Genomic DNA, 55,163 nt, shown 5'->3' with positions numbered 1-55,163 from the left:
AAACTGATATCAAGTATCTTTCTTGATCGCTCCTACAAGTGGAGATCGAACTGGCAATGGCGGCAGCAACAGGAGGAGGCAAGAGCATAAGATGGCGTCAGTCTTATTGTGGTTGTCTTCTCTCTTGTATCAGTAATCTTGTTGGGTGAACTGGGGTTTGCCCTCCTCTATTTATAGCCTTAAAAAGATCTTCTCGTAATCCCATTAGGAGTTTCCTAATCCAAATCTTTTTTGGATCTGGACTCTCTTTAAGAGATAAGGATAAACCCTTATCTTATCTGTAGATAAAGATCAGCCCTCCTAATCTTATTAGGAGTTTCCTAATCCAAATCTTTATTTGGATCTGTACTCTCTGAGTATATAGGGATAACTCAATATCCTATCTGTTAATCTAAATCCCAGAACCGCCCCTCCTTTAAATAATCATATTATACAAGTTCGAATTGGGCTTTAGGCCCCTTAAGTCCATGTGCTCACTTTTCCTCCAAACCGTTGCCCAGTTGGGTATCCTTGTATGGCGTGGAACCCAAACACTGATCTACACATCAGCCACATGGGTTCAGCCCATCCTCTATTACAAGGCCTGGCCGAATTCACTGTAGGAAACAGTGAACCCTTGAACCCATCACCATGGGCTCTTAATGGGCCTAACACTTACACTAAGTGGTCCTTGGGTCAAGCCACCTTATAAAAACCCAAGGACTGTGGGCAGATGCAAGATTAGCCCATCAGGCATTACCCTCAATGGTCTTACACTTAACCTCTCAACCCATAATGATCAAACACTGCCCGACAAGAGAGAACCTCTCCCTCGGCTGCAAGGAACAATGATGCACTCTCTACTCACATGGATCCTGAGAATTAAAACCTTTTGTAAAACAAATTTCAACAATTGAAATCAGCTGCTGACAGCTTTGGTTTCCATCAGAGAGAATGCATCCCCGATCATTACCTTTGTCCGACAAAGGGGCTGATCCTATCACTATGACCACCCACTCAGATGAATTATCAAACTGTCCCAACATACCCAGGTTTTGACCCCCTCTAAGGATCTCATTGATTGGCATATCAAAGACAACCCAATCCAACACTTAGTGCAGTATCATAATCGAGCCTAGGGGTCAGGTGTAACATTCCAATTTTGTCCACCAATCACCAAGGTCTAGGGCAATACTGGAATTCTGGTCCGGTTCAAGGTTTCAAGTAAACCTACACTGCATGTACCTCGGGTCTCACCCTGGCAGCTGAGATAAGCCACCCCAACCAACTTGGTGGCACATCAGTGTCTGCCTTGGCAGGATAAATCTCCTCAGACTTATCCAACGACTATCAACATTCTAAATTAACACGTGTCTCATATGTGTCCAGTTTAAGGGTATTACACAGAAACACACCACAATAACATGAATCAAATATATACTTTATTCATTTACAATAAATGTCATAATGTACATCATTTTGATTGGAGCTAAGGTTATACACTGTCTAACAACTCCCACTTGCACTTAGGTCCAATCTGGTATAAGCCAGAGTCTCATACTTTCCACATGTTTCTCAAACACTTTTTGTGTAAGTGGCTTAGTCAATGGGTCTGCTACATTTTCTGCTGATGCTACCTTCTGAATTAGGACGTCCCCTCTTCCAACTATCTCCCGCAGTACATAGTACTTCCTCTCGATGTGCTTCAACTTCGAGTGGGCTCTTAGCTCCTTAATCTTAGCGATAGCTCCATTGTTGTCACACAACAACGGAATGGGTGATGTGCTGGATGGAAATACTCCCAATTCATGAATGAACTTTTTCATCCATACGGCTTCTTTGGCAACCTCACTTGTGGCAATGTATTTGGCTTCAGTTGTGGAATCTGCCGTGGACCCCTGTTTGCTGCTTTTCCAGTAAACAACACACGATCCTATTGTGAAAACATACTCAGATGTAGACTTCCTATCATCTGCATCTGACTAGAAGTCAGCATCAGTATGGATCTGTAGTGAGCTACTATCGAATACTAGACAAAACTCTTTTGTCCTTCAAAGGTACTTAAGTATATTTTTCACAACAGTCCAGTGCTCCTACCCTAGGTTGGCCTAGAATCTTCTTACCTCACTCACTGCTTGAGCAACGTCAGGACGAGTGCACAACGATGCTCCCTACGGCTGAGGCATAGGGAACATCCTTCATGCCCTCAATCTCCTCAGGAGTCTTGGGAGACATGCCCTTGGAGAGAGTGACTCTGTGCCTGAAAGGAACATTTCCTTCCTTGGAGTTCTCCATGCTGTATCTCTTGACTATTTTGTCAATGTAAGCAGATTGGGATAATCCTATTATCCTCTTCGATCTATCTCTATAGAGTCGAAGACCCAGTATATAGGAGGCTTCCCCAAGATCTTTCATGGAGAATTGTTGTAAAAGCCATACTTTCACCGTAGTCAACATTCCTACATCATTCCTAATGAGCAGAATGTCATCTACATACAGAACCAAGAATGTAACCTTATCCCCATTGGATTTCCTATAAACACAGGGTTCATCCGGATTCTGTTCAAAGTCAAACTTTTTGACAGTAGAGTCAAATCGGATGTTCCAACTCCTAGAAACTTGCTTAAGTCCACTAGATTACCATGTGCCTGACCTGCAGCTATGAAAACTTGCAGTTGCTGCATGTAGATATCTTCACTAAAATATTCATTTAGGAACGTAGTTTTGACATCCATTTGCCAAATCTCGTAGTCATGGTATGCTGCTACAGCTAGCAGGATCCTAATGGATTTAAGCATGGCCACTGGCGAAAAGGTTTCCTCATAATCGATGCCCTCTTTCTAAGTGTACCCTTTCACCACCAGACAAGCCTTGTAGGTCTCAACCTTACCATCGGAGCCCTTCTTCCTCTTGTAGATCCATTTGCAACCAATTGCTTTTACCACAGGGGGCGGATTTACTAGAGTACAGACTTCATCGGTCTCCATCGAGTCCATCTCAACTCTCATGGCATCTACCCACTTCAAGGAATCTATGTCCAATATAGCTTCCGTATAAGTCACGGGATCCTCCTCACAAGTCATAGCTTCCACCAGGTAACTATCCTGGTCATAGCCAAAACGGACTGGAGGCCTGGAAACCCGGGTAGATCTTCTAGGTTGGTCACTACCTGAAACTTGTGGGACACCTCCCACTACTCCTGAGCTCTCCTTATCAAGAACAACTTCTTGACGATGATTTTTTAGGATGTAATCATCCTCCAAGAAATGGGCATTTCGGCTACAGAACACCCTCTGTTCTCTTGGATCATAGAATAAGTAACCCACAGAGCCCTTGGGGTAGCCTATGAATAGGCAACGGCTGGTCTTGGATTCTAATTTGTCTGCACTCATTCTTTTAACATGTGCCAGACAACCCCAAATCTTCAAGTGTCTTACACTTGGTTTCTTTCTGGTCTAAAGCTCATAGAGAGTCTTTAGAACTGATTTGGTCGGAACTCGGTTCAGCACGTATATCGCAGTCTCCAATGTGAAACCCCGAAAGGATGTGGGTAACTCTGAGTGCATGAGAAGTGACCAGACCATATCCAATAAGGTCCTATTCCTCCTCTCTGAAACACCGTTTAGTTGTGGTGTAGTAGGAGGAGCTAACTGTGATACTATCCTGTTGACCTTCAAGTAGTCCCTGAATTCGTCAAAGAGATACTCGCCACCTCGATCCGATCAAAGGGTCTTAATTTCTCTCCCTAACTGTTTCTCGACCTCTTGTCTGAACTCCTTGAACTTTTCAAAGGATTCGGACTTGTGTCTCATTAGGTACTTGTAACCATACCGAGAATAATCATCAGTGAATGTAATAAAATACACATGTTGGTTACGAGTCCTAACACTCATGGGACCACATAAATCAGTATATATAAGGTCAAGCATGCCTGAACATCTTTCAGGCTTACCGTTAAATGGCCGATTCGTCATCTTACATTGAAGGCAATGTTCACAAGTGGGAAGATCTTCTATAGATAGAAAATCCAAAGGACCATCATTTACCAACCTTGCAATATGATTTATATTAATGTCGCCAAGTCGGTAATGCCACTGGCACGTGGGATTAACTGTATAATGAGTTCTTTTCTTGGGGTTATTATCCGACGTAGTTTCGGTTATATTTGTTTTCAGAGAATGATGGAGAATATAGAGGCCATTCTCAAGTTCTTCGTATGCGAGGAATTTGTTATTCTTTTGATAGTAATCATATTACTAAAGAGAATAGAATATCCATCCGCACACAATTTTGAAACAAAAATCAAATTTCTTCTCAAATTGGGTACATAAAGATAATCTTTTAGTGTAATTGTTCATTCTCTGAAATACAATTTTACAGTTCCTATGGTTGTAGCTGCAACGCTTGCAGAAGTCCCCAAGTAAAGAATCACTTCACCGTCACTCAGTCTTCTACTTGTCCTAAACCCCTACAATGTGTTACATGCATGAGTAGAAGCCCCAAAGTCAATACACCAAGAAGCAAAAGTCACTAGCATATTGGTTTCTATGACAAAGGATTCAAAATTACCTTGTTTCTTGGTTTCCAGGTACTGAGGACAGTTCATCTTCCTGTGGCCAGCCTATTTGCAGAAGTGACAAGCATCTGATGCCTTGTCCTTCCTCTGCCTTTTAGGCTTGCTAGTTTTCTTCTGAGGTTTCTTCTTTGCCTTCCTCTTCTTCTTGCCTGATTTGGCACCTTCAACAAGCATGGGAATGGGTTCATCCTTTTTTATCAGTCCTTCGGCCCTCTTCAACATATTGCTGAGTTCTTAAAGGCTAACATTTAGCTTGTTCATATTGTAATTCATTATGAATTGATTGAAGGAAGGAGGCAAAGAGTTCAGGATGGCATTAGTTTTGGTGACATGATCTAGCCTAGATCCAAGAGCCTCCAGTTCATTGATGTACCCCATCATCTTAAGGCAATGGTCATGAACTAGCTAGTTCTTGGAATTTGTGCAGTCATAAACTGTTTTATGACCTTCTGATGAGTAGAACGATTCTGCTCCTCATACATTGTCCTTAGACTATCCAAGATATCTTTAGACATTTCGATCTAATCGAATTGTCACTGCATCTGATTGTCTAAGGAGACTATGATATAGCATTGAGCAAAAGAGTTTTTCTCCTTTCATTCTTGATATTCCCTCCTACGGGCCTCAAAAGCCCTATCACCCGAACGATTCGGAGCAGGGTTCTTAGCAACCTTGTCCAGTTTCTCGAACGTCAGGACCGGCATAAGGTTACAATACCAGTTAGCATAATTTGGGCCCTTAAGCTTATTATCGTCCAACAATCTCAGTGACGGAGACTGCGAACTACGTCTCTAGAAATGTGAGAAACCACATAGGGTGCATGGAGCCAACTGTTTCAGCTGCATAACCCCACCACCTTCTATGAAGGATCACATCCACTCATCTCATGAGCTTTCCCTTTGGCCTCTGTCAAACAAGGTTCATTCCCATTTTAGGTTAAACATTTCTATCTAGTGAGTGTTTACCCATCATATTCGTGAACGCCAAGGTACTATGAGAGAGTCTTCCATTTTAGGATAGGCCCCTCCCACATCGGTCTATGAGGTCCCTATCATCTTATGAAACAATTTAATAGATCCAACAGCAAATGGATAACCCAATTTTATGGTGCATTTCCTCATTACTGAAGGACCCATCTTCATGTTAATGATGGAAGGCCTTTAGAGAGTTCATCATATGAATCTTCCTATCACATGCACTCATATTTCAGTGGAGGGAACGAAATACTACGCCCTAGTTTTATTTAGGCCAAACCAAAGTGGCTCCAAATGACTTTCTCAATGCCATATTTAAATGGGCCCTAAACGGTTAGGGTTCCTCTTAGGGAGGAAACTGATGTGGGGCCTACCAAATGGGGAGATCATCCAATGATCTTATGCACACCATGGGAATGATGTGCATTCAGCCATGGTGTGTAAAAGAGCCACTATCGAAATAATCATGGGCCAAGTACTTATGGTCCATGTACGTAGCACATCAACATTCAAACCTCACATGCATGAAATACATTGATCTAATCAATTAGAATATCTATAAAAACCTTAATTAATTAGATTAAATCAATATCATCCCAACATAGCCCATAATGTTATCATACAACATTATCTAGGTATATGGGTTGTACTGCAAAAAGCAATTCGGCCCAAGCAACTAGTTTAGGGCTGATTCAGTCATTATCATATTAAAATTAGGTTTTACAGAGGTGGGCCGAATTAAAGATTGAAGTGGGCCATCAACTCTCTGGCCTGAATCGAATTAGGGTTACAAAAACCAACCCCATCGAACCAACAATTCGGTCCAACCAGTTTGGACCAAATATGGTGTAAATCGGCCCAAGTTCTGGTGTCTAGTTCAAGATTTAATTCAAGAATAATGATCTAAAAATAAATTAATTCAAGATAATCAAATTATCAAGAAACTAATATTAGAGGGCTGCACTGTGATTTTCTTGGATATCCAGCAAACCTGCAAAGAACAGTTAATCGAAGATTGCAGAATCGATATCTAGAAAATCGTAGATCGCGAAACTGGTTTTGCAAAAATTTCTTCTCCTCTGTTGCGCACTCCAGCGATCTCCAGATGGAAATAAAATAGAAAAACCTAATTTTTCTATTATTACATCACATCAAATTCCTATACAATTTGTCTAAAAAAAAAATATTTACAGACCAGAATTGAATAGAAGAGAAATCGCAGGGTGTGCCAATCTTGACACCATAAAGATTCAATCTCCATCACATGTGCATCCCAAAAAATCAAGAAAATTTCACAGAACAATTCTATAAATTTCAGAGAATAATAAAGATTTATTTTCCAGATCATCTGCCCATAATCTAGGAACCAATTCCCAGAAAAAGCGCTAACTGCGCAAATTGGGTAGGACGCCTTCTACCCATTTGCGCAGGTTCAGATCTGTTCTATTTTGATTCAAGACTTGAACTTAGCTCTGATACCACTGAAGGGATGAGAGATCCATCATATGGATGGCCAAACCCTACAGAGGAGTTGGGCGAAATTTCAAAAATTTCTTTACTCCCATCCGGGAATCCTATTCCCAATTTAGAAAACTACATTTTCAAGGTTCGTTCTTGTAACCAAACCAGAAAAAATCTAAAACCAAATCAAATGAGAGATATACCTGATACACAATCCATGCAAGAATGCTCCTCCCAATGTAGGTGTTGATCCCCAAAGAGAGTACCAAATCCTCCCTCCACTGAAGATGACACAACTTAGGGTGAGGCAGGATCAACAAGTAGTTCTTCACCAAGAATTAGTGATTCTTCAGCAAGAATCAAATGGTACAATGAGCACAACTTATAAATTGTTTCTTCTGGAAAGAAACAATATCAAGACCAAATCTTGATCCAATCCAAGAACTGGAGATCGAACAGGGTGGGGCGGCAAGAGTAAGAAGAAAATGAGCAGAAGGCAAGAGCAGCCTAACTGTGTTGTCTTCTCTCTTTATTCAGCGAATGTCTTTTGAGGTTAGCCCTGCTCTCTTATTTATAGCCTTAAAAAGAAAATTTCCTAATCCCATTATAAGTTTCCTAATCCAAATCTTTTATTTGGATCTGGACTCTTTAAGTGATAAGGATAATCCCTTATTTTATCTGCAGATAAAGATCATCAAATTAGGAGTTCCTTTGATCTAACTCTTTATTTGGATTTGGACTCTTTAAGTGGATAAAAATAATCCCTTATCTTATCTGTTAATCCAAATCCCAGATCCACCCCTATTTAATTAATCTAATTAACCCAGTTTGAAATGGGCTTTTAGGCCCATTAAGCTTTCAGGCTTACTTCCACTTTAACGTTAGCTAGCTTGGCTCTTTTTCTATGGAGTGGGACCCTATCATTGATCTACACATCAGCCACATTGTTTTAGCTTAGCCTCTGTTACAAAGCCTGGCCGAATTCACTATTGAATGCAGTAAACCCCTGAGTCCATCACTATGGGCTTTTAATGGGCCCAACATTTACACTAAATGGTCATTGGGTTCAGCCATCTTATGAAGGCCCAAAGACTATGGGCAGATGTAAGATTAGCCCATCAAGTATAATTCTCAATGGTCTTATACTTAACCTCTTAGTTCATAATGATCAATCACTACCCGACAAGAGAGGACCTCTCCCTCGGTTGCAAGCTGCAGTGTTGCACTCTCTACTCACATGGATCCCGGGAATTAAAACCTTTTGCAAACATTTTGAAACCATAATATATATATATATATGTATATCTCTATATAAATATATTTTGCAAAACAAATTTCATTGGTTGAAATCAACTGCTGGCAGTTTAGGTTTCCATTAGAGAGAGTGCATCCCCGATCATTCACTTTGTCCGACAAAGGGGCTGATCTTGTCACTGTGATCACCCACTTAGATGAATTCTCAAACTGTCCCAACATACCTAGGTTTTGACACCCTCTAAGGGTCTCACTGGTTGGTATATCAAAGACAACCTAATTCGACACATAGTGCAGTATCATAATCGAGTCTAGGGGTCAGGTGTAACATTCCAGTTTTTTCCATCTATCTCCAAGGTCAAGGGCAATACTAGAATTTTGGTTCGGTTAAGGGTTCCATTCACTCTTTACCATTGAACTGCTTGTCAATATTGTTGACTGATCAGTAACCGTTGAATCGTTTGACATGGTCAGCAAGTTGCAAGGTTTGAAGGTGCATATATCTTCATTTTGGGCTAAGAGTTTATCGGCTCATGTGTGTTGTAAGGTGCACGATTCCACATAAAGAGCAACAAATTTCAAAGAAACAATGAGAATTTCAAAATATATTAATTATTAATAATATTCCCTAAAATTCAACAAGCCTTGATTATTTGGTTGGCTATAAATAAAACAAAATAATTTGAACTCAAAAGCCGCTCGTAATATCTCTTTTAACGCGAAAATATTGATGGTCCTTAAAATTAAATAAAGGGTAAAATATAAAAATCTCTCGTGAAGTTTCTGATAATCATAAAAATCTCCCCTATAATTTTATTTTAATAAATACCTCCCTGAATTTATGAGAAATTCAACAAAAACCTTCCTTCCGTCACTGTTCCAAATGGAAAACGTTAGATTGATGCACCAATTTTTTCTAAATACCCATTTTACCCTTTTATAAATTACTTTACATACAAAATTACTGAAATAACCCCATTTTAACTCAACAAAAACCTCTTTTAACAATCATTTCAGTAATTTTACATACAAAATTACTGAAATATGTTTTTTTGTTTAGTTAAAATGGGATTATTTCAGTATTTTTGTATATAAAATAATTTATAAAAGGGTAGAATGGGTATTTGGAAAAAATGGTGCATTAATCTAACATTTTTCGTCTAGAAGAGTGATGAAAGGGAGGTTTTTGTTGAATTTCTCAAAAGTTCAGGGGAGGTATTTGTTAAAATGAAACAATAGGGGAGGTTTTTATGATTGTCAAAAACTTCGGGAGAGGTTTTTGTATTTTACCCTTAAATAAAATTGTCAAATAATTTTGTTCACACCGAGTCATATTTTTGGTGCCCTAATACAATTTTAATTAATTTTTTCTTAAAGCGCCCGAAGGCTAATCCATTCATCATAAACTTTCAGTTACATCTGAGTTATAAACATCATTCCAAAAAACTGGTACAGAATACCAAGTTTTGGGGATGAACAAGATGGTGCATATTTTGCTACTTAATTTGTGGGCTGCCTTATTACAAGATCTGAAAAGAAACGTAACTGAACAGTTTGAAAGGTGGTTTATCAGATTTTTGCAAGAAGAAATGAGAGAGGATTTGGGTTAACCTCCAACATGGAATCAATTAACACTTCAGCATCACTTTCGAAAGAGATCGATGGAGTACAAGTCCAACTGCATGGTGAGTTTAATGCCTTCAAGAAAGGCTAATTAAGCTTCAGTAGTTAACGTCGAATTAGCAGCAGTTGGAATAACTCGAACAATAACCACTAAGGCTCCTTTGTCATCACGAACAATCAAACCAATACCAGACTTAATTACTGCTGAACTCTACCTAGCTACTAGACAAAAACTGGCTATGAAGTTGATGATCACTAATTTTGGGACTCCATCTACTTTGGTTGAACACTATATCATTACGAGTCATCCAAAGGGTCCAAATAATTGAGATGCATCTCCAAACTGTGTTGTTTATTGTATAGTAAAGAAAAATGTGATACATTGTTTCGTCCTCAGAATTACAAAAAGGAGCTATATTATGAATGATGCGCCAAATAAAATTTTTTGAATTTTGGAGTCATACCCTTCATTTTCTAGAAATGCCGCCAAGTGAAGCGCCCTTAACGGATTTGAGTTCAAAGTAGTGTCTGTAAGATTGATGGCACTTTGTTTTCTTCAAATTAAGCCCCAAGCTTAAGGACTTTACACCTACTTCTACTGTTGTTATCATGGTTTTCAAACCGGACGGTTGTACTGGAAAAACTGGGAACCGTTCAGGTGACCAGTTCTATTTTATCCCAGAACCGTTATTTTGTCAAAAATCATTGATTTGGTCAACAAATCGCTGACCCAAGCGGTTGAATTGTTTGAACCATTCAACAGTTAAACCATAGCAAAACCTTAACACCAGGGCCCAAAATCTCCTCTTGCAAATACGGGCCAGATGCCCAATAATTCAAATTGTACCACCAAATCCAACGCAGAGAAGAAAACGTACTTTGGAAATGCCTTGAAAATAGGAGCAAGGCCACTATCTTGCCAATTTAGAAGCTCCTTAAAAAGGTAGTTCGTGATTAAGGAGGAAAATAACCATTTCTAAAACCTCTCTACCAGTGCGAATTAATGCTTGTACCCAAAAGAAAACAATGGACAAAGCTATCAGGCGATCATTAGTCCTGGCCTCCTGGGCAACGAAGAAGTATGCGTTATCAACTTATGGTTGAGTATCACAGAAACAAGCCATCATCCTTGGCCTAGAAGTATCACATTAAAGAGCCAAAACGTGATGAAGAGTCATCCATGCTTCCACAAACATGACTGTTTCCACCTTAACTTGTGCATTTTGCAAAATAGTAGAAACCCGCTCAATTCCATTCTCCGCCATAGAGTGACCCCACTTCACCAGTTACATCAAAGAAGAGAAAAAAAAAAAAAAAAAAAAGAGAAACCTCACACACATAGGCGTGAGGAAAACTCACCCATCGGGTGAGAGGGAAGCCTCGCACACAGGCGAGAGAAGGCAAAAGTCATGTATAATAAAGCAATTTGCAAGGTTTAGTCTGTAATTGAATATTTAAAGGTGCCAACTGGCTCAGTTGGTGGTATCGTCCCTCACTGGTTCTGATTTCTGAGGACTTGGGATTGATTACCACCTTCACCCGGGTTGGGGAGATTACGGCATCCGGGGGGGACCCCTCGTTGTAGAGCCCAAGAAGCCAAAGAAGTCTAAAGTAAAACCTAATTAATGGCTTACTAATTCAATGGGTTCTCTCTAAATTCAATATCCAGCATAATTTAAGTTTTTCTTTCCTTTTCTTTTCTATTTAAATTGTGTGCTTCGAATTTGAGTTAATTGCCAGAATATTCTGTAGATTGTATTTGAGATTTTCAGTACCATGTCTGTTGGAAGATTTGCTGAGGACCTCGCTCCATTATCATTGAGAATCCCAGAAAGAAACTTTTGAGCTGTTAGGGACAAAGAAAACATGTACCTACGCGCAAAGTTCAAGAGAACAGTATCTCAATAACATGGTTCTTGAGAATGAGGCATCAAGGAGATGTTCCGTGCTGTGTCTGCATTCCTTGTATAATCTTTCTTACTCTTAAGCACATATCAAACCACAAGTGGCGAGAAACTCCTGATTTTCTAGCCAACTTCCGTAGAGTTGCCAATCCCAAATTTTCATCCATCCTATAGGCTGGAACTGGAAGGTAGAAACATTTCTTCTTCCGTTGTTTCTCAATACATGCCTACAGAATCCAATTTGAATGGTCGCATATCAGATCAGATGATCAGATACTTCATTTTTCACAATTGCTCTATTTTTGTAGTACTGCAGATATTGGCATCAAACCATAATTTGCCAAGCACAATGTAATAGATATTGGAGCTTGGTTTTTCTTTTTATCAGCCATAATGGTCATAGGTACCCATGTATCAAAGAAAGCTCTCAAGAAAACAAAGAGAAAAAAAAAAAAAAAAAACTGTGCTTTTGAGTGTCCATAGACCATAGGTGCAGCCATACAGGACAAATAGCTCGTTAAATGAGGATGAGTCCAACCACAACCGCCTCCTAAGATGCAGAAGCCTGGTCCCTAAAATGTGAGCTTGCCTCAGTCCATCACAAGCCAAACAACGAAACAGGGTCAATAAGATGAAAAACCCCTTTGAATTAGCAACGTTACAACTAATAGCAAGGTTCAGGTGGTCAACTGGATACTGGATAAAGTTCTGTAATGCAGCTCCCCATTGCAACTTCCCCTCTTTTTGTGGAGCAGATTGCGTACCACTTAGTTGCAATCTAAACCTAGCATGGACTCCATTAATTCACAAAAAGAACAGAAAACCATATATGCACTCTAAATTGCAAAAACAAGCACCAATATTGAAAGGAAGCTCTCCTCTAACCTGCTCCAAAACAAGCCCTCTTGTTGGCTTGCATCTCTAATTCTAAACCAGTTACTACTTTTTGCAACTTCACTAGGTGACTTGCAACTGATTTGAAAATTGAAATTGCACAAAAATATCTGATCATATCCAGGGAAAACTACATGATTACAGTTTGGAAACGGATTAGATATGTTTGGTGGCACTATATGAGATGATTTAACACTGAGCTTCAGCTGCTAACTGGATAAGGTATCAAGTCGAAGACAAGGTAACAAACCTTCACATTGGAGCTTCTACTTCTGAATCAGTTCCAATAGGTTCTGTAACCACATTATTTCCACCTCTCAGTCGTGAAGATACATTGTCAATGGCTGAATTGAGTTGGCTTATCTTTTCATTCAATGTCTGCCGAGTCTTCTGCTTTTTGGATTAAAAAGAAATCAAATTAAAGTAAAAGCATATTTTCATTTGGAAGCATATTTTCAACTGGATCCAAACAGAGATGTTCTTACCTCTAAGCCTTCATCATAATATATTGGTTGCTTAGCCCTTTTGAACCCATATTCATCCTCATTTAGAAGAGACCGCCTAATCTGCTCTAGCACAATGAAGAACAAATCATGTTGGATTCATCAGGATCAAATCAAACTAACAGCTAAAAAGAGAAAATTCTGGAAAAGTAAGCATAGGCAGCTAATATGTGCATCAAGTAAAAAAAAAAAAACAGCTTTCTGAACTATACAATTGAATAAAGAATTGGCCATTACTTTTTTTGTCATGTACATGACAAGCTTTTCAAGATGGATTTGCAAAGTGGAGACAGATTCGTGTAGAGAAGATGGAGGGTAGTTATGTAATTTTATCTTTCTTTCTTGTATTTTAGTAGGTGTGTACATTAGTGTACAGCTTCTTTAATTCTTTTGTAAGGACAAACTTGTCCATTGGTTCGATCAGATTGATCAACCCTAACAGACCTGGACTAATGGCTTTCCTCTTGTCTCTTCACTTTCTCATGAACTAACATGGTATCAGAGAAGGCTGTTCTCTGATCCATTATTTTTTTTTCCAATCTGTTTGAGAACTATCCTCATCGTCAATTGGTTCTGGACTGTTCTGATCAAACCAGTTTTCTGTGTTGTGCATCCAGCAAGAGAGATTTTATTGGATCTCTCTCTGAAGACATCCGTTTGTAGTGAAAATTGAAAGTGTCACCTGGTCTTCTTTTTCGTCTGAAAGTTTCATCAATATAAGTGAAGTACTGAGAGAGATCTATGCCTCTCTTATGGGCGGCAGCAACCAGAGAAATATTGAAAGGAAGTGTCGCCTGGTCTAGACTGCTAGCCAGAGATCAGCTACACATGCATCTCTCTGTCTACAATATAAAAAGGCAGAGAAGTATTCTTTTGATCATGATCTCTCTGTCTACAATACTTCTCTGGAGCATGCACAGGTACAACAATATCACAAGATCACAATCATGCTATATACCTAATTCTCAGAAAGCCTACAATATAAAAAGGCAGTTAACCATCCACTGCTCGACCTACACATGGAGCATGGCATTTTACCATGAATATATTTTCTTGGCTAGCAGTCTAGAAATCCCACAAATTTCACTGAAAAGGCTTGAAATGTACCTTCTTATGGATCTAGAAATCTGAGGTTACCCTCCTATCAGAACTAGAAATAACTCATACTTGGTGATCAACTATGCACGGTATTGCCAACTAAAGGAAAATAGCAACCCTCAACCATGGTTTGCAATTTCAATAATGGAAATTTTGCCATGCATAGATGGGGAAATTTCAGGGATATTTCACTAAATTTGCTAAGATATCTGGAAAATTCAAAAATTCAATTAATTTTCTAAAACCATGAAATTAGTTAATAAACCTTCAAGGAATCATTAGAAGTATAATCACACAGTTAAGGCCCAAAAAACCATGGCAAACAACTATATAAATCAAAAAAGAGAAGATTAAGAGATTTAAATAGGTATCATTCTATGTCTTACCCTTTGGTCTTTTGGCCATCTTATCTTCTTTATGTATGCCATTTTGAAATTTGTCTTTTCTGTTTCCATATGTTTTGACTAGATTGAGAATCTTCTTTTGTAGTTGTGTGCCTTTAAACATTTTCTTTTGAACTGCAGTGATTTATTAATTGAATCATAAAGCCAATCATCCAATCACCAAAACCCTATTGTTCTTTTAAGAAAAGATTTAGAAAAATGTGGTGATTTTAATGAAAAATTGGAAAGTTTCTAATAATATAGCCTATCAGTGAAATCTGAAATATCATTGTTATTGGCCAAATATAGGAGATGGAGAAGATACTCATGGAAAATTTCATACTGCCACAGAGAAAAATGGGGAAATTTCACCGATATTGTGAACTGTCCCTCCTTCCCCCAATATTTATTGGCAAAGTATAGGAGGTATTAGGAAAATAAAAAAGATTCTTGGAAAGTTTTGTATTGCCACCAAGCAGAATGGGGTTGATATTGTGAACCATGTATTAATGAAGAAATGGAAAGTTTCTAATAATATTCTAAAACTTTTAAACCTCAAACATATATTCCATGAATAAAATCTGAAATGTCACCAAAGTATTGGAAAAATATAGGAGATGTTAGGGAAAAAAGATTCTTGAAAATTTTTGCATTGCTACCCAGCAAAATGGGGAAATTTCAACGAATCTTGTCAATATTGTGAACCATGCCCTCCTCCCTTGAACTATTGACAAAATATAGAAGGTATTAGGAAAAGAAGATTGTTGGAAAATTTAGTATTGCCAGCAAGCAAAATGGGGAAATTTTGCTAATCTTGTCAATATTGTGAACCATGCCCTCCTTTTCTTTTAAAAATTATGTGGTTATGAAGAAATTATTATCCCATGTCTCTGTTCCACAGCCTTTCATTAACTACTTTTGCTTTGATTGGTAACAGAATTTTATTGCAAATAAAAAAGAATGATAAGCATTTACACTGATGTCAAGCATCCCTTACAATGACCAGTGTAAACCATCCACCCCCTATCAGATTGTATTTAAATTTAACACTTGATATTAAATGTATTGAGATGGTTTGGTAATGTGCATAGAATGCCACCTAAGCAAGTGTTACAAAAAGTGATTTGTTAACAAGTTAAAGGGGCTAGAAGAGCTAGGGGCAGACTGAAGAGGACTTGGGTGGAAGTAATAAGAAATGATTTATGCGCCCATAATTTAATGTGGATATGGCACTGAACAGAATGGAATAGCGAAACAGAACTCATGTGGTCAACTCCGTATAGTTGGGAGAAGGCTTAGATGATAATGATATTAAACCAAAATAAAGATGTCTTTTTCTTTGATAAGTATTTATGAAAAGAATGTCTTCATAAAAATATGCCCCTTCCTCCACCTCTCCCATTGAAAGATAATTGTAAAACAACAATTTCCAATGCCAGCCATTTAACAAGAGACTCAAAGCATTGCCATCTTCTCCCTCATGTATTTTGTTTCCAGTCATCTTCAATCAATTTTTTTCATTGTTACTCATTAAATATTTCTTTTGTTCCTGTTTATTTTTATTACATCTTTCTGAAACCTTGACCCCTAGTTGTCGCGCCTAGGCGACTAGGCGCTTTTCAAAGAGCGCCTCGCCCAAACGCCAAGAAAAAATGTATTAGGTGCAAGCTTAGGGGACTGAAACACATATATAATATACAATATTTATTACATAAAAATAATATAAAGTATATAATATTTTATTGGTTGGTTTTAGTTTTTATAATAGGACATGTTGCATGTTATCATGTTTTTGTTGCAAGTAAAAACAAAATAATCTCAAGGATTTCACTTTGACAAAAGAATCTGTAGAGAACACTGATGTGGGCCCCATAGCAGTGGTCCCCACTGTGTTCGTAGGACAGCATGTGTAGTTATTTGTTTCAGTTATAGTAGTGTCAGTTTGGGTCAGTTTGTTAATTCAATTGTTATTTATTTCAGTTTTTATTTACTTTATTTATCATGTAAGTACTAAGGGCAGATCTGTCCTTTCCATTATGTACTGAACATAACCTATAAATAATAAGAGAGTGGCAGCGGCAGATCTGTTAGAATCTGTCCCTCCTTTCAACCCCTTGTGTTCTCCTGTTTCTCTTCTATTCCTTCTCTTTTCTCTCACTTTTCTTCTGTTTTGTAAACCTAAAACCTGTTAGGATTCAAGACTGATTACAGTCTTGATCTTCTACTTGGTATCAGAGCCTATCTAGGGCTTCTCATGTGTGTCTAGTCCAGCCGACCACATGAGGACTAGCTAGGGCTGGAAGCTTATGAAGAAGTATTCGGTGGCTGAATCTTGGAGATTACCAGGAGAGGTTTGCAGCAGTCGAGGACTTGCCGCGGCTTGCAGAGAGTTGGTAATCAGGAAGAAGCAGCGAAGGTTAGGGTTCAGGTAACCCTGGAAGGCAGTAAACCGAAATCCATAAGTAAGTCTTTTTTATTTAGTTTCAGAGACTGCAATCAGTCGAGATAGGTTGGACCTATCTAGAAGGAGAGGCCGAACTGTTTTAAGTTTGTTTCTAGGGTTTGACTGTTGGGCCGAACACCCCCCCCTCTCAGAGGTGATCAATTTTAGGGTTTTATATTGACCCTACGACAAGTCCCACTTGTGCGGACTGCTTGGAGAGTGCAGCTGAGCACTTAATTCAGACCTACAGTTGAAACCCTAATTCTGCTCTCGCAGCAGTGGGCCCCACAGTAGTGATTTCAGAAAACAGCATCTCAGATTGCTCTTCTAGAGGATAAAACCTTGACAGGCTGCCTGGTACTGTGCATGCCGATTGATTTCAGATCAGATTTGAGTTGATTTCTTGCATATACTGTGATAGGCGATTGATTTCAGATCAGATTTGGGTTGGTTTCAAATCAGATTTCAAATCAGATCAGATTTGTGTTGGTTTCAGATCAGATTTCAGACCTGCTTGATTTCACTCTGTTTTCTGGTATAGTGGCTCTAACAGTTTGTAGCCACTGATTCTTGATCAAAGATGGAGTTTAAGGGTCAGGGAGAAAGTAGTTTTGGAAACAACAGTTATGGTAGTGTATCTGAAACCGGGTTTCAGATTACAACTATGAGATTTGATGGGTCAAATTACTTGGAGTGGGCTCAATCAGCCATGATGGCTATTGGAAGAAGGGGAAAACTGGGTTACCTCTTGGGAGATGTGAAAGAACCTTCCAAGGAAGACCCAACATACACCAAGTGGGTTCAAGAGAACTATTTGGTTATGGCATGGCTGTGTAATTCTATGCAGCCACATATCAGCCGAAATTACTTGTGGGCAAAGACAGCAAAAGAGATATGGGATGTTGTGAAAGAAACCTATTCCAACCCCTTAATGTTGCCAGAGCCTATGAACTTAAGTGTGAGGTGAACAACCTTAAACAAGGAGAGAAGTCAGTTTCTGTCTACTTCTCTACCGTGAAATCCTTATGGAATGAGATTGACCATCTAGAGACCCTTGAGTGGGAGAGTCCCAAAGATGCACAGACTCACAGAAAGCAAGTCGAGACGAATAGGGTATTTGAGTTTCTGGCTGGTTTGAATTCAGAATATGACATTGTGCGACAACAGATATTGACAAGAGATAGTGTGACCCTTTCTCAAGCATACTCCCTGGTGCATAATGAAGAGACCAGGAGGAAAGTCATGATGCAGCCTCAGCCCCCTTTCCCAGCCCTGACAGCTATTAAACCTAAGTCAGGGGGTGATCCAGAAAGGGACCGGAAGAAGGAAGATAAACGGGATCTGGTATGTGAACATTGCAAGAAACCCAAGCACACAAAAGATACTTGTTGGAAGCTACATCCTCACTTGGTCCCAGCAAAACTAAGAAATAAGAAGGGTAATGCTCATGTGGCCGTGAACACTGATTCAGCATCCTCATCAGGCACATCCCTAGAGACTTTAGCCGTTGTTCGGGCTGCCCTCATACAGTTGGAAAAGGAAGTTGGGAGTTCAGCTCAGCCATCTCAGTCACCATCAGCTCCTGCCACATCTGCATTTGCACATTCAGGTACTCGAGCCTCAGCTTACCATGCTTCAGCTCCAGGTAATACTGACCACTACTGGGTAATAGATTCAGGTGCATCCGACCATATGACTACCTTGCCATCACTGTTCACTTCTTATCACTTGTCCCCTGGCCGAGATAGAGTATCCATTGCTGATGGCTCTCTTGTTCCCATTTCAGGCAAGGGGGACATCAAGCTATCGGATACTATCTCTTTATCTTCTGTCTTGCATGTTCCTAAGCTTGATACTAACCTGCTTTCAGTTAGTAGTATTACCAAACACATGAACTGTTCAGTAACCTTTTTCCCTGACCGATGTGTTTTTCAGGACTTGGAGACGAGGAAGGTGATTGGACTGGCCGTGAGACGAACGGGATCTATCTGCTTGGAGAGAGTTCTTGTCGGGAGGAGTCAGTGGACAAGAAGTCTTTTGTTTCCCAGTCTGTGAGTCCGGTTATGCTTTGGCATAATTGATTAGGTCATTTGTCTTTTAAGTCTTTGAAGAGTCTGTTTCCTGCTTTATTTGAGTCTGTTGAGTTATCAAAGTTGAGGTGTGAGAGTTGTGAGTTTGCCAAACATTGTAGAACCTCTTATTCTTTAAGTAATAAAAGGAGTAATTCCTCTTTTGATATTGTGCATACTGATGTTTGGGGGCCATATCATATCTCTTCTATGGGTGGGTACAGATATTTTCTACTGTTTGTTGATGACCATACCCGCTTTTCTTGGGTCTATCTTATGCGTTCTCGGGATGAGGTTCCTGCTCTGACCCAAAACTTCCATCAGATGATTCTCACTCAATTTGGGGCCAAAATCAAAGTCCTTAGATCTGATAATGCAAAGGAATACTTTGCTCAGCCATTGACCTCCTACCTTCTTAGCCATGGAGTTATTCACCAGAGCACTTGCCCTTATACACCACAGTAGAACGGTGTTGCCGAAAGGAAGAATAGGCATATCTTGGAGGTGGCTAGAAGCATTATGTTTACCTCCAATGTACCTATTCGCTTTTGGGGTGATGCTATCCTCACGACAGTTTATCTCATTAATCGAGTTCCTTCCCGGGTTCTTGATATGAAAACCCCATTTTCCCTTCTATACTCAGACGAGGAATTGTTCATTGTTCCCCTTAAAACCTTTGGTTGTACCTGTTTCGTTCAGCTTCTCGAGCCTCATCATTCCAAGTTTGAGCCTAAGGCCTCAAAATGCATTTTCCTCGGTTATGCACAAACTCAAAAGGGTTATTGCTGCTATGATCCGATTTCAGGGAAAAGGTTTGTCTCCATGGATGTCACCTTCTTTGAGGAGACACCCTATTATCCTAGGGTTTCTCCTCAGGGGGAGAGCAGTGAGAGTGGGGCTGTTTTGAGTTTCTTTCCTCAGGGGGAGAGCAGTGAGAGTGGAAATGGGGATGGTGGAAGTGGGGCCATTTTGAGTGGGGTTGTTCCTTTACCTATTCCACTGGGTAGTGAAGGCTGTAGTGGTGAGGGTGGTCAGAGGGAGCAGGAGTTGAGAGTCTATCACAGACGATGCAGGCAGGTTGATCCTAGTCATCAGCAGTCCCGGCCAGCTCCAGTCCCTTCTGCGGCTCCAAATCCAGAGCCTATTGAGACACCTCCCACTGTTGCCACTTCCCCTATTGTGGATGACCTTGATCTCCCTATTGTCATTCGCAAAGGGAAACGACATTGCACGACTTCTACAGCTCACAGCATCTCACAGTTCTTATCCTATGATCGTCTATCTCCATCTTACCAGTCCTATCTCACTTCCATTGCCGATGTCCCTATTCCAAGAACAGTGCAAGAAGCCTTATCAGTTCCAGAATGGAAATATGCAATGCAAGTCGAAATGGATGCCCTGTTGAAGAATAATACTTGGGCACTGGTTGACCCACCAAAAGGAAAGAAACCGGTGGGATGCAGATGGGTGTTCACTGTGAAGCATAATGTTGATGGCTCCATTGAAAGGTACAAAGCTTGGCTGGTTGCAAAGGGGTTCACTCAGACTTATGGTATAGACTACTTGGAGACCTTTGCCCCAGTAGCCAAGATGACCACCATCCGAGTTCTGTTATCCCTTGCAGCAAATCATTCTTGGCCCTTGTTCCAGATGGATGTTAAAAATGCCTTTCTGAATGGAGACTTACAGGAAGAGGTCTACATGCAGTTGCCTCCTGGATTCTATGATACAGAGACAGGTAAGAAGGTTTGCCGACTGAACAAGGCATTGTATGGTTTGAAGCAGTCACCTAGAGCCTGGTTTGATAGGTTCAAATTAGCCCTTGGAAAGTTTGGTTATGTACAGGCCCAGTCAGATCATACACTATTCATCAAGAGGGTGGAGTCCTCTCTGACACTACTTGCAGTATATGTTGATGATATTGTGGTGATAGGAAATGACAGCCATGAGATTGAGTCCCTCAAACAGCTCCTTCATCAAGAGTTTGAGGTGAAAGATCTTGGTGCACTACGGTACTTTTTGGGTATTGAGGTTGCTAGATCCAAGCAGGGGATTTTTATCTCTTAGAGAAAATATGTTCTAGATCTGTTGGCGGAAACTGGAAAGTTGGGTGTTAAGCCTGCTGATACACCCATTGAACAAAATCACAAGATTAGTGCAGAGGGCGGGGAGCCTCTTGAAGACAAAGTTATGTTCCAACGGTTGGTTGGAAAGCTCCTATATCTCTGCCTCACTCGGCCAGATATCAGTTATGAAGTTAGTGTTGTTAGCCAGTACATGCACTCCCCTAGAACTTCTCATCTTCTTGCGGCAGAGAGAATATTAGCATATTTGAAGAGATGCCCGGGTAGAGGTATACTGCTCAAGAACAATAATCACATGAGGGTGGAGGTCTATACAGATGCCGATTGGGCTAGGAGTGTTGATGACAGAAGGTCTACCTCTGGATATTGTGCCCTTGTGGGAGGTAACCTTGTCTCTTGGAGGAGTAAGAAGCAGAGTGGTGTTTCCCGCTCCAGTGCTGAAGCGGAATACAGGTCAATGGCTAACGGAGTGGCTGAAATCTTATGGTTGAGGTCACTATTTGAAGAGTTGGGTATTGACTATGAAAAGCCCTTAATGCTGTATTGTGATAATCAGGCAGCTATTAATATAGCCCACAACCTAGTGCAGAATGACAGAACTAAACATATCGAAGTTGATCGACATTTTGTGCGAGAGAGGGTCACATCACAAGAAGTGTGTCTTCCGTATATCACATCTAATATGCAGCTTGCGGATATCCTCACCAAGGCTGTACCAAGGAAGAAGTTAGAGACAGACCTATCTAAGTTGGGAATGATAGATATCTACTCCCAACTTGAGGGGGAATGTAGAGAACACTGATGTGGGCCCCACAGCAGTGGTCCCCACTGTGTTCGTAGGACAGCATGTGTAGTTATTTGTTTCAGTTATAGTAGTGTCAGTTTGGGTCAGTTTGTTAATTCAATTGTTATTTATTTCAGTTTTTATTTACTTTATTTATCATGTAAGTACTAAGGGCAGATCTGTCCTTTCCATTATGTACTGAACATAACCTATAAATAATAAGAGAGTGGTGGTGGCAGATCTGTTAGAATCTGTCCCTCCTTTCAACCCCATGTGTTCTTCTGTTTCTCTTCTATTCCTTCTCTTTTCTTTCACTTTTCTTCTGTTTTGTAAACCTAAAACCTATTAGGATTCAAGACTGATTACAGTCTTGATCTTCTACTGAATCAAACTGAGGCAGAGGAGAGAACAACAGCCCTCCATCGTTCCGTTACATTCCTGTAACTCAAGGTGAGTTAATCAGTTTCCTCCTTCGTTTTGTTCACTTTTTCCACTGGTTTAAAACAGTGGTTGCACAAAATGACAGTCAACTTCGATGTGCTTGGTTCTTTCATGAAACACTGGATTGGAAGAGATATGAACCGCTACCTGATTGTCACAATAGAGCTTCATTGGAGTACTGATGTCATATCCTATCTCCTGTAGAAGGTTCCTCAGCCACACTAGTTCACAAGCAGTATGTGCCATGGCCCTATATTCTGCTTCTGCACTGCTTCTTGCCACAACTGTTTGCTTCTTACTTTTCCATGTTACCAGGTTACCCCCCAGAAAGGTGCAATAGCCTGTGGTAGATCGTCTATCAGACATAGAACCTGCCCAATCTGCATCGGTGTATCCTTCTACTACCAGTTTTCCACCACTTCTGTACAGCAAACCACGACCAGGAGCTCCTTTCAGATATCTCACAATCCTTAGCACTACATTCCAATGTGGGACCAAAGGTTTCTGCATGAACTGACTCACCACACTAACCGCAAATGAAATATCTGGCCGAGTAATGGTTAGATAGTTTAGTTTGCCTACAAGTCGTCGGTATCTGCCAGGCTCTTCAAACACTTCACCTATATCACTGCTCAGCCTCGTATTTGTTTCCATAGGTGTCTCAGCCGGTTTAGTACCCAACAATCCTGTTTCTTCCAGTAAATCAAGCACATATTTCCTCTGGCACAAATTAATGCCATGCTTAGATCTTGCTACCTCTATGCCCAAAAAGTATTTCAACTTGCCAAGGTCCTTTGTCTGAAAGTGTTCCTGTATGAATGCCTTCAATCTGTCAATGCCCATTTTATCATTCCCAGCCACAACGATATCATCCACATACACCACCAATATTATTTTACCTGCCGAAGAGTCAAGACTGAAGACAGAGTGATCAACTTGGCACTGTTTCATACCAAACTTCTTGACCACCTCACTGAACCTACCAAACCATGCTCGAGGGGACTGTTTAAGTCCATAAATAGCCTTCTTAAGTCTGCATACCTTACCATCCTCCCCCTGAGCAACAAACCCGGGTGGTTGCTCCATGTAGACCTCCTCGAGCAAATCCCCATGCAAAAAGGCATTTTTGATATCGAGCTGATGGAGAGGCCAACCAGACATAGCTGCAAGAGAGATGACGACACGAACTGACCCTATCTTAGCAACTGGGGAGAACGTCTCCGTGTAGTCAATGCCATAGGTTTGGGAGTACCCTTTGGCAACCAGCCGCGCCTTCAGGCGCTCAACACGACCATCTGGCAAGTACTTAACACTATACACCCACTTACAACCGACAGCCTGCTTCCCAGGAGGAAGAGCGGTGAGATCCCAAGTGTGATTATGATGCAAAGCAGAGAGCTCTTCTTCCATAGCACGGCACCACTCTGGAGAGGTAAGGGCTTCCTGCACATCCTTAGGAACAACCACGGAGGATAACAAAGATATGAACTGGCGATGGGAAGCGGAGAGGTGGGTAAGTGAAACAAAATTGGAAATAGGGTGAAGAGTGCAAGTACGCTTACCTTTCCGTAAGGCAACAGGAAGATCTAGGTCGGAGGCTGGTGTCGGAGCTGGAGCTGGATCTGTCGACGGTGATGAAGCTGGAGGAGTTGCAGCCGGTACATGTGGGCGATGTGTATACACGTGACGGATGGGTGGACGGTCAACCAATGGTGGCACCGGAGGCAAGGACGTAGGCATGACTGGAACCAGAGGAGGTGGATCAGCCACAGGAAGAGGAAGAGGAGGTGGTGATGTGGGGGAAGCAACAGCACCGGACCCCACGAAGAACGGAGTAGACTCGAAGAATGTAACATCAGCACATACCAAGGAACGACGAGAACTAGGATGATAACACTTGTACCCTTTCTGAGTTCGGGAATAACCAAGGAATATACACTTCACGGAACGTGCATCTAACTTGTCAGTCCCGGGACTCAGATTATGAACGAAGCAGAAACACCCAAATACCCGAGGAGAAAGCGGAAACGGAGACATGTTGGGGAATAAGACACTAAAAGGAGAACGACCATCAAGGATAGACGTGGGCATCCAATTAATTAAGAAACAAGAGGTGAGCATTGCATCGCTCCAAAAAGTTTTGGGAACATTCATGTGGTGCATGAGGGAGCGTGCCGTTTCTACAAGATGGCGGTTCTTTCTCTCAGCAACCCCATTTTGTTGCGGAGTATAGGTACATGAAGTTTGGTGTATAATGCCATGTTGATCCAAGTATTCTCGAAAAGATGAAGACAAGTATTCACGACCATTATCAGAACGGAAAATTTTGATGTGAACACCAAATTGATTGCGGATCTCAGCATAAAATTTCTGGAAGATGGAAAATAATTCACTTCTTTCTTTCATTAAATAGAGCCACGTCATTCTTGAACAGTCATCAACAAAAATAACAAAATATCGGTATCCATTATATGACATCACTTTATAAGGACCCCAAACATCTGAATGAATTAAAGAAAAAAGACTCGACACACGGTTATCGACCCTAGAACGAAAGGGAACACGATGGTGTTTCCCAAATTGACAAGACTCACAATCTAAAACAGAAAGTAGACTCAATGAAGGGACTAAGGACTGCAACACTTTCAGCGAAGGATGACCAAATCTACAGTGCCACTAGAGAGGAGAAATGGATGACTGAAGAGCCGTTGATGTTCGTCCACCACCATCAAGATAATACAGTCCACCGGCTTCATGCCCTCCACCAATCTTCATCCCCGTCTTGAGATCCTGAAAAACACACATAGAAGGGTAAAAAGTGATGGAGCACTTAAGGGACTTGGTCAGCTTACTAACAGACATAAGATTAAATGGAAGCTTAGGTACATATAAAACAGAGGATAGGGATACAGGGTCTAGGTCAACATTACCAACACCACAGATAGATGACGTGGAGCCATTAGCAAGGGTAACAGATTGTGATGTTGAGCAATGAGTGAGAGATGAAAACACACCTGGAGTTCCCGTCATGTGATCGGAGGCTCCAGAGTCAATAATCCAGGGGTTGGGTGTGGATGCCAAACAAGCCATACCTGAGTGTGCAAAGGAAGCTGTGTTCTGCTGCGACTTGGATTGAACAAACCTCTCATACTCATCACGAGGAACACTCACCATCTCCTTGCCTGGACCATCTGAGGGAGTAGAAGGCATCGGGTCAGCTGATCGTTTCTCCTGTGTAGAGCTGAAACTGGTGTCGCTAGTCATGGCATGGTTGGCCCACGTCAAGGGAGGACCATGTAAGTCATAGCAGTAGTTAATGGTATGTCCATCCAAACCACAGTGAGTACACTTCCGTGGACCCGAGCCACGTCCTCTACCACGAGCTCCCCCTGAATCTCTGCCTCCAGTACGACCACCACCACGGATATGTGTAGATCCACCACTACCACTCCTGCCAGGCTGGGTTCCTCGAGTCCCACTTCTGCCACCTCGGCCTCTTGACACTGCAAATGCTGATTTATCGGAGACATTAGAGTCCATAGATCCAATGGAAGCCCTCCGAAGACGAGCAAACACCTCCTCTAAAGATGGAAGAGCAGATCCCCCTAGTATCTGGGCTCGTACAGGTTCATACTCAGACTTCAGCCCCACCAGAAACCGTGTCACATCAAGCTGCTCTCGCTGTTGCTGTTGAACTTTGACATCTGAAGTGAGAGGATGATAGACATTTAACTCATTACGGATATTCCTCACATTGGCATAGTACTCCTCAAGGCTCTGATTTCCCTGTTGCAGATTGAAGTATTCCTGATACAGTTGATATACCCTAGTGGTATTATCCTGACCTGAATACAGTTTCTTAGCATGATCCCACACCTCTTTGGCTGTGTCAAGAAACATGAAGTTCACACTGATTTTGGGTTCCATACTGTTCCACAACCATGTAATGATCTGTGCATCTTCCTGTTCCCAGTCTTCATACTCCTGAGAATTAGCGGGGGGTTTCTCCTCTCTTATATGCTTCACTTTCTTCTTCGCCTTCAGAAAAACCTCTACAGACTTGGCCCAAGGGACATAATTCTCTCCATTCAGTTTAATGGAGGTCATTTGGACATTCAGGTAGTCAGTAGATATCATGACACTAGGTTTACTATCACTGTTATCTGCCATTGCCGAACTCCCTTAATTCTGAGCACCGAGTTAGGAGCACTACACACTGCACACTACACACAGACACTTCACCGAAATCTGCACACTGATTTCAACAGCTGAGAACTGCAACACCACAAACCCTACTCACCGAAATCTGTACACTGATTTCAGCAGTATTAAATGCTGAAAACTACAACACCACAACCCCTACTCACCGAGGTCTACACACTGATTTCAGCGATATCAAAAGCTGAAAACCACACTTGTAACACCACCAACATTAATCCACAACTATAGGGAGCTTCACCATTCAGTAGACACTATTGCCATTCGAATCACACACAAACCAGAATAAACCCTAGCATAAACCCTAGCATACTGCAATCTGAAAACCCATCATGCGAACTGTACTACACCTCTCATGTATTCCAAAAAAAAATATATAAAAAAAACTTTACCTCATTGCCTGAAGGCCAACCATACGAAGGGCTGAGACACCACTGCACCACACGTACCAGCCCTAACTAGGGCTTAGAAACCACAGCAACCAATCACCAACGACACAATCGGAGGCATAGAGACCTCCTAGGGAAGAGGGCGATCACTCCTTTTCAGCCCTTTTCCCAGTCTCCAACTCACAACTGAGAACCCCAAGTGAAACCCTAATTCGAATGCGCAGAAGGCAGAATTCTAGCAAGTCTGATTTGGTGAACCTAGCTCTGATACCATGTTGAAGTTTGACCTGCCATAGAATTCTGTCTTGTTCGTTGACTGTAGAGTAAAGTAGATAGCAAGAAGTAGGAGAGGAAAGAAGAAAAGAGAGAAGAGAGAGAAGAGAGAAAGGCTGGTTCGAATTAGGGAAAAAAGTTAATCCCTTGATTCGGCCAGACCTGTTATTATATTATTAACTTATTGGAAAAGACTTGAGTGCCCTTCTTTAAGTAAGAGGCACTCGAACTAATATAACAGTAAACATCAGCATTCTCAACAAGTACAAAGACTGAAATACCCCTTCACTAACACCACTAACAGTTCTCATCAAGAAACACTGCAAGAAACACCAGCACAAAAGAAAGTGCAGAATACACAAAACCAAAAAAAAACTAGTTCAGAAGGGGTAGAAATCCATCGGCTTCTTATTTTTAAATTCCATCGCCTTTATCCAATTATTACTTATTAGACCACAATTGCAAAGGAGAGTTAACACCCCTCCCCCCCCCCACCCCCCAATAACAATGAGAAATGAGAGCTGACAACCAGAAAAAGGAAAAGGATGGCTGTCCATCTAACAACTTCACATAGGAATGTATGCTAGTGATAAGACTAGTCTGGCATGGAGACTGGGGTATGCAGAGCAGAAAAATCCATTACACTTCATATAGCACATGATTTCTAATATACTTCGGTTCATGTGTGCAAATATGAAAAATATATAGATGATATGGAAGTAGTTGAAACCATGAAATATTTGATAATTGATAATATATAGTTGGGACAAAGCTTAGATGATGATAATGATGATGGTATACTTTCTCTTGAAACAAAGCCATGCATGAGCAATCAACATGGTCATCAATCTTCACAACATGGGCTATTCATTTTACAGAAAGGACAGAAAAATACTGAGAATTCAAATGTTTTTCTTTTTTTGTTTATTTGGGGGAGTGGGGCTATGGTTCCTTCTTTTGTATCTTGTCCAAAGAAATCTAATAAATGGATTAAGTCTAATCACCTGAGGAGCAAAGATATATGCTAATGTTCCAAACACAGCACCTCCTAGAAGAAAGCCAGCAAGAAAATCACCACCATCAACTTTTCCACCATCACTGCATTAAAGAACAAAATATGAGGAACAAAAACCATTAATGCAGAGAATCAAAACAAGCACACAAGATGCTTTTTAGAAGTTCAAACCTGCAAAGATTAAAAAAAAAAAAAAAAAAAACACAACAAAGCTGTAAGTCAATCTCCTAATCACAATCAACATGGTTGGCTAGAGCCACACCCCACCCACTCAATTTTTTTAAGTTAACCAAGAAATTTATAATACAGATACAGAGAGAACAATAAACGAGAACCAAGGTTTTATAAAATATAAAGCCAAGGTGAGCAAGAGTCTAAACGAATCATAGATTCCCAAAGAAACAGTACAAAAGATCAGTGTTTAAAAGCACAAGGCGCAAAAAAAGCGCAAGGGTTAATTTGCACCTGAGGTGCAAGGTGCAAGGTGAGGCGCGCGCCTTTTAAGCAAGGCGCAAAATTACAAAAAAAAAAAGGTAAAAAATAAAAAAAGTCAGAAAATTCAAAAAAATGCCAAAAATTTTTAAAAATGCAAAAAAATCAAAAAATATTAAACATAATGTTAATAAAAAATATAAACTTAAATTTCAAAATAAATGTTTTAGAAAACCTATTATCTAAAATTAAAATACATAAACATAACATGTAAAGCGTGTTCAAATGAAAATTTTAAAATAAAAGAAAACATATAAAGCATTTTCAAGGATGTAAAACCCACAATCTCTTTTTCTCCTTAATCTCTTTTTCTTGTTGATTCTATGAGTCGCCTTTGTACTACGCCTCTCGAGGCAAGCCCGGACAGGCGTGCACCTTTTGAAAGGGATGCACCTCGACCTAGGCGAGGCACATACCCCAAAATGCGCCTCGCCTGTGTTCCTAGGCGCACCTTTTAAATCACTGCAAAAGATGGCCCTAAATTCCAATAAAGAGGAGGCATAAAACATTGGATAATGGCATTTTAGGTAGCCTAAAACATTGCACTCTATCATTACCCCCTCTAAGAAGGCTATTGGATTCGAATGTCATAATGGTAGTGTGTGGGTACCAGGAGACCAATGGGCCAACAACGGTTCCATAAACTCCACCCCCTCCTCTTTTCCATCTCCCTGAAGCAATCTGCAGCCAAAAGAAGGCCGGTTTTCCTAAGGAACTTACAGAAAATGGGACTACTCAAGACCCAATCTGCCCATTTGTATAATGATCCCTATCTGATTCACAGCAATGATAGACTATTTTCTTCCAAAAATGGTTTCAAACTCACCATTCACAGCAATGGTAGCTCCAATTGCTTCTTCTCAAGAGAAGCAATCTGACTATGCATGTACTGCATATTGATGCCCTTCACGAACTCCTCAAACAGGTGCAGACCAGAGGCAGGGACGTCATGAACCTTTGAAGACGAAGAAACAAACAATGCTGATTGTGACATCCTTGCACGAGAGAAACCAATGAACAGCCCAGGCAGAAACTACAACAATCTGTGAACAGAAGAAGATGAACAGTACCCAAACCCTCAAACACAAAGATTTCTCAAACTGCCAAATCAAGCCCAGACTGCAATCCCACGTGGGACCTTGGGGTTAAAGACATACCCCCAAGTAATGATTTAGAAGGGTCTCCAGTTTACGAAAATTGTAGAGACACCCCTGTCGATCCCATCACTCACTGACGAACATTTATTGGGCATGCGTGCTACATGCTGTAATGGTGGTGGTAATGATTAGATACACCATTAATCCGGAAGACGTTAATAGTTGTCATGCTGTTGCACACGCCACACGTCAGGACACAACGCACCACCAGCACTTAGCACACGCAAGACAACTTATAACCACACAGGACACAACGCACTGCCTACACCAATCAAACTTATTCATCAACAAAATCACTTTTGTCAATAAGCAGGGGGGCTAAACTTGTAAGCGCAACAAATCATAAAATGATTGGACCCATCTTTTCTCAGCGCAGAATTTTGCTTATCGACAAAATTACTTTTGTCAATAAGCAGGGGGCTAATATAAGTACATGCACTTAGGCCCGGGAGGTGCTAAGACAAGCGTCTGCAGTGCACCACCCAGCTCTGGACTTCTGCACAGAGAAAAGAAAAAGGGAAGCACAAAAATCTACGCGTGCAATGGACTCAGGACACCTTGCAATCCACAACAGCGTGACCACCACCTTCGATGGGTTCTTGATTAATTCTTGGTGATTTAGTGATTCTTGAATTGATTTTGAGTTTCATTTGAAATTCTTTTCCAAACAATTCGTCTTTGAATTCTTTAGTGCAAAAATCTATTTTCTGCTACGTTCTTTTCAGTTCTTGCATCTATAGACCAAAAAGCCTTGTCATAACAGGAAGAGTATTTTTTATTAGTAACAATAAATTTTATTAACTGGAAACGAAATAATGATCTGTATAGCAAGTTTGTGCCATGCACCCTAATAAATGGCCTAGCCCCTGGTAGCCTCCCCACGGTTTTCTTTATTTCTTGGTAGTAAAAAAATATTAAAAAACAAAAAAGAAGGAAGATACAATATGGGAAAAATTGGCTCAAACTCAAATGGGCCCAGCAAACCCAACCTACACATCCTGTACAAAATGGATCACCAGAACCGTGCCCCACACCCCTAAACCGTCAGCGAACAATAAACCAGAAAAAACCATGCATCACTACCCACAAAAGGAACGACAAAAAACCCAGATCCAGAATCTTGAGGACAAAACTGTAGAACATCAACACAAGCCATCAACCACCTAATGAGCCTTCTTATCTCTTCCATCCCTACCCCTTCCCCTTGCATTTTCACCCCTCTTGGGCCCACCAGCACCATCTTATCCATATGTCTACCAATATTGAGCTTCAGGCTTCTAGGGAGACCCCCATGCTCATACAAGTCCAAGTCAGAAAACCAGTCCCTTGTCAGCAAGTCTCTCACATCCTTGGACGGTGCCTGGCAAATCTCCTCTTGCTCCAACTCACAGAAAATTTCTCTTGCCCTGCAATATTGGCCATCATCATGTTCCTTTCCACTCACTTATCACATGACACATCGCATCAAACACCACCTGAACTTCTTTGCTAACAATCTGCCACTCCAAACCAGATGAAACCTCAGCAGGACCTTTACACCCTTCCCCTTTCATTTCACTTTCTTCCTAGGCTTACTCTGACCTTTAACCCCAAACAAGGATTTTAGCCTTCACTTTCATGCCTGACAGCACATTTGCAAATTTTTCTATAACCCGTTATCAAACATAAGTTTCACACAAGATTATTTGTGCATGGACCTTCCAAGGGGCAATTTCCTCTTCAATATGTCCCAAATGCTAGAGACTGGGACCAAAGTCAAGGTTTAGCTAGAAATGGGCCTAGGATAAGCCAACATAGAACTAACAAAGTCAGGTCCATCATTGAGTGAATTAAGTGCACTACATCCACTTGACAGGCCCTTGAACATAGGCTTAATAACAGACAAATGAAATGACCCATCATTCGACAAAGTAAACGCAAGGTCCATATTTGAGCTCAAATTCATACCTAATGTCTTTTCATTCTTACCCAACGATGACTTGACATGGGATGCTAAGTGTTCAATTAGAAATTTGACTTTGAATGCCCCACCAAATGCATCGGAATTAAGGCTGCTCACTGTTTGGTTCGATTCAGTTACACAATATTTTGGCAACTGAACTGAGCATCTCGGGTTGGCTATTATGCCAACCGAAGCTGACCGAAAAGTAGCAAAAACTGACCTATAATAATATATTATATAGGATGCTTAGTTTGGCTAGTTTAAACCAAACCAAGATCTCCTTGCTTTGATTGATATGTTGTTCCTTTTTTTTGTATTTTTGTGGTCTTCTTGCAGCCTGCAACTTGGGGCTCCATGTGAAATGGCGTAGAAAATTTAAAAGAAAGAAGAAAAATCAATGCTTTTATTAATTATTCTTTATTGATCATACAGTTTTAAGACAAAACAAAACAAAATGGTAGGTCACTGTCAAAGTCTGATGAGTTTAGTATGGATCGCAATTTACGACATTCGACACAAGAACAAATTCTTGGCAGATTTTGAGCATTGCGACAATTCTGGTGGAAGTTATAGAGGTCCAAGAAGTGCCAACTCTGGTTTCTCTATGCATCACAGGGGGGAATTACAAATTAAAACTTGTCATGGAAGACTCATACCCACTAAGATGGCTGAATCATTTCGAAGAAGGGAGGGGGATGCAAGATTGGAAGGAGCCTAACTGTAAAAGAGCATTTTGCTCTGGTGAACAGAGAAAGAAGTTGAAAGGGTAGGGAGAGACAGAAGTAGACAATGAGGGCATTCCTGGTATTTTAGAAAAAAATTAAAGGGGCTATTTCAAGGGGCCATTATGAAGGTGGTGGCCTCAGCTGAGCGTGGGGGGTCGTTAGAGGGGGATGGAGGTCTGAAATCACTGCAGAAATCGAGGACGAGAAAAGCTGGGAGAAATAGGGGAGGCTGTTGCAGGATGCGATATTGGTGGTTAGGCAGAGAGCAATGTTGGTGACTTCTTTTGTTTTGAGGAGGTGGTGAAGGTTAGAAGATTGGGTGTTGGTATGGGTCAAAGGGGCAAGACTGAAAAGAAGAAATTGATTAATGGAGAGACTTGCAAGAAATTGCACGGCTTAAAGAATCCCACTGCAGTGCATGTAAAGAAAATCTTCTCTAGGCTGAAGCTTGGTTTGGTGGTTTTTTTTTTTTTTTTTGTGTGTGTGTGTGTGTGTGGTGGGTGGGGGGGGAAGGGAAGCTAAACAAAAAAGCGCCGGGGAGAGGAGGTAAGGCTTGGAATGAGGATTCTTCAAACCAGGAGGATGAATTTGTGGATGAAGACTAAGCCCTATACACCAGTGCATCCTTTGTACGAAGAATGGGGAGACTTGTTATCACTTATTGGTTTCTTGCCCATTTGTTTCAGAAATCTGGTGTTGGTTTTTCTATCTTTTTGGTTGCAGGTGGACCCCCCCCCCCCCCAAATGTACAAAGCCTATTCCATTCTACTACTGTTAGGGGGCTGAAGAAGAGAGGGAAAATTTTGTGGTGTGTAAGAGAAGCTGTATGTTGGACAGTCTGGGAGGAAAGGAATCAATGGACCTTTCACGGGAAAGAAAGAAATAAGGGTGTAATCATTGAACTAATTTCCATAAGGGTGATTCATTGGGTTAAGACTTTGCAAATTTTTGAAAACTATTCAGAAGGAGATATCATCAGGAAGTGGAAAGAAGTGGCTTGGTCAGCTCCAAGAAAGAATGCATCTTACCCAGTTTGGTCCCCTCCAGCTTCAGGGTTCACTAAACTAAACTTTGATGGTAGTAGCGAAGGAAATCCAGGTCTGTCGGGTATAGGGGGAGCTTTCAGGGATAATGAAGGTCGAATTATCGCATTGTATTCTGGTTCTATTGGATGGGGGGACTCTCTTAGAGCTGAAATATTGGCTGTTTTGGAAGGGCTAAAAAGAGCTCAAGAGTTAAATATCAGAAAAGTGAGAGTGGAAGGTGATTCTAAGTTGGCTATAAATTGGTTAATGAAGGATACTTCTAGTCTATGGAAGTTTCTGAATGAAAAAAAAGAAAGTTAGACATCTCATACAAAATATGGAAGTCAAGTTTCAATGGACTAAGAGATGTCTAACTTTCTTTTTTTTTCATTCAGAAACTTCCATAGACTAGAAGTATCCTTCATTAACCAATTTTTTCTGGGCAACATTGTAATCTGAACTGCTTTTTTGGGAGGGTTAAGAGTTTTTACCCCTCCTTTTGTATCTTTTTTATTAATATCTATTAATAAAAGTCTTTGTTATCTATCAAAAAAAAAGACTAAGCCCTATACCAAACATTTCAAAGCTTTTTTGTTTTTTGATCAAGTCTGTTTGTCAAGCCTTGGTTGTGTTCCTCTTTCAGGTGATATCTTATCACCTTCTTGTAATCATTCTTTTTCCTTTTTAATGAAATTTTCTTTTTATCCTTCAAAAAAAGTTTTTTATGGTAAAATAAGATTTCATTAAAGAAAAGAAGATAACATACAGTCTAGCAAGTGAAAAGGCATCACTCACAAACAAAACAACAGAAAAACTACTAGAACACAATTAAAATAAACTTTCCAAGTTACATAGTTGAAATCCCAGTATATCCCCCAACTAATTCCCCCAGATCCTCCTTAGCAACTTCACTAAATTCTGGTGATATTAGAACCCAATCTGCAATAGATTTGCTAACAACTACCACTATCTTGTCCAAACTCCAAGATTTGTCTTAAAAAATTCTTCTATTTCTTCCTTCCATATATTCCAACATATTGCAAATGATATGTGGCTCCAAATCATTCTTGCCTTTTTGCTTCCTCTTATCTTTGGCCAAGTAGAAAAAATATCTGAGAAGATATTGGATGAAAGTTTGTTACCCCAAACATAGCAATGAACAACCTCCACAAAACCCTGGCAATCTTGCAAGAGAAGCGTAGATGACCAACAATTTCCTCCTGTTCTTTACAGAGGAAACACATGTTAGCCAAATTGAAGTCTGTAGATTTCAAGTGGTCCACAGTCAATATGTTGTCCATGGCCACAAGCCAAACAAAGGCTGATGACCAACAATTTCCTCCTGTTCTTTACAGAGGAAACACACGTTAGCCAAATCGAAGTCTGTAGATTTCAAGTGGTCCACAGTCAATATGTTGTCCATGGCCACAAGCCAAGCAAAGGCTTCAACCCTAGGTGGAACTGGATTTCCCCATTCACCATCCATATAATTTGGATCTGAATTATCCCTGCTAAGAGCCAATGTAGCAGGACTTTACAAGAATTTCCCATTTCAGCACTCTTTCCAGTTTCCACCAAAGTTCAACCCTTGACTAAACTGAAATCTTCACCCCCTCTAGTTTCTCCAATAATGTTATGCATTCATTCACTTCTCTATCTAGAAAAGACCTTCTGAGCTTTGGGCACCAAATCAATTGTTCACCCTTCCTTTCATAACAGACTTATAGGTACTTCCGGCTTAGACAACCCATACAGTCTTGGACATATATCACTTGACTTGCCTACCCTGTACCAGTCATCCTCCCAAAACCTGATTCTTGCTCCACCTTTTTTTTTTATAGATAATGATAATGAAAATTTTATTAATTAAAGAACTAAGTATACATCATACAATTCCCCACTAAGAGGAGCGAGGTGCAGCCTCCAGACTACATCATGAAGCTTAAAATTGAGCCCAAAAGGGATGGTTCCTATGTACTCCTTGTTTATCTAGGAAGTCTGCCAGTCCATTTGCCGATCTTCTTTCCCATTGAACTGTGACTGAAATATTTGAAGTTAGCCACTTAAATCTTCTCAAAGCCCCCCTGTAGGGCCAGGCTAACATCTCTGGTTCTTTTAGCCATCCAATAACCAATTTGGAATCACCTTCAATCATTAAATGCTCCAGTGCCAACTCTTTTTGCAATTTCTGCTCCTTGTAACACAGCTTGTAGTTCTGCATTTACTGAATCTCCCTACCCTATAGGACCAGAAAATAGAGCTACAATCTGACCCTCATCATTTCTAAATACTCCCCCTATTCCAGATAGCCCCAGGTTGCCCAAACTACTGCCATCAAAATTTAGTTTAATGACGCCTGCAACAGGAGGCTTCCAATCCACCACCGGCTTATCTAGGAAGTCTGCCAGTCCATTTGCCGATCTTCTTACCCATTGAACTGTGACTGAAATATTTGAAGTTAGCCACTTAAATCTTCTCAAAGCCCCCCTGTAGGGCCAGGCTAACATCTCTGGTTCTTTTAGCCATCCAATAACCAATTTGGAATCACCTTCAATCATTAAATGCTCCAGTGCCAACTCTTTTTGCAATTTTTGCTCCTTGTAACACAGCTTGTAGTTCTGCATTTACTGAATCTCCCTACCCTATAGGACCAGAAAATAGAGCTACAATCTGACCCTCATCATTTCTAAAGACTCCCCCTATTCCAGATAGCCCCAGGTTGCCCAAACTACTGCCATCAAAATTTAGTTTAATGACGCCTGCAACAGGAGGCTTCCAATCCACCACCGGCTTGCTTCTGACTGCGGAACTTTTAGCTAGTTGTTCCCAATTCCTCCTTATGTCATCAAAAGTGTAGGAAGAGAACAGATCCAAGGATTTTACCCAACTTATGGCCCTACATAAGATACTTTCTAACACACATGTTTGATCCCTCTCCTTGTCATTAAAGATTCTAGCATTTCATTCCTCCCACACAGTCCACACCAAAGCAGCTCTAACACACCTCCACAAAACTCTTCTTCTTCTCTTTGGCCACCTGAAAGTTGTAGGATAAAAAAGATTGCAAATCTGCACCGGTTCTGTCCACCTGCACCCGAAAGGAGCAAAAAGCTTTTCCCAAAAGCCTACAACAAAAGGGAAAGTGATTAGTATATGGTAGCAACTTTCCTCGTTTCCTTTACATAGGGTGCACCAATTAGGAGAAATACAAAGACTAGGTCTTCTTTTTTGCAAAACATCCAAAGTGTTGATTTTCCCGAGGGAGACTTCCCAATCCCACTTTAGGAGGGACAGGTTTGGACCAAACTTCCTTGCTATGAAAAGGATGAGACAATGGAGAGGAGCACAAGGGAGCACAAGAAAAGGATCCCAAAGGTAAAGGCTTCCAAATACGGGAATCTACAGAAGGAGGGTCCAAGTAAACAGGATCAATAGTTTTAAGGAGCAAAGCAACCTGGTCAAGCTCAGAATCTCTCAAATCTCTTCTAAAACCTAGATTCCAGTTTATACCAGAAGAAAAGGATGAGGATGCAAACTTTGAATTGGCTTGTTTTTAAAACACGAGATGGAATACAAGGAGGGAAAAAGGTCCTTTGAGGGCACAGTCACCAATCCAAACATCCTCCCAAAACAAAACCCTATCTCCAGTACAAACATCATACCTGATCGGGTTCAAGAAAACGGGAAGAATATAGTATGAATAGCCTTCCATGGGGATTTCAGCGTAGCACGCCAAGAAACACCAGCATCCCAACCATTGTATGCAACCCATCTCCTACTGAAAAACTTGTTAAGCTTCTGAATTCCTGGTTGAATCTCATGATCCCCTTCCACACTCACCCCATATGAAGGACCTCACCTCCCTAGATTCCCACCCATACCTCACCCATGGTTTAAAGTATCGATACATCCGATACGCACGAATAGGCATATCGGGTGTGTTAATACTTTGTAACTTTTTTAATTTTTTTGGGGTCCGTCTAAGGCTTGCCTACCCCTTGAAAAGGCCCAAATTCCGAAGCACCCCTTATTTGGGGTTTCAGAAAGCCACTGAACGATACGAAAAACCTGATATGGGGTATATTGTATCAAAATTTTGAACCTTGACTTCACCATCCCATACTTACCCACCACCACTCTTCTCCATAATGAATTTTCCTCCCTCCCTAAACCAAATCTCCATAACCACTTCCCTACCACGACCTTGTTAAAAACTCTCACCCTTCTCCTTCAGCCTACAAACTCTCCCCCAATTTACCAAGTAAAACTTCATTCCCCCTCCTTCCCTACACACCCCTTCCCATAAAAAATCCCTATGAACATTCTTAATTCTTTCAGCCACTTGTCAGTATCTTTAGTAACAAATGATATCTAATAGGTTGGTAAGCTTGAAAGGACACTTTTGATAAATGTTATCCCCCCAATATTAGATATTTTGCTTTCCATCTATCCAACCTCCTTTCAACCCTCTCCAAAATTGGCATCCATAATACACCTGAATTTTAAGCTCCTCCAATCGGCATCCCCTAGTAGGTGAAAGGAAGTTCCACAATTCTGCATTCAAAATTCTCAACACACTCCAATAAAACCTCCCTTTCAACTTCCACAACTCCAATCAATACACTCTTTGAGAAGTTAACTTTCAACCCTGTTAAGAACTCAAAGTTTGCCAAAATTGCTCCCAAGTTTAAGACCTGGTCAACCAAAGCATCCAAAAAAATGGTCCATCTCTGTCCACCTTAAAACCTTCAATCAGTCCCAACTGTCTACTTCTCTCCAATAACAGATCCAGCACTTCCTTTACCAACACAAAGAGCATAGGAGAGATTGGATCCCCTTGCCTCAAATGTCTTGGAAAAACTCTAAGGATATACCATCTATGAGTATAGAAGATGAGACTGTAGAAATGCAAGCAAACATCCAACTTCACCACTTCTCTCCAAATCCCATCAACCTTTGAATCTCTTTTAAGAATCCCCACTCCATGTGGTCATAGGCTTTCTCAATGTCAATTTTACAGACCAATCCAGCTCTACCACTTCTCAATCTAGAGTCAATACATTCACTTGCCACTAGAACTCCATCCAGAATCTACTTTACACAAAAGTCATCTACGATTCCCCCATAGCCTCGTGTAGTACTTTTCTCGGTCTTTTTGACAATACCTTGGCCAACAATTTGTATTGGCCTGTAATCCTTCAACTCCACTGCACCATCCTTCTTTGGGATCAAAGAGATAAAACTAGCATTAGCCATTTTCTCCAAAGCTTTCTCCCAATAAAACTCCTTAAACGTTAGATCAAACTCTTTTTTCAACACATTCCAACATGCCTTTATAAAAGAGAAATTGAAACCATCTAAGACTCAAGGCCTTATCCCCATTTATATCTTTTAATGCCTCCTTAATTTCCTCCATTCCAAACTCCCTATCAATTCAATTTGCTGAAACATCACACAATTTCTTGGGGATCATCTCCCCGAGGGGCATCCAGCTCCAAATTCTTGAAGTATATAAGTCCTTATACCCCACCACAGCACCACCTTCCCTTGAATTTCATTCCAGAACTCCACCATCTCTTTCCCCACTTGAATTCTTGAAATAAAATTCCACCTCCTAGGCAATGTAGGACCTGAGACAACACTATCAATTGAGTGTTACAACACTCTCAAGTCCCACATTACCTAAGAGTTAGGTTGAAGGCCTTGCCTTCATCTATATAAGGATAGACAACTCTAGAGAGCAAGTTATTCTCTCCTATGTGAGTTGGCTCATGTGTCAGCACAGATATTTATAGTGTATATTAAAATATTTAATATAAAAATAAATATATCTATAGATATAATATAATATATATAGTTTATTATACATAATGCATAATATAATATTTTATAATATAAACATATTATGTATATTATATACATATTATTAAATATATAATATACATTGCGGCTTGGGCTCAAAAGGATCACACCAACATTAAAAGGCAGGCAATTGACACTGAAGGAAATTCAGCCCTTCCTCCCTGTCATCAATGTCAAAGAATTACTGAATTTTTTGTCTTTTTTACCAATAACTGCAAATTTCATTAAAAATTTAAAACAGAGGACATAAAAAGCAAAGAGGAGAGGTAAACTCACTTAACTCTCCTCAAAAGAATTACTGAATGTTGACAAGTGACAGTGATTCAACCGCAAAGTATCAAAAATATTTGGTAGGTCTACAATGATACTAATAGCCTTTATGAGAAATGGAAGAACAGATATCATATATCAAAGTTAAGAATGTTATACTTGTATTCTGCACGGACAGATGATTTGCGGTTAGGTCCCAACTGATTTGATTTCCTTGGAAATGCCACCCTTGTTTGGTGCCTTGGGGTATTGAGCTTTGCAGACCAAAGTTTACTTGAATTAAGATGAGATGCACCTGTAATGTTATCATAAAAAGAAAAAGTTTATTGAAAGGAAAAAAGAAGAGAGAATATACCACAAGAGAATAAAAATGTAGTATTGACTATTGGGACCAAACTGAAGGAAACAATACAAATAGTACATTGATCACATAGAACATTCTAAAAGTCCCTTCCAACTAGTTTCTATAATCTGTCCATTTCTTCAATATCTGGGAGAACCAAAATCTAATAAAAAATAAGCTAACCAATACTGGACTGGCACATAGCTTGGATATAGCAACATGAATAATTTTAACAATGGATATGAAAGTCAACCCCATATAATTGGGATAACACTTGGATGATGATGGCTAGCAACATGAAAGAAATATTCTAAGTAATGAGGAATATGAACTTCAAATTTCTTTCCCTCCAAATTTGAATACAAAGTTTTGCAGAAACCTTTTTATCAATAAGACCATATTATTCAATCTTTAACTATCATAAATATCTAGGGACCACCTTTATTTCTTCCTTTCATTAGGTGGAATGTCAGCATGGAGAACTAGAAAAGATTATGTGAATTAACGGTGAAGTGCCAATTTGATATGGATGACGCATGAGTGTTAAAGGATCAGTTAGAGTGGGGTTGTCGAGGGCCAGGCTGTAATCTGCAACTTGCTAGTCTTTCTCTTCGTTTATATTTAGCTTCAGCTTTATACTTGACCTCTTATTCCTTGGGGGCCTGTGTTGTATTATGAGATTTTTTCACTTCCTTAAATGAATGAACTTTAATTGTTCCTTATCAGGGAAAAAAATCAACTATGAAGAGAATTTCCTCTTGTTCCCAACTTTGGATTCTTTCCCATGCAAATGGATATCTGAAGCTCTTATCCCATCTAAGGTCTCCTTCTTCATGTGGATTACAGCCCTTGATGTTTGACATATCATAGATCACTTAGTCTTGAGGAGTAGACCTATTAAAAACATTTGAACATATTGTTTCAATGAACGCCAAATATTAAAGCCTTACTTTCTAGAAGTGTAGTTATTATTTATTAGATCCAGCTTTTTGGGAGAGATGTGATTGCAAGTCAAAGAATCCAAATTTGCATTATATTGTTATGTTTGTTGGTTTGTCCGGACCTCCTCATTTTCTTTATTTCCCCTCTTTCCCTACTTTTTCCAATAAAATATCCTCCTTATTGATTCAAAACCATTATAGTCTACAGCACCTACACATCTAGGCATCACTATGTCCGAAAAATCCGACCTGTTTTTCGAACGACAGAGCAAGATCTAAACAACCTTGAAGAAATACCACAAACCATAGAGCACATCAAAAGAAAAAGAAAAACGAAGACAGACAAATCATAAATTCGAAAAATAACATATCCATAAGCAACTTTAGTCATTCTTTAACGATAGTAACAAGTAATCAACATCAACAAGAACACAACCAAGGACAATAAAAAAGGGAAAAAACGACTTATCAATAAGCACAATTTGAATAAAAAAACATAGACATCAAAATGAACAAGGGAGACATGAGAAACTCAAACCAAAAGAAAAGACATGACAAGTTAATACTTCAATCAGCGATCTTTACCAGTAATCGAAACCGCAGTACAATAAGCTGCCATGGTCAAGCTCCGCTGAGAGAGAGAAAGAGAGAGAGAATAAAACTGCAAAAGGTTAACAAAAAAAACGTAAATATCATCATCGGGAGGGTTCACACATCTTCACCCCACAAAAGGCGCCCCACAACGTCCTACAGAACATCCCCGCTGTGCATTGGAACATCTTCGGATGATACACCAAAATCGATGATGTCACGGGAGATGTTCTCAATGCACGGTGCAAATGTACTGTAAGACATTGTGGGGCGCAGATCTAAATTCCGGTGGAAGAGGGGAGAAGCGTAATTACATATATTACGATTTACGATAATTAGGGCCGAAAGCGGATCGAATCGAATTGGATATATCCAAACAAATTTGTTTTGTTTATACCGGGTTCGAATCCAGCCAATTCTTATGCACTGTTTATAACAGATACATTGCAATCGGATAATCATTAATAAATTAATAAATTCTTATGCACTGAAAATGACCTTTCATATTATCTAAAAGGGGCGGTCTCCCCTTTCGCCAAATGGCAGTAATTTAATTACTGTCATTAACGATTATTAATACTGTTATTTAATAATTACTGATCTATTTATTTTAATCCAGTTTTAATAATTATTGATTGTTACAGTAATTTAATAAATATTTAATTAGTGATTATATTTAATAATTACTGCTATTATAAATATTGTTAATAAATAGATATTTACTTTAATCTTATTTTAAATTAAAATTATAAATATTGTTAATAAATTTAGTAATTATTGTTATATTAAAAATAATTAAAAATGTTATTAAAAGTATTTTTATTGATTATTTAATAAAATATTATAATTAATGACTATTACTGATAAATACTATTAATTTAATTTAATTTTGGTAATTATTAATTTAATGAATATTATTAATAAATCCTATTCATAAATTTAGTAATTATTGTTATATTAGAAATAAGTAAATAATATTATTAAAACTATCATTACTGATTATTTAATAAAATATTATAATTACTTACTATTATTGATAAATGCTGTTAATAATTAAATATTTAATAGATAATGTTAACAAAAACCAGCAAAAATAATGTTTGTCTTTTTGCTTATTGAATTTCTTTGTTTTAAATTTTTGGGTTTTGTGCTTTGAAAATTGTTACATAATGTTAATTAAAAATGCTATTTGCATTTAGCTAATGAATTGTTTCAAGGTTCTAAATATCGACACGGGCCGATACGCCCTGTGGTGGTGCTTTTTTTTATGTTTTACTTATTTTTTTCAAAATTGGTTCAGAGGGGCCGGTTTAAGGCCCAGCTACCCTCTGAACCAGTGGCTGACCCGATACAATCCCTGTAGAGGCATACCGACCGATACGGTCTGATATGTGTTGATACTTTGAACCTTGAATTGCTTTGGTTTACATTTATAGATTTTGTGCTTTGAAGATTGTTACATATTGTAAGTTAAAAATATTGCTTGTTGAATTTTTTTTTTTTTGAAATTTGATAATTGTTATACCTAAAATTGTTAAATAATGTAACAATAACAATCGCCAAATAATTATAAAAATTATCAAATATAAATTAAAAGAAATTACCATTATTAGACATAAATTACCAATATTTATAACAAAAATGCTAAAAATAAATCAAAAGAAATGATCACAAATTAGTAGACTAAAGTCTACTAATATAATCCTAAACACATTAAAATAATTTACCAAAAATTATCATAAATTAGTAGAAATGTCCAAAAATAGCCACTAAATCCCATAAAATTGATAAATTACTATAATTTACCAATAAACTATCATATCATAAAATATAATATAATAGTATATATTTACCAAGAAATTAGTATATAATAGAAATTACCAAAAATTAGTAGAAATTATATAATAGAACTAATTTCCACTAATTCACCAATAAACTATCATATAATAAGTATAAAAAATAAGTATATATTGACCAAGAATTCTCATAAATTAGTATCATAGAAATTACCTTAAATTAGTATAACTTAGCCAAAAATAACCACTAATTTCCATAAAATATTATATTTGCCAAGAATTATCATAAATTATTATATAATAGACCAGAAATTAGTAGAACTTAGCGAAAAATAACCACTAATTTCCATAAATATGATAAAATAAATGAAATTAGTATAACTTTGTAAAAATAACCATTAAATTCCAAAAATTAGTAGAACTTAGGATGATAATTACTTCAAATTATCAAATAATATGAATCTAAATAAATTACAATAATTTGTCAAAAATTTCATTTCGTTTTCCAGTGCATCGCACGGGTTCCCGCTAGTATGATGAAAAAAATATGTTGAAAATAAATTTTATGAAACTTGTACCAACGAATCCTTGGTAAAAATACAACGATAATATAAATTTTAAGAAAATATAATCCTATTCATTTAATTGGAATAAAGTTGGATTTTATTGGATTGGATAGGTGTGAATCCATATTTCAATGGATACAATTTTAATACTAAGGTGAGTTTAGAAGGGGGTATAAATGCAAATAAGTAGAGTGCAAAATGTAAGTATGTGTTGCTTTGCAAGATATCACATTCCCAATGTGATGTTGAATAGATCTATGGGCTTGAGCTTGGGGTGTGGACTGGTTTTAGGTTGGATCTTGTCGAAATTGACTTCAATTTGGATGGATTGGACGAACCAATAAGACAAAATGAATTCGACTAGTCTAGACTTAGTGGTTCAAAGTATTTATTGGATTGGTTTGGAGCTAGTCCATCCATAATGGATTTATATTAGATTGGGTCAGATTAAACTGATTCATAGAAGATAAGAATATAGATGTTAATGGTCCACGTTTGGATTGGAATTTGGAATCAATCTAATTAAAACATATTTGAGCGGATTTGAATGGCCCACCCTGAGCCTGAACACCGGCCAGTGAGCAGGTCTAATGTCAAACCACCCAAGAGTGTGACAAATCAATGAAACATCAAAGTTGATTTTGACTTGATATCTTCTTGTAGGCTTTAACCTGATGAATTGAACTATACGAGAATGATCATGAGAAACAATACTTATAGACTATCACGATATGAAGGAAGGTTAATAGCAATTTCTTCCACCAATCCGACCTCTAGGATTTGGGGTGTTGTGGTTGAAAAACAACATCATTTTTATGCTTCCAAGTTCCAAATACTCCAAACGAGAAAGACCCATTAAGATTCAATTATTTTGAACCAATTATCCATTCATTCATTAAGCTTTGGCATAAAATCAAGATGGCTCACAAGTTGTGCCACACTTGTTTAGCAAATCTACAATCAACGAATACATGATCGATCGATTCAGTGGATTCTCAATAGAGTAGGCAAACTGTATCTATGTCCCATCAATGGAACCAGAGAGATTTTGACTTTATCTTTTCAAGGAGACTTCTAGTTTGATAATACAATAACCACATAAGCAGATTTGATGGTATATTTTCCATTAGGACTGCCACACAACCCCATTTTATCAACTTGACCCAACTCCAAAATATAAGAATTGGTTATCATTTGAAGAAGGCCTGCAGTTAAGATGCCACTTAATTTACTAATATCCCAACATTGAGTCTCTTTGATAAGTAGCTTTTTCATACTAAGGCATAGATCATAGTTATTTTCACTACTGTTATCGAGGAAATTCAATAATGGACCATTTTGGTTTAGTTATCTATCCATGGCAATGGGGCAGGGTGGGGACTGGGAGCCATCTCATATCTATTATCACAAAAATCCCTATTTCCATCCCTATCCCCCTCTTTGCTAGTGGGGACAAGGTTACCACTATTCCCATCCCCATGAGAATTTCCACTCCCCATATTTTTTATGATGTCATTTTGTTTTTTGTTTTTTATATCATTTAAAAGAGGGTAAATTGCAAATTAGTACCATGTACTTTTGGGCCTGGTGTCACTTTGGTACCCAAATTTCAAAATGTGTCAATAATCCAATACTTGAACTTCCAAAACGTCACAATTTAGTTCAAAATCGTTAACTACCATTAAGTGACATGTGAAAGGATGCAAATGCCCTTCAGGTGTCATCTAATTTTCCCTATCAACCATCCAAATGCCCAAATCCAAATGTCCTTTAGGTTATTCAGCATTGCTTTAGTTCAACCTTGATTTTTGAGGAAAAAGATGATGAACAATGTCTTATTTTGAAGAGTAATTTTGATATTTTTAGAAGTTTTAAGTCACACATGTCATCATGTGATATAGATATAACTGACTGATTGCTAACGACAGTAACTAAATTGGGATGTTTTGGGAGTTCAAGTATTGGATTAACACATTTTGAAATTTGGGTACCAAAGTGAGACTAGGCACAAAGTACAAGGTACTAACATGCAATTTAATAAAATAATAAAAAATTAGACATATTAAAAGCTATCTAAGTATATCCAAACATATTCAACCATGTTTTTAAAAATATTAATATAGATACATACATGTACATGTAAGTGGGAATCCCCACGGTACAGGGAGTACTCTCCCATCCTCACCAACTAAGATGAAAATTTCTTCATCCCCATCTCTGCTTGAAATAGGAAGATTGTCATTCTTGCCCAAAAAGGACATAATTTTCTCCTTGCCCAAACATCATTAAATCATTTTGCATGAGGTTGCAGGCTTCCAATAGAGTGAGCCCCCTTTGTTGGCTTAATATTGTAGAAACTAGCATTTTTGATATCCTTGGCCCGAAGGTCCAAATATTATTTTGGACCATAAGAATATTCCATCCCAACTTATTTTGTCTCATAAGAATAATATTATTAAGTTCCTTCATATCCTTTAAATTTTGGATGATAGGTAGCCCCAAATATTTTCTCTTTTTTTAATGAACTAAGGATACCCAAAAGATTAACAAATAATTTCTGGTGCTTTTCAGATAGTTCTTTGAACTAATGATCCATTTAATCCACTTAACATGAAATCTAGTTTCTTGTGGTAGACTCCTATAAATTGCCAATCCTATTTCTTATAAAACTTTCTCAAGTCTAACTTACAACAGATCTAAGATTTGCCCTTTTTTTTCTTTTTCATAGCATTAAGGAAAAAAATCATAAATGGCCTCACGATAACATTTTTGATAATTTTGAAAGATGGGGATTAAGATGCATTCCATAATCTATTTAATCCACTTATGATTCTTATTACAGTCCTCAATAAATAACCACTACAATTTGTTAGAACCCCTTTCTAATTTACGGTGCATCTAAATTATTAAATGCAAATGGATCAGCCGGAATTCAAATCAAAGTTATATTTGAGTTCATTCTGATCCAAGGATCCAAACAGATCTCATAAATATTAATTCAAATTCAAATTTGATCAAGATGTTGGAAATCTGAATTTGATCCAATCTGATTTAATTTTCTACAAAAATTAATAAATTATTAAAAAAAGAAAATATAATAGTTTAAATAAAGAAAACACAAAAAACAATATTTTGATTATATATACATATACATAAATACACACACACACACACACACACATATATATATATATATATACCCATGTGATGTACGGGCTTTGTCAAAAGAATTTAAAGCAAAAGGAGATAGGGGTGCAACTTGGATGAGCCCAACCTGAGCCCTACTCGACTCAACCAAAGCTTTTGCACAGGTTGGGCTTGAGTTTTAGAACTTCAAGTTGGTATTGGGCCAAAAAAAACTCGAGCCTAAAACCTAAACTCAAGTTGGGCTTGAATTAAGGTCTTGGGTTGCCCAACTCGACCCGACCCAATTTGAATCCACCCAACATTTTATGATATACATATCTACATGTTATCAATCTATTATACCCAAAAAATTGAGCTACAAAGCTCAATAGGCCATACCCAAGATGTTGGGTTAAGCTCAAATTAGGCCTAAGTTGGTACACTCAAGCTCAACTTTGAGTTGGGCCAAGCCTAAGCTCGAGGTTTGAAAATTAGGGTTGGGCTTGAGTTGGGCTTGGGTTAACCCTCAACCCAACCCAACTCACCCAAGTTGCACCCCAAGAAGGAGCATTGTGACTCTCCTAATTGTATTAGATTTTATTATTTATTAAATTGTTGTAACTTTTACTAAATTTTTATGTAGTATATTAGGGGATTTTAAATTAATAATAATTAAGTTTAAGACTAATAATTTTGTTATTTTTCTTTTAAATTTGTAGTATCATTTTATGTTTTAAATGAAATATAAATAGGTATCAAAATATAAGATTTAATTTTTAAGCTAAAACTTTCTTTTTTATTGTTTTATTAATAAACATGAATTATTTAGTAATTAAGTTAAAATTACTTAAATAATTATATAATTATTTTATTTTTTAGTTAATATTTTTAAGTATATAATCACTTTCTAAGTGAATTAAGTTTGTTAAGTTAATTGTTGTAATTAAGAAACTTAATTAATAATTTCCTACTTTAACTAATAAAAGTAAGTTAATTAGATAGAAGTAGCTATTTAAATAACTTGTATAGGTTAGGCATACACAAAGTTAACTAATAACTAATTAATTAATCTTAGTTAATTAATTTAATTTAATTAAGGGTTATTGATTCTCAAGGTTATTCCATTAGTTTTATTTTTGCATTTTATTAATCATATTTTGAAATTCTACTTAATTTAAAATTGTTAGCTTTAGTGTTTGTTAAGGGAAACAAAACTTATTTCTTTTATTATTGGTATTTAGTTTTAATTTTATTTTTAGTATTTTTTGTGATTTTATTATAATTTTTACTTTTTATTATTTATTTTCATCTCAATTATTATATGATTACAATTTATTGATAATAAACATTAAAAATAAAAAAATACTAACTAATATTATGTTATCATTTTTACTCATTTTTTATTAATTTCATCAAGAAGCAAGTGAATTTTTAATATTGGTTTCATAGTGAAAATTTTAATTAATAAAATTTATGATTTAATTGGACTTTATTATGTTTAATTTTACTATTTTATTTTATAATCAACATTTTTTTATATTTTTGGACATTTTCTACAAATTTATGATAATTTTAGTAAAGTTCAAACATTATTTTGCTGATATTTACTAACGATATTTATTAAGTAGTTAATTATTAACTGTCTATATATTTATTAAGTGGGTGCATGCGTTGCACGTGAGAGGTTGTCATGAAAGTGATTAAAGTATGAAAAATTAAAATGAAATTGTAGAAAAAATTCAACACGTTGTAGAAAAATCAATTTTTGATTAATTAGAGTATTGAGTCCTTTAAGCATGTGCTGCTTAGGTTGATACTTGATAGTGTGGATAGCATATTCAATTTCAAAATATAAAGGAACCATCCAGAAGATATTTAAGAAAAAAACATCAATGACTCTTGGTGGTTGGTTGGCAATTGGCATCCTTTGAGGTGTAGAAAGGCATCATCTCCAAGTTGTGAATGTTAATTGGCCCGTATATATTCCTATTAAGGGTGCAACTTGAGCAAGCCCATCCCAATATATCAAACACATGGTACGTTTTCAAGGTCACCAATATATCAATTCCCTAAATACAAATAATAATATAATATCGTTTGTTTTGAATGTTAACAGTTAAAACCTTTCTTGACATATATGCATTGATAAAATATCAGGCCAACATAATTTAATAAAAAAGTTCAAATTGGATGTAATTTCATTTGTTTGGAAACGTGCATACGTGCAATATTCCTATGCTAGTGGTTAGATAGGCTTAGGGCCATTTTCAATACATTGAACTTTGATCTTCAATCCTGTTTCTACACCAACTTTTTGGTCAAAATTGATCTCCATTGTCTAACTTGGACTCTCTAGCATTGGTGAAGCACCGATGGAGAGAAGCACGGTGAAGTATTAGGTATTTTGCCAATTGGTGAAGCACGATATTCATTATGTGTGTAAATTACAGTCAATGTATATCGTATGAGTACAATATAGAGAAATCTACTTGGTAAATCATTGTATATAAACTAAATACACAAATAAACACATCAAAGAAGATTATGAAGCACTACTCATAGTCTAGTCATCATTATCAATAAGCAACAAATATTTGTGATGCCACCAAAGATTCAATAATGTGAAAATTAGACCATATACTTTTGTTCATCAGTAATGGTCCATCAGAATTTTATTGTATTATTCATAGTGCTGCACCTTTACTCTTTGTTGCAGATATTGTTGGATTCATCATCTATCCCAAGCCTGGGCATAGGAGACTAAGAACAAAATACGGAAGATGTCCAGAAACTGAAGGGAGGATGCACATCAATCTCCTCTTAGCTCTACTACTACTACTACTACTACTACTATTACTAATACTACTACTACTACTACTTCAGCAACAACAGACCAATAAAATAAAACCAAAAATCAGAAACTAATAGATACCAAAAGTAAGCCCAATACATACCAGAAACCAGAGACTAGTAGTCCTTGTAGCAACAATTCTTTTTTGTTTCCTATCTGAAAAAAGAAGACTGGTAGATACACATGGCTCACATAAAATCACCTTTTGCATGGATTTTTATCTTTCCATTTGTTTCCTGTTTTCTTTGTTATTTCATTATATTGATTATGGATTAGTCAACTGTCATTGGTTGTGTCTTGCAACACCTAAAACGGGACTTGCAGATGGTAGTCATGATCTCCATCTCTGCATTCTCAAGCATCCTAACAACCTCAGTGAATGAAGGACAAACCTTGGGGTTGGCATTCCAATAGTGTGTCTTGATCTCCCTTAGTGCAGGAAGACAGTCATTAGGGATAATAGGCCTGCCACCTTTGTTCACAATGGCAAATGTTGCCTGCACTGCTATCATATTTTGGAAGGGAAGCATGCCAATTATGAGTTCCCACAGAACAATTCCAAAGCCGTACACATCGACCTTTTGTGTGTATGGCCTATGTTGGATCATCTACCTGCGATAGCAAACAATAGAAGCACTCAAGTAGCCCCAATTGGAAATTATTTGTTATTGCTTAACAAAAAATCTGGAAACATAATTCATTTAAAAACAAAAGCAAAATAAACATTCAACATTTGCAAGAAAAAATAAAAAACACCTATTTCACAACAAAAACAAATGTTGTGTTTTGGATCTTGATCCTAAGAGAAATGATTAAAAGTTAATCAACAATATGTGGGAAATGTTTCAAAATATGAATCCAACCGTTGGACTAGATGGTTTCACCAAAACCTAGACAATTTAGTTCACTTTAAACTATTATTTTTTCAAGAATGGAAAGATTCCAAAGAACCAAAGATTGGATCTACACACCAATCAAACCAGAGCTTTCAGACTTGGAAAAGGCAAGGATAAAAAAATTTCTCACTATCTCTATCAGCAAAGCAGAAGCTTCAAACATCAAATTGAATGAAAATTTGGGTAAATCTGAATGGAAAATTAATTGATGTAGTTCTAATGAAAGCTTATAGGGCACCATTATGGAGATATTTCAAAAAAATTGTAAATATAAGATAGATAAACTTTTAAAAATAGTAGTACAAAAATCCATTCACAATAAGACTCAATTTATAGTCATATTAAGAAATATAGGATCTAGTGTAAAGCAGATGAGGTATGAATATTTAAATTTGTTCATACTCCTTTTGTATTTCTTTCTTTTTAGTAGAAGGAAATTCTTGTAATTTTACTATATTTTCCCTTTAATATCAATTGGCATAAGTAATATGCCATCACACAAGTTCTATACTAAAAATTGAACTTTAACAAGGATCAAGTACTGAATTGAAACAGAAAATAATAATATTTGGAGATTGATAATTTCAAGATAATTATTTTTTTTCTTCTAATAATCTTATCTCGATCCTACCTTGACAGTTTTGGGTGGTTAGTACCAGATGCCAAATCCTTTTGAGGATTAGCCAACTCCATGGCCAGCCCTAATGATCTCTTTGTACCACTGCTTGTTGTAGAAACTAAAGCTGCACTTCCTTGCGAAAAATAAAAGAAACTACTCATTTCAAATTATCAGTAAACGAAGCTCATAAGAAATGAATTTAAAAAAAGAATCTTCTTAGCTTTGAATTCCATACCTTTGCAGTAAATGGCTCTACATGATAGGCTGAGAAGGGAAGATATTTGGAGTCGGTGGTCTGATTACTAGGCTCTCTGCACAAATGAAATGCTTCCTAAGTTTTCAACTCAAATTCAATTGAGATGGATAGAGAGGGAAGGAGGGAAGAAGAGAAGGGAACATATTGGTTTTCAACGATATAATTAATAGTTGTAGGAAGGAAATAAAAAAGCCAAGAGAAATACTAGTCTTGAATGAATAATGGAGAGAGAAATACAAATCATGAAAGAAGCTCTAGGATCATCATACATTAGATGCTCTCAGGCGTCCCAAATAGAAAAAGAAGAAAGAAAGATGAAAGAAAAGAAAACAAGAAATTGATAATACCCTCCCTATAGCCTTTCCAGTATGCTGGAACTTGCAAGGAATTTATGATTAGTTTGTTGACATGTCATGGTCGAAAAGAACATGATTTTTTTTCTCAAAATTCAAATTTTCATTTCACATATTTTCTTGGAATGAATCTAGTGAAAACAATTATAGAGTAAACGCAGATTTCAATAGTTCATTTGCTCAAAACGCTTTTCTCATGACCCAAACGATCTCTCTTGCAGAATGATCTTATAAACAATATCAATAGGTAATTGAAAATAACAACAACGGACATCACTATGACTATGACACCCTCCAAATGCCATTTTGTATTCTATTGAAAAGAAAGAAAAAGACATAGAATATAAACTCAACAGGAGAAAAACCTAAAAGCGATGCAACTGATGCTATTTATGAACAAAATAAATCAGAGAATGTAAGTTCAGTTGATATAGGCAAACGTAGGAAGAGTTGTTTAACCTTATGACTTCTGTTCAAAATGGCTTTTGTGATGTCAAAGTTTTGTAACTGGTAAAAGAAGGCAGGAGTGGAAGTTGGACTTATGTCATGTCATTTAGTGTGGAAGCATGTTTTATTAAAATAAAAGTGCATATATACCCTCAATAGAAATAGATATATGAGGGTAAAAATTGCTCAATGAAAATTCCAGAAGCCACTATGCCCCATTCATACTTTTATAGATAGTACTAGTAAAAGTGTATGTGCGTTGCACATGGCAATATCAAATGATGATGATGATAATAGTCAACAACCAAATGACTTTATTGATTGAACCATTAACCTATTTAACCAGGAAAATGGAATATGATTAAGACATTAATTCATTTTTTTCTTTGTATTTTAGCCATTTCTATCTTTACTAAGAATAATTCTTTATTTTTCAAACATATTTTTGTTTAATATGAAGAAGATATAATATTAATGCATGCTCAAAATTTTCTATAAAATTTATAAAATATTCTTTATTTTTTTTATTATTTAATTTATGAGATAATAAAAATTACTTATGTACCAAGAGGAAATGCAATTCCAATATATTGTTTGAATATTGGTTTTTAATATTATGGTCAAATGATCAATTATATATCATTTATATGTAATATATATATTATTCATTATTTATTTATAAATATGTTATTTATATTGCACTTTTGTAAACTTCTTATATGATGAAAATAGTTGAAAAAATACTTATATTTTTTGTTTTTCTTTGTTTCAATTATTATATTTTCTTTTCTTTTTAATAATTTATTATTTTTTAATTAAATGAGGTTGTATCGGATTCAGTTATCCAACATATTGATCATATTTAGGTTTGGATCTATATTTATGAGATCTGATCAGATCTTCGGATCGAATCAAATTCAAATATACTCTTATTCAAATCTGATCTGCTTTATTTACATATCTACCAAACCACTTGACTACAATGACCTAGCTAATTAAATCATTGAACCATTTAACATGGTTAGTGGGGTCATGTGTTAGACATTAATGCTTTTTATTTTTTATCCTAATTTTTGTCCCATTTCTATCATTAATGAAAATAATTCTCATTAATCATACCTTTTTTATATGATGAATATATAATATTATAGAATGTACCCAAAATTATCTACAAATTTCTACATTTTTTAGAATTTTATGTATTTTATTATTTAATAATAACATCATGTGTTAATCCATTTGACATGGATAGTTGAACCACCAACCCACCACTTGGATGGAAAAGTCATTTTTTTTTTCGATTGATTTTAAATCATGTATTACATTTTTATCATCAATAAAAGTAATTCTTATTTCCACATTTATTTTTGCACATGGCAGGACCAAATGATGATGATAATAATAATCAGTAACAAAAGGACCTTATTGGTTAAACCATTAATCTATTTAACCAGAAAAATGGACTATGATTAATACTCTAATTCGTTTTTTCTTTATATTTTAGCCATTTCTATCTTTACTAACAATAATTCTCATTTTTTCAAACATATTTTTGTTTAATATGAAGAATATATAATATTAATGATTGTTCAATTTTTTTATGAAATTTATATTCTATACTTTTATTTTTTATTATTTAATTTATGAGATAATAAAAATTACTTATTTATCGAGGGGAAATGAAATTCCAATATATTTTTTGAACATTGGTTTTTAATATTGTGGTCAAATCAATTATTTATATATAATATATATGTTATTTATTATTTATTTAGAAATATGTTATTTATATTGCATTTTTGTAAACTTTTTATATAATGAAAATAGTTGAAAAAATACTTATATTTTTTGTTTTTTTATTTCAATTGTTATATTTTTCTTTTTCTTTTAATAATTTATTATTATTTTTTAAATAAATTGGATCGCATCAGATTTGATTATTTGACATCTTGATCGGATTCAGATTCGAATCAATATTTATGAGATCTAGTCGAATCTTTGGGTCAAATCAGATTTGAATATACCCTAATTCGAATATGATCTGACTGTTTGCATCCCTACCAAACCACTTGCGTATGATAACCTAGCTAATTAAATTATTGAACTACATGGTTTGTCGGGTAATGTGTTAGACATTAATGCTCTTTACTTTTTATCCTAATTTTTATCCCATTTCTATCATTAATGAAAATAATTCTCATTAACCACACTTTTTTCTATGATGAATTTATAATATTATAGAATGTACCCAAAATTATCAACAAATTTCTACATTTTCTATAATTTTATGTATTTTATTATTTAATAATAACATCCATTTGACATGGATAGTTTAACCACTAACCCATCACTTTGATGAAAAAACCATTTTGCTTTTTCGGTTGATTTTAAATCATGTATTCCATTTTCATCATCGATAAAAGTAATTCTTTTTTTTCAACTTATTTTTGTTTAATATGGTGAATATATAATAATAAAATTGTATCAAAATGCTTTATATAAAACTTATATTTTTCTTTGAATTTATATATGTATGTATG

At 37.5% G+C, this 55,163-nt stretch overlaps 1 protein-coding gene and 1 pseudogene across 6 annotated transcripts; both read right to left on the bottom strand.

Moving 5' to 3' along the window:
• Positions 1 to 11,590: 11,590 nt before the first annotated feature.
• On the bottom strand, positions 11,591 to 41,867 carry LOC104610355 (uncharacterized). 6 transcript variants are annotated; one of them, XM_010276921.2, is made up of 6 exons: positions 41,708 to 41,867; positions 39,998 to 40,133; positions 28,355 to 28,448; positions 13,151 to 13,231; positions 12,916 to 13,055; positions 11,591 to 11,998 (listed from the first exon to the last, which is right to left on the bottom strand). In XM_010276921.2, the coding sequence occupies exons 1-5, from the start codon at positions 41,739 to 41,741 to the stop codon at positions 12,918 to 12,920; spliced, it is 483 nt and encodes a 160-aa protein (XP_010275223.1). In that variant the 5' UTR covers positions 41,742 to 41,867; the 3' UTR covers positions 11,591 to 11,998; positions 12,916 to 12,917. The 6 variants fall into 6 exon arrangements, with proteins under 6 accessions (XP_010275223.1, XP_010275220.1, XP_010275222.1 ...); XM_010276918.2 differs by lacking the exon at positions 11,591 to 11,998 and adding an exon at positions 12,091 to 12,355; XM_010276920.2 differs by lacking the exon at positions 11,591 to 11,998 and adding an exon at positions 12,091 to 12,343.
• Positions 41,868 to 50,324: 8,457 nt separating this feature from the next.
• On the bottom strand, positions 50,325 to 50,660 carry LOC104610423 (serine/threonine-protein kinase STY13 pseudogene; annotated as a pseudogene).
• Positions 50,661 to 55,163: the final 4,503 nt, after the last annotated feature.

Source organism: Nelumbo nucifera, chromosome 1 (assembly GCF_055504915.1).
Source record: "Nelumbo nucifera cultivar China Antique chromosome 1, China Antique-T2T, whole genome shotgun sequence".
In the NCBI taxonomy this organism is placed as follows: Eukaryota; Viridiplantae; Streptophyta; class Magnoliopsida; order Proteales; family Nelumbonaceae; genus Nelumbo; species Nelumbo nucifera.
This window is presented reverse-complemented; position numbering and strand designations above follow the sequence as displayed.

Bases quoted from the DNA above. Each gene is read 5' to 3' on its own strand.
- LOC104610355 (XM_010276921.2), bottom strand. From the start codon at position 41,741: ATGGCAGCTTATTGTACTGCGGTTTCGATTACTG. The intron at 40,134-41,707 runs GTAAAGATCGCT...ATAACATTACAG, and splicing joins TACTGCGGTTTCGATTACTG to GTGCATCTCATCTTAATTCA. The intron at 28,449-39,997 runs GTATAACATTCT...TCTTTAATGCAG, and splicing joins TCTGTCCGTGCAGAATACAA to TGATGGTGGAAAAGTTGATG.